The sequence below is a fragment of the Doryrhamphus excisus genome, linkage group LG16 (assembly GCF_037039965.1).
Source record: "Doryrhamphus excisus strain RoL-2023G ecotype Guam linkage group LG16, RoL_Dexc_Guam_v1.1, whole genome shotgun sequence".
NCBI classification, from domain to species: Eukaryota; Metazoa; Chordata; class Actinopteri; order Syngnathiformes; family Syngnathidae; genus Doryrhamphus; species Doryrhamphus excisus.
Genome location: NC_136372.1, coordinates 12449844 through 12501134, shown reverse-complemented (window position 1 = coordinate 12501134; position 51291 = coordinate 12449844). Strand labels below are relative to the sequence as shown.

General features: G+C 40.5%; 4 protein-coding genes across 7 annotated transcripts; 3 read left to right on the top strand and 1 right to left on the bottom strand.

Annotated features, from left to right (window-relative positions):
• Positions 1-16628: 16628 nt before the first annotated feature.
• Positions 16629-20808, top strand: LOC131103858 (prostaglandin E2 receptor EP1 subtype-like). Its single transcript, XM_058050486.2, has 3 exons — positions 16629-16869; positions 19058-19983; positions 20097-20808. Exons 2-3 carry the CDS (start codon positions 19105-19107, stop codon positions 20367-20369), a joined length of 1152 nt encoding a protein of 383 aa, XP_057906469.2. The 5' UTR covers positions 16629-16869; positions 19058-19104; the 3' UTR covers positions 20370-20808.
• Positions 20809-21122: 314 nt separating this feature from the next.
• ilf3b (interleukin enhancer binding factor 3b) lies at positions 21123-35933 on the top strand. Of its 4 annotated transcripts, none has more exons than XM_058050481.2 (18): positions 21123-21194; positions 22017-22062; positions 22191-22402; positions 22584-22758; positions 23662-23809; positions 25789-25880; positions 28488-28583; positions 28735-28846; positions 28942-29039; positions 29110-29218; positions 29298-29411; positions 30421-30626; positions 30959-31129; positions 31208-31489; positions 31567-31678; positions 33627-33671; positions 34724-35131; positions 35224-35933. In XM_058050481.2, the coding sequence occupies exons 2-18, from the start codon at positions 22054-22056 to the stop codon at positions 35358-35360; spliced, it is 2526 nt and encodes an 841-aa protein (XP_057906464.2). In that variant the 5' UTR covers positions 21123-21194; positions 22017-22053; the 3' UTR covers positions 35361-35933. The 4 variants fall into 4 exon arrangements, with proteins under 4 accessions (XP_057906464.2, XP_057906465.2, XP_078653262.1 ...); XM_078797135.1 differs by having other exon boundaries at positions 21173-21194; positions 22581-22758; XM_058050482.2 differs by lacking the exons at positions 34724-35131; positions 35224-35933 and adding an exon at positions 34135-34692.
• Positions 35934-36518: 585 nt separating this feature from the next.
• On the top strand, positions 36519-47560 carry farsa (phenylalanyl-tRNA synthetase subunit alpha). Its single transcript, XM_058050121.2, has 14 exons — positions 36519-36703; positions 37158-37295; positions 37406-37504; positions 37577-37695; positions 38556-38648; positions 39072-39200; positions 39265-39380; positions 39450-39534; positions 41007-41106; positions 41407-41575; positions 42006-42083; positions 42200-42314; positions 43254-44541; positions 47309-47560. Exons 1-13 carry the CDS (start codon positions 36557-36559, stop codon positions 43357-43359), a joined length of 1494 nt encoding a protein of 497 aa, XP_057906104.2. The 5' UTR covers positions 36519-36556; the 3' UTR covers positions 43360-44541; positions 47309-47560.
• LOC144901862 (uncharacterized) lies at positions 44616-47919 on the bottom strand. Its single transcript, XM_078797227.1, has 3 exons — positions 47755-47919; positions 47327-47680; positions 44616-45361 (listed from the first exon to the last, which is right to left on the bottom strand). The coding sequence occupies exons 2-3, from the start codon at positions 47553-47555 to the stop codon at positions 45084-45086; spliced, it is 507 nt and encodes a 168-aa protein (XP_078653353.1). The 5' UTR covers positions 47556-47680; positions 47755-47919; the 3' UTR covers positions 44616-45083.
• Positions 47920-51291: the final 3372 nt, after the last annotated feature.

Sequence of the window (51291 nt, the reverse complement as noted above, 5' to 3'; positions counted from 1 at the left end):
ACCCGAGTTGGTTTCGGCTTGAGGTGGACCCAAATTGGTTTCAGCTTGAGGTGGACCCAAGCTGGTTTTGGCTTGAGGTGGACCCGAGCTGGTTTCGGCTTGAGGAGGACCCGAGTTGGTTTCGGCTTGAGGTGGACCCAAATTGGTTTCAGCTTGAGGTGGACCCAAGCTGGTTTTGGCTTGAGGTGGACCCGAGATGGTTTCGGCTTGATGTGGACCCGAGATGGTTTCGGCTTGAGGTGGACCCACATTGGTTTCAGCTTGAGGTGGGCCCGAGTTGGTTTCAGCTTGAGGTGGACCGGAGCTGGTTTTTGCTTGAGGTGGACCCACGTTGGTTTCAGCTTGAGGTGGGCCCGAGTTGGTTTCAGTTTGAGGTGGACCCACGTTGGTTTCGACTTGAGATGGACCCGACTTGGTTTCGGCTTGAGGTGCACCCGAGTTGGTTTCGGACTCGAATTGGTTTCGGCCTGAGGTGGACCCGAGTTGGTTTCGGACCCGAGTTGGTTTCGGCTTGAGGTGGACCCGAGTCGGTTTCAGCTTGAGGTGGACCCGAGTCGGTTTCAGCTTGAGGTCACCAACAGATGGCCGGATATTTCTCCTTCAGGATTTCTATTCCATTTATCACAGCAAGTCTTCTAGGTCCTGAAGCAGCAAAACAGCCCTAGACCATCACACTACCACCACCATATTTTACTGTTGGTACTATTGTTCTTTTTCTAAAATGTGGCGTGGTGTAATGGGACACGCATCTTCCAAAAAGGTCAGCTTTTGTCTCGTTACACCAGAGAGTATTTTCCCAAAGGTCATCAAGACTCAGTTTTTTGTCCAGTGTCTTGAAGACAGTGTCAGAGTCTTGAAGACAGATCTGCAACGCGGTGACTCTGAGCCATTTCGGCCATGCATTTAAAGGAAGGAAAACCCAAGATGCTTGAACTCTTATCAGGACCAAACTGCTCACTGTTGGACTGATTACTTAGCTTCCTGATTGTGCTGATTTCAGTCCCGGTGTGTTTTCTCTCCTTACATAACCCTCAGGCACTTTACTCCTTTATAGATGCGCATCACATTCTTGTTAGGAGTCTTATCGTCCAAGCTCTTCTCTTATGAATCTCATTTCCTGCATGCTTCCATATGTTTGTTTTAGACCCACATCTATCTCGCTGTTTACTTTGTGGCACGGCTCTTTACCGTCCCAACAGAGCATTTGTATCGATCTCTCCCTGCTCCATAGGCTTTTACCGAGAGTGTCCACGTAGCAAAATGAGCTGCATGTCCGCTACATTTGACTGTCTGAGCCAGGACATTATGATAATGCTCATTTGGCATTAAACGTAGTCAATTGTGATAGATGATTGGCTTTACATAACCGGTTCCTAATGGTACGGTATTAAAGGCCAAATACTCGAGAAAATTGTTTAAATTGAGATAAAACCTGGTTCAGATCCATTTATAGCTTTGTTTTTAAATGCACAACCTTAGCCATTAAGTGTGCGGAATGATGGATCCAAATATCTGAATATGCTTATCTACTGTATATGAGGTTATATCGTGACCTTTAGGACCTCCCACATTTTAATCCTGCGTTCATTCATGTCTTCTCTGTCTTCAGTGAAGCTCATTTTAACAGGAAGTGAGCAGGACAGGAGGGGTTTGAAGATTAGGACGTTGGATGCACAAAATTGTTGACAGGTAAATGACGACACCGGCGGGACAAAATATATTTTTTTTCATTTCAATCATTTTTTAAAATGCTGGAGCCTATGCCAGCTGTCTTCAGGCGACAGGCGAGGTACACCCTGGACTGGTTGCCAGCCAATCACAGGGCACATATAGACAAACAACCATTCACACTCACATTCATACCTATGGACAATTTGGAGTCGCCAATTAACCTAGCATGTTTTTGGAATGTGGGAGGAAACCGGAGTACCCGGAGAAAACCCACGCATGCACGGGGAGAACATGCAAACTCCACACAGAGATGGCCGAGGGTGGGATTGAACCCTGGTCTCCTAGCTGTGAGGTCCATGCGCTAACCACTTTTCTACCGTGCAGCCCACCAAAGGAGTTAATCATTAAAATCACCTACTTTAGTAGGTGCAATGTCTCGGCCCTCCATGGCATGAGTTTGACACCCCTGCTTTAAGTGCAAGGGCCACAAGGGCCACTTTGATATTTTGTTAGTATATGCTAAAAAGAAAAAACTACAAAAAATGCTTCTCAAACAAAAGTAGTGACATTTTTCTTGGTTTAGGTTACTAACAAAGAAACAGTACATCGGAAATGCAGAAGTCTGTATGTATAGTTTCCACCCTACGGTATTGGGTTAAAATAAGAATTGCAAATGCAAAATAAGGCAAAAACGGTAGTTTATCACAACTTACAGTGAGAGTCGCCATTTAAGTTAGGATGCATGGATTTTGGAATGTGGGAGGAAACCGGAGTCCGTGGAGAAAACCCACGCATGCACGGGGAGAACATGCAAACTCCACACAACAGAGATTCGAACCCAGGTCTTCCCGATCTCTGGACTGTAAACGTCTTTTGGCTTGGGGATCAAATACTTATTTCACTCAACCAAAAGCTACTCGAGCCTCAAATACCCCGATACTGGAGAGCAAACTATAGACACAATGCAATAGACTGTCTAGTGCTGAGGATTTTGAGGCTGTTGCTTGGCAACTTGAAGTTTCGAGTCCCCCTCATACATTTTCTATGGGATGAAAGTCCTGTTTCTTCGCAGGTCATTCCAAATAAATAACATAAAAAGATGTATGTTTACTGCTTTGCTGAGGTAATGACTGACCACCATTACGACCCCATTACGATTCCTGCAGCCCGCAAACGCATTAGCGCCTCATTGCCAGCTCATTAATGAAGGTTAATGTCACTCGTTCCGCAAAAAGGTTGAATGGCTTTCCCGTAACTCTGAGTCACTGTGAAAGCTTGCTGTCATGCGAGTAATTTGTGGAGACTACCCGATGCCGTCACCAAAAAAACCAAAGTTAAGTTGAGTCCATCTTCTGCTCAGGGTCCCAATTCGACCAGGGGCGGCCCTGAGCAATATCACCAGTACATGCTGTTGTTTTATACAGAAAAAAATAACAATTACTGACTTTATTTACTATTCGTATGTTTACCACTACCATTCAAGTGTATTCAGTTGGAGAAAAATGACGTTGAGTTGAGAAAGTTGCAGAAAATGAGGCTAATGAAATGCAATACTTGGCTGCAGCCAGCAGAGGCACTGTTGATCCAGCCTCAACAAGAACACAATTGCTCATTCGTTTTCATTCATTTTCACATTTAAGGAAATTATCTGTCGTAAGCAATTCTGCCTCTCATAGTTATTAACCACATTTTCAATTCAGTTTTACACCACAAACAATTACAGGCATGCAGTAGACAGAAGGAAGGCAACGCTGTCTTTAGATCATTCATTACCTCCCCCAAGGAGATAATATCTTGAAAAGTTTAGTATGTAAGTATGTTCTCAGAAATTAAGAAAAATGGGAATTTTTTTGCATGGATTTGGATCACCGGCTGGATCCAGGAATTGTTTAAAGAATTCTTTAACATTGCAAGATAGGACCATTTTTGGTATTTGTTCATATAACTCCACCAAAAATGGTCAGAACACTTGGAAAAAAAACACAGAAGTTTCCAACAGGTTCTACAAAATATCAAAAACTGTAGGATAATAAAATGTTGCATTATTATTTTTGCTGTAAATCCCAATATAGAGCAAGTCTGCGCTGTGCTAGTGTTTTCTAGTTTTCAATAGAACTAGCATTACTTGGTGATGAAAGACATCTCCATCCTGCCAAGCGACACACAAAATTTGCTGAGGCAAAATGTTTTGTGTAAAGTCGTGAACATGCTGGCTTGCAATGCGACCCCAGGAAGTTGAAAAATATTCAGTTTTTCACCTCTTTGAGGCCCAATGAGCAAGCGTTTCATTGATCGACCAATGAACGGACAGGATGCTATTCAGGAGAAAAAAAAAATAATACTTGCTATGTCAGATTAAATTCAGATTTAACGGTGCTATAGAGGGAAACAACCTGTTGGCAGCATTAGGTTACACAAACATATACGTATATGTAAGTATGGTTCCATTCACGACTTTTGTAGTACATTCATGACATTTCTTATATAGCAGAATCAAATTACATTTTTAACTTAACTCTGGCAAAATCTTTTGACACATACTGGCTGTTTTTGCTTCCCCGAACTACTTTGGTACCCCGACATTCCCTGTCAATTTGACAGCCAATCAAAACAGTGGTAGACTCTTAAATCATTCTGGATGGGAGCACATCGCTCATCGTCGAGGATGAGTTTTGCCAATCGTGGTCACCCCCATGTGTGTAGCCTATTACACAACTTGATGACAGCGTACTCTTTGCCCCCTGTGGCTAGCGCCATCAAAAGAATTTCTATTTAAATTCATTCATTCATTCATTTTCCACTGCTTTTCCTCACGAGGTCGCAGGGGTGCTGGAGCCTATCCCAGCTGTCCACGGGCGAGAGGCGGGGTACACCCTGGACTGGTGGCCAGCCAATCACAGGGCACATATAGACAAACAGCCATTCACACTCACATTCATACCTATGGACAATTTGGAGTCGGCAATTAACCTAGCATGTTTTTGGAATGTGGGAGGAAACCGGAGTACCCGGAGAAAACCCACGCATGCACGGGGAGAACATGCAAACTCCACACAGACATGGCCGAGGGTGGGATTGAACCCTGGTCCCCCAGCTGTGAGGTCTGCGTTCGCCGTGCCGCCCTTCTATTTAAATTACCATTAAAAAAACAAATAGTACAGTACTGTAGAGTTGAATAGTTTAACAGTAACATCGTATATCTGTAGTCACAGATAATTGGTTTCAAACCCAACTGTGATAAGTGAATTTCATCATTTTAATAATTAAATATTTATGTAGTTAGAGCATAGAAACCCATTTATGACCTTCTGAATACATTGTAGAACATAATTAGAGCCGCCCAAACATGAAATAACATCCCCATAGTCATTTTAACACCAATATTACCCAATATAGTACACATACGTAATTAAAATTAGAATTATTCAGTGTACTTCTATTTTCCATGTGTGGGCACCAGTTTAATGAAGCCAAATGTCTGACATCTCGATTTATTTCCTCAACTCAACAAGTACAGGAAGAGACACGATTGTGTATCTTGACCACACACGTTTGTCCTTTTAAGATGTGATAAAATCCCAGTGTTGCTCTGGTTTAGATTGTTTATTCAGTTGTGCGTCCTCCTCTTCAACCTTCCTGTTAGGCTATTTTAGTCCTGGGAAGTATTTTCATCAGCGATTTGGAGATGATGATGGTTTTTTTCAACGGGTATTTATCCTCCTCAAGCAGTGTGAAGGTCAAGTTAGGGGGCAGATGTATTTGTCTTTACTGTACACTTATGGGAATAGGAGTCATTTGTTTATCATTTATCATTTTAAACTATAAAAGTAGGTTTTGTGTTAACATATTACGAAGTCAGCTGTTGATGATGACTGATTTATTCTGATTACATTCATACCTATACTGATTATTCTTCTGTCTAACGATGCTAATTTGTGACACAAATACATTAAACTGTGTGTCCAAATGGTATCATTGTAAGCTAGCTCATATTAACTCATTTTTTCGTGTTATAATGCACAGAAAAGGGAAAGAAATATATGTTCATGTTTCATATAAGGATTGTATTGATGGGCAAATGTTCCTCTTTGATGTCTTTTTGTCATAAATTAGCATCCTTAGCTTGCTAACCAAATGGCAAGTGGAGCCGGAAGTCAATAAATCACCCATCATCAGAAGCTGATAATGTTAAATAATAATAATAATGTAATAATGTTAAATAATAATGTTAAATTTACAAACACTGTTGGACTTACGCGGTGTATTAATAACACAACACATTTTGGTGTAAAATGGTGGACTTAAACCGAAAAAAAATGCTAACCAGGGTGGACACTAACCCGGGTTCCACTGTGTAGGTAATGTATAATTTTAGTGCATTTCATTTATTTAAATTTTTAAACTTTGTTGTGGGCTGCACGGTGTTCGAGTGGTTAGCGCATGGGCCTCGCATCTAGGAGACCCGAGTTCGATTCCACCCTCGGCCATCTCTGTGTGGAGTTTGCATGTGTGGGTTTTCTCCGGGTACTCCGGTCAAGCCACACCTCTATGTTTTGACAGGCGATGCATTCATGAACATTCAGAAAATATCAATAATATAAGTACTATATGTGTGGTCATTACATACAAATATGAATCTGTGAAATTGTATCAAATGTATATGTAGTACAATAGTATATACATGTAACTGTATGGAATTGATATATTCAATTATATATGAAATGTATCTCTTTGTTCATAAAATATGGTAAAAATTGCCATATTTTGCACATAGTTGCAAATTTGATTAATCATGATTATTTGAAAACAGATTAATTTGATTAAATGTTTTAATCAGTTGACAGCCCGAGACAAAATGTCACTAATGCCAATTCCACATTTATGATTCTGTGTAATGACGGTGGGCTGCATGGTAGCGTGGTTAGCGTGCTGGCCACACAGCTAGGAGACCCGGGTTTGATTCCCTGCTCGGGTGTGCATTAATTTTCTCCAGGTAAACCAGTTTCCTCCCACATTCCAAAAACATGCTAGGTTAATTGTCAACTCCAAATTGTCCATAGGTATGAATGTGAGTGTGAATGGTTGTTTGTCTATATGTGCCCTGTGATTGGCTGGCCACCAGTCCAGGATGTTCCCCGCCTCTTGCCTGAAGACAGCTGGGATAGGCTCCAGCATCCCACGCGACCCTTGTGAGGATAAGCGGTAGAAAATGAATGAAGTTAGTTACTTGGTTGTGCATTATTGGCATGTGTTTACTTCACTGACCAACTCCGGTAAAATAAATGGTGAGAGCGTACATCACTTCTGGTCTCAAGTCGGTTAATAATGTGAAGGAGTGAGCCCAGTTTCCAGTCACTTAAAAAACATTCTTTCCCGCACTGCAAAAAACAAACAAGCAGTAATCATGTGTTAACGTTTCATAACCACCAATAGGAATCCTGATTTCAAGATCAAGATGGCTGAGCTAATTAGTGGCCGGTGGTACACATGAAATGGGACAGCTTTAGACGCTGTGTTGAGAGGTGAAGCAACAACAGCTCCACAGTAAAGGCAGTGTTTGGTCTTACAGCTGCCTGCTGTCCTTGCTTGACCTTCCGTGTCTCCACGCTTAGAGCGGAAGGGCTGGACTGGGCCAAGATTGCTTGTAATAACAAATGACTTCACATAATAGTCCTGTAATGCATGCTTCCAATTTTTTGGTGGTTATAGATAAGTTTGTCAAAGTAATTGTGGAAAAACAACCCCCCACCAAAAAAAAATTGGTAGCGTAATGCTCAACTTAAAAAACAATTTTCGACTTAGATTATACATATTTTTCATAAAAGGTGTCCTAATTTGGTTACTGTTAAGAAGTATACAGTGCATCCCTGCACATTCACCATTCATGTCCCGACAAAAATGTCTTGTGGTCCTTGAATGCACCATCACTGTGTGCTGAGAACGTTTGTTTCGCTATGGAAGTACCAGCTTCGACAGTCATCCATCATCTTTCATTCATTCTTTCATTTTCTACCGCTTATCCTTACGAGGGTCGCGGGGGTGCTGGAGCCTATCCCAGCTATCTTCGGGCGAGAGGCGGGGTACACCCTGGACTGGTCGCCAGCCAATCACAGGGCACATATAGACAAACAACCATTCACACTCACATTCATACCTATGGACAATTTGGAGTCGCTAATTAACCTAGCATGTTTTTGGAATGTGGGAGGAAACCGGAGTACCCGGAGAAAACCCACGCATGCACGGGGAGAACATGCAAACTCCATACAGAGATGCACATGCACACACACGTGCACACATGTAGCACATAATTCAGTTCCAAATGTGACAATTTTACATCGTTTATGGTTCATGGTTTATATTTGTAAATATATTGTTATTGTTTATGTTGTGGGGAAGTTGTTTAGATATTTGAGCTGTCACAAAAGTGGAAAATATTTGTGTCAAAATGAAAGTATTTTTTTTTAGTTGGGAACTGATATTTTCCTGAAACTTATACATGTTCTAGTGCTGATTACTGAAGAACAAAAAAAGATAGAAACAAACTTTTTTTTCTGATGAAATACGGGGGTTTACTCTTTCTTTTGGTAGCTTCTATGTTTATATAGTCATACAACACAATATTCTGTGTGCCTTGAAAAATCAGTCAAAATCATCTAAAATAGACAGAACTGAAGGGTCTTTTGAAAAAGGACAGGGAAGTGTCTTAAGCCTATATCGGGTTTAAACCTGCATGTTGTCGCGAGTGAACGATGGCAATTGAAACCTGGCCATCGGGAGTACTGGGAGTTGTCCCAGTGGGCCGATCAATAATGGGCCAATTTACGGCTGTTTATTTATGTATACATTTATTGCTGCTCCGTGCCTTGGTAACTACGGTAACTAATCTCCTAACTATTGCCCACCTCTACCAGAGACCACATACTGCATGTTTTTTGATGTAATTCTTAAATACCCCTTTGGAAAAGCTACACAATTACTGTACAAGGGCTAGTCGAAAAGTGTTTGAATTTTAATGTGGGAGTGATTTTAGCTGGAGGTTTTAAATGTCTCCAAAGAAACCCAAAAAAAGACGTGTTGAGTCACCCACCCTTGTTTATCTCCCATATTTGGGAACGCGGTTCTGTTACTGACTTACTTATTGTTCCAGACAAGAACCCTAGGCTGAAGTTCGTGGCTCACTGTGGACTTTTCTTATTGTCAATTGTACAATAACACTCATGTTTGACCTTTATTACACTGTATGTCACACATACGCTGTATTAAATATGAAGGGTAACGTTTATTATATATAAAGCAGGGGTCTCAAACTCAATTTACTTTGCCACTGGAGCTAAGATCTGGGTCAGACTGGGCCGCATCAGGTTTTAAAAAAAAAAAAGCATTTATTAAAAACACAAAAAAATGAATAAACTTTGCTTTGGTTCCGATTTTCTACAAGAAAAGCTCTGATAAAACATTCCACTGTTCTCAAATATCTTAATTTTTATTTTTCTGCACAAAATAAGATGAAAAATAAATAAACAAAACAAGAATAAAGAAAATCAATCAGTAATAAATATAATAATAATAATAAAACGGCAAATAATAAAAACTTAAGAAACCACATATAGTTGGTGGGTAGACAAATAATTTTTTTCAGATTAAAATGAACAAAGCATTATTATTTAATGCATTATTATTGCCCTGTAGACATGACAAAACACGACTATAGTCACATTTATACTCTTTTTATTTACAACATATTGCGCAACTGCAGGGTCTTGAGACACATGCTAACTCACAAACTAGAGAGCTAGCGACCTAAACGGTAGCCTTCAAGTTATTTCCTTTAAACTTAAATAGCCAAAAACTTACCACTTCCACACAGATAGGGAGGATAACTATTAACAGTTATTTAACCTTTAACATGAACATTAATCAAACATAATATTTTTTCTGGGTACATGATACCATACAGCATCCATATCAAACTTGCGCGGGCCGCACTAACATTAAACTTTCATATCAAGGCGGGCCACATTTGGCCCGCGGGCCGTGTGTTTGAGACCCCTGATATAAAGGGTATCGACTTTATTAACATGAATGAGCCTTAATATTTGACTTTATTTCAGTGCATTATCATATTTCTATGCAGATGTTTTCCGCAGTCATACACTCATCCATCTTTTTGGCTTCTGTACAGAATACAGTTGGGAGAATTATCTCTGTGGCCTCCCAGAAATAGTTTTCACCCTTTTTTGCAGCCCATCTGAACCACAATATTATGACTGACTAATCAAGTCTGTTTGGCCGCTAATCGTCTTGTTTGAATCAGCATCAACTGGAAACAGAACACACTTCTAAGGTATTTAAAATGACCGTATATTGTAAGAGAGCGGTAAGTCAGACCTCAATTCGGAGTAAATATTAAATAGAAACAGTTGGCGACTGTCAAGGACACAAGGCTCAGAAAATAGATATATATTATTCCCGTGGGTGTCATTGTATTATTTTAGTTTCATCCGGGTATTTGTGCCAAAGCACAATGACGCACACCCAAGGACACCGTACAAAGACTATAACACAAGACCAAACAATAATGGAAAAGTGTCATTAATGGTTGATGGAGATGTATTATCATCATTATTGTTATTGCTCCAAGTGTGGAATTTGCATATTCACCCAAGCTTACTACTTTTCTGTGTTTGAAGACAATTTTCCACAAAATATCACCCCAGTTTTTGCAGACAGTCAAAATATTACACATAGCAAGCTAAATTTTTCCATGTATGACTTTGCAAAATCAAGTGCCTAAGCTCATTCTTTGTTATTTGTTGCTCGTCTGTTAAATAACTCACCATGGGGCCAAAAAAAGTGTGGCCGATCTCACCAGGATGTACAGAAAATCCACATAAATGATGTTAAATTCATTTGTCCATGTACTGCAAAACTATAATTAGATTCTCTAAATTTTTTTTTTGGGGGGGCGAGAGACGTGGTACACACTGGACTGGTCGCCAGCCAATCACAGGGCACATATAGACAAACAACCATTCACACTCACATTCATACCTATGGACAATTCGGAGTCGCCAATTAACCTAGCATGTTTTTGGAATGTGGGAGGAAACCGGAGTACCCGGAGAAAACCCACGCATGCACGGGGAGAACATGCAAACACCACACAGAGATGGCCGAGGGTGGAATTGAACTCGGGTCTCCTAGTTGTGAGGCCTGCGCACTAACCACTTAAATGATTTCTTATGGGAAAAGTTTGTTTTTTGTCAGATTTTTGAATGGTTTCCTAAAAAAAGCAAGGTCGAGGCCTTTTTCAGTGAGTCACTGGTCTTATCTTGCGCTTTTATTTTGAAGGGATTTTTTAATATTTTTTTATTAAAAAATTTTTTCATTTTTTTTAAAATAATTTTTTATAATGTTGTTTATTCATTTTTATATAGGTGGCAACAACACTGCTATTTGAAACCCAAAGTCGTTGAAGAAGACCAACAATGTAGGTTAGTAGTCTGCTGCCATTATAGTATTGAATGAGTGCCGCATTCCAAGACCCACAGGTGTTGATGTTTGGTCCAAACCTGATATGTGTTTGCTGATTCCACATACTTTATATACACTATCTGCTATCCAGCATGTTTAAAAGCTTCAAGTCAGCAAGCTTGCAAGTGCTGTATCAGCCATGGCTGAGGTTTACCGCATTGGGGGCAAGATTAGCATGCTTCTTAAAAACAAGGAGGGGCCTTATATGGAAGGAGTAATGATGAAAATGATGTAAAACCAAAAGAACACATACATTTTTTTATAATCATATTTTTTTTAATTATGAGGAAAATAACCTCATAATATTACGACATTATTCTTGCAACTTTTTCATATTCGATTACAATTTTATCAGCTTGTTCTTTAGACACCCCTGTTCTTAAAATATTATCCTAGGCTAGTCTGGGAGGATAACCTCCTTTTCTCCTGACCAGTAATTTTCATCCTTAATCTAGCTGAGCAAATATTGGTGTGTGTGTGTGTGTGTGTTCTCTCTCTGAACTTTTTATGATGTTCATTTTCACTTCCATGTTCAGAGCTTTCCTTTTATTTGGCACTGCAATGACGTCAGCCTCCCTCCGGGCTGCTTGTCCTCCAATGAAATGCTTTGCTTTGTAATGCATTACAGGAAAATTTTAAATAGTTGGATCTTCTTCCATGTTACACTCATATTGGTACATGTTTCTATATTCCTTTTGATTGTTAATTTGCTGTGTGACGAGTTTAGTGTTCTTTGTAAGATGACACAGTGAGACAGACTGTTATATTGAGGAATGACTTTTTTCTATTTTTGCTATTTCTAATGGGGTTACAAACTTTTCTCACTCATGATTGGTGCCTGTGACATAAACAATACTATTGGTACATGTTTCTATATTCCTTATGAGTGTTAATTTGCTGTGTGATGAGTTTAGTGTTCTTTGTATGATGACACAGTGAGACAGACTGTTATATTGAGGAATGACTTCCTGCTAATTTCTAATGGGGTTACAAACTCATGATTGGTGCCTGTGACATAAAAAAACTAGTTTGGTTTACAAATCTGTTTTCCTCTCTAAATTTAGTGGGCTTATACACAGGAATTTATGATAACAAGCAATGTAATTCTTCCTCAGTGCAGCTCTTTACAAGGCACACATTGTATTCTTTCACCACTGCGCACTGTCAGACATAAACATTGTTTCAATTCCAGCCATCGACGAAGGGGAGGAAAAAGAGAGCTCTTCACTTCAAGACAAGTACGAACAAGATTAATACCACAGCCTGGAGCAAATGTTAAGAATGGGAGTCCCGCAGTCGAGCTGAAAATAGCTTACGCTTGACATATGTGAGTGAGGTAGAATGGAAAGCTATGAAGATGACCACTGTTTCACCTTTGTGAAAGCTAATTACTGGAAAAAAACAATTTTAGCAATATTATAATCATAATGTTCTGCTAGGATAATGGCAAAGTTATGCATCAAGGCATTTATTTCCGTGCTGACATTTGCAGAATGATGTACGTAGTTCCTCTTATGAGGCAGTGGATTATTTTAACATTACTTATCGCTAATGGGTTTTACATCTCATTGGCTATGGGACTGTACTGTTCTTATCATTGAGCTGTGGCTATCTCACACACCAGTGAGTGGAGTCATTACCTGTGTTTGATGAAAGACAGGAGTGATAATGTCAGAGTCTCAAATGCTGCAGTGGAGGTTATACTATCTACACTAACAAAAATATAAAGGCAACTTTTGTTTTCGCTCCTGAACTTTTTCTACATACACAAAAGGCCTGTGTCTCGCAAATATTGTTGAATAATCTGTCGAAATATCAGGTTGCTGATTAGACATGAGGATTATTACACAGGTGTGTCTTAGGTTGGCAACACTAACAGGCCATTCTAAAACGTGCAGTTTAACAAAGAATTTTTTTGTTTAAAATACGCTTTTCCCACTATTCTAACCCATAAATGTAGTTAAAATGTTGTATTCTCGTGTTAACGATGCCAAAGTTTCAGATGATGAGGTTTGCGCATTTGGAAGTGAGCTCTGAAAAGAAATTTGGGAAGGCTCAAAACAGTCGGTTTCAGAAAGCGGGGTTCAAGTGACCCTTTGTGATGTCACAGAGGGGCGGACGTCCTTATATGGTTCATAGTTAGGCAGCACTTTGAATGTGTGACCAGAGGCAGGCCTTGGGTAGAATAAATGAACAGACCGTTTGGCAGGAAGCACCAATCAAAGGAAATACAGCTGGAATAGGTGCAGATTCTGGAAGATCTAAAACGTTTTCTGTGCAGGTTATTGTGTGTAGCTGCTCTATAGAAGACCACAACTCAATACAAAGGGTCGGAAAAATTAGCATAACAGGTCCCCTTTAAGTTTCTTAGTAGTAGTATGGCTACCCCTGTATTGTTGCTGCTGTATTTTTTTTAACAACAAACTATGTTTAAAATGTATGGTTATCATTTTAAAGCACTTTACAAGCACGGTCCCCCACAGTGACATAACAGAAACATCCTCCAGCTGCGTAGGCGAGATTTTACACGTGCATGCATGTGGTATGAGTATAAATTCTCATGCATGGGAAGGAAACTGCGGTTTACTGGTCCCTTAAAGGTCCTTGGCATGATCCCAAGTGTTTAAATCATCCCTCCTGTGTGCCTAAACAGCCTTTCATCTTCAGCATCCTCAGTCCATGTCACTTGATGTACGTGCAGGAATGCGCGATGGTGCTTTTGGCCATGATCAACATTGATGGATCAGTCAGTTCTTCACCAGGGTTAGCTCGGGTTAGCTATTAATCTGAAATGAGTGTGAATCATAGCAGAAATAATAATAATAATGCATCATTATAACTTATATTAGTCATATCAAATAGAATAATAGACACAGAACATTATAAGTGCGAAATGATGAATCACATTTTTTAATATATATATTTAAAAATATTGTTAAATATAACAAAAAAACTAAAACACAAAAATAAACTACAAGTTTACAAGAATAAAGTCAAAATATTAAGAGAAAAACTTGTAAACTAACAAAAAAAGTAAGAATTTTGCAAGAATAATAACATAATTTTAGTAGCATGGAATTAAAATATGAAAGAAAACACTTTTGCGCCAGCATGTATATCAAAAAATGCAATGTTTTTTTAGAGGGCTTAGGTGTGTCCCAATGACGTGCATTAGCTAGCTCATATTAACTAGTTTTTTGCGTTATAATGGACAGAAAAAGGAAAAAAATATGTGTTCATGTTTCACATGGATGGTGAATGATGGGCAAAATTTGGCAAAATTCCCCAAAAACTGCAGTTTTCCTATGAGATTATTTTGGGGAAATTAGGTTGGAGAAAATGTGATAATATTATGGTAAAATATATGGTTAAAATATTATGACAATAATCATAATAAAAGGAATAAAGTGAAAATATGATAAGAATAAAGTCATAATATTACAAGTAGACATTTTACTAAGATGGTTTAAAAATAAAGTTTAAATATTTGGACAATTTTTAAAAACAACAAGCAAAATTATGAAGCTAAGCTGTGTTTTTTTTTACATATCTACATGTGTTAGTTTTCATAATACTGAATAAAAGTGTTGATTTTCTGTGTGTGGCCCGCGGTGGAAAAGGTTTGGACACCCCTGTGTTATTAGATCAGGTTTGCATCTGTTATCAAGTTTGCACATCTTTTTATACACACAAAGCTTTGGTAACCTTGAGTAAATCAAGTACGGTACCATACTTGACCCAGTAATACTACCTACAATATGTTGTGTTCAGATACAAACACGCAAGAAGATCCTAAAACCAAAAATATGAAAGTAGCAAGAGTTCAACTTTCAGACGCCTGAGAGAGGGACAAGATATTTAGTGGCCAAGTTAAACAACGTCTCACACATGATAAATGTTCCAAGGTCGAAACATTTTGTGTTGTGTTGCATTCCGGTAAACTATAAACAATATTTCAACGTTTGTTTGACTTTTAATGTGAAACCAGACTTTCTGTGGATACTGCAAGAAAACGTATTTAAAGTATTGCTTCCAAGTTTTTAAAAAATGTGTGTTTTGATGTGTTTTTATGGTTCTTGGCTGAAATATTTGGCCAACAGTACTATTGCTGGTAGGTCTGAGGACCTCATGAGTAGTTACTGAGGAACCAAGGCACATACATTTGGAGTAGTTACAGAGGAACTAATGATACTCACAAACACCCGCTTGGGTGAGTATATGAAATCCTGTTGTTCTCAACAGCATCACTAGCTGTGGTCTGGCTGTCCTTGGTGCAAATGATTATTGAGAGTCACCGTCAGCACGGACAATTACGGAGCTGTTTGGAAAGGAAGCGGATGAAACAGGCACTGTTGGGGTTTTTCAGCTGGAGGGAGTGATTTTCTTCCTCTGAATTAACATGAAAAAACAACATTTTAATGTTTTGTCTTCATGCATTTCATTTCAGAAAACCAGAAATCCAAAGAGCATAGAAAGCATAAAAATGGTGGATGGTGTTGCAATACTGCCTCCTCCGGAATCCAAAGTCCAGAGGGAAGCTGACGTCATTGCAGCGCCCCAATCAGTGCATTGCTCAGATGCAATGCCTTATTGGAACATTTGAAAATATTGGAGATTTTTTCCATGTTGAACTCATATTATATATTAGGGTGAGCAGCTCAGAGTAGAGCCACTTCTCCTTCACATCGAGAGGAGTTGCAGTTGAGGTGGCTCGGGCATCTAGTCCGGATACCTCCCGGACGCCTCCCTGGTGAGGTGTTCCGGGCATGCCAAGCCGGGAAAAGGCCCCGAGGCAGACCTAGGACACGCTGGAGGGATTATGTCTCACAGCTGGCCTGGGAAGGCCTTGGTGTCTCGGTCCCGGTGGAGCTGGAAGTCTGGGCTTCCCTACTGAGACTGCTGCCCCCGCGACCCGGACCCGGATAAGTGGAGGAAAATGGATAGATGGATGAACTCATATTGGGAAATATTTGTATATTTGTTAGGTACATATTTTGAGTGGAGTCATACAATGGCAAATACATGAAATATAGCCAAATTCTACTTATGCAAAGAGCATTGCTCTGTGCCGCTTGTCCTCACTGGGGAGGCGGGGGTATGCTGGAGCCTATCCCAGCTGACTTTGGGCAAGAGGCGGGGTACTTAATATTAGTAATTGCGACAGAGAAGAACTTATACTTTTCCAGTGTAAATTTATAAAAAATGTCCTTGTGCGTTTCAGACACGCTTAACAAGTTACAAAAAGCTTACATTTGCACAGTTCAACAATAGTTTGATGACCTCATTGAGACACACAGCAACCACAATAACGAGCTATTCCGTGCAAGCCTTTATGCCATTATCTGTGATTTAGTGGAGTGGTCAGAAAAAGGCGGTCTCTCCTCCAAGGACGTCAGTGAGACACCCAGAGGTGACGTTGGCTGGCTGCAGCCACTCACATGTAAAAGCAAGCAGCCGCAGTCAAATAGCAGAGGGCATGCTTGTGCAATGTCACTGCGAGGCTGCTTGCTCCAACAGGAATCACCAAGGAACCACACAGTCAGGAATTACCAAAGAAGTCATTTGGAAGGGTCGGAAAGCTGGATCGTCACATTGAACATAACAACACAGATGACTGGCTGTCAATACAAGCTTGGAATGCATGGATTTCCTCACTCAGAGGTACGGTAGAAAGGATGAATTAAGGTTTGTTTTCAACATTTGGATTTTTTTTTCATGTATTTTGTGTCCAAACTTTTTTCAAGAGGGCTGCATACAAAAAAAGGATACACGGGGCCACTTTGAGATTACTACATATATAATTTTGTAAAAAGCCTAAATTAAAGACAACGCTTTTTGCTCCCTTTTTAAAACTTCTATATAAAGTAGCTCTATAATTTAAAGAAAGAGAGGTTTGTCGCACTAAGAACACCTGAACACATGAAAGCAGGCTGTTTTCTTTGCAACAAAAAACAAAACATAAGAGCTCTAGTGAAATGTGGTACTTAGTTTGCAACTGTGTGCCTTTGATTTGCCTTAAAACATGTACTTTATTCAAAAATCTCAACCTCTTTTTCATACTGTGTTTTATTCTTCACATTATACTGCTCATAATCGTACAAAACACTAAGAATACATACAGCATTTACATGAGGTCAATGAAATTGGATGCGTAATTGTGTTTTTTAAGGAAGGCAAAAACTGTTAGAACCTGTTCCAACAACCCGTACTGTTGGTATTATGGGATACTAAGTCAAACCTCATTACAACAAGATTTTAAGTCTTTATTACAGCAACCACGTCCAAAAAGTGAAGTATTACAGTAGTCCCTCGCCATTTTGTGACTCTAATTTTGCGGCTTCACCCTATTGTGATTTTTCATGCTGTTTTGTGGTTGAAAATGGCCGATTATTGGTCATAAATCGGCTGCATGCTAGGTTAATTGGCAACTCCAAATTATCCATAGGTATGAATGTGAGTGTGAATGGTTGTTTGTATATATGTGCCCTGTGATTGGCTGGCCACCAGTCCAGGGTGTACCCCATGGAAGACACCTGGGATAGGCTGCAGCATACCTGTGACCCTCTTGAGGATAAGCGGTAGAAAATGGATGAATGAATGGTCATAAATGTATGCCTACTAAAGCAAATTGCATATATTTTTTTTTGCCTAAATTGATAATTTTCATGAATAGAAATGTATAAATGAGGTAAAATACATATAAAAAGCATCCAGTAGACACATTCAAGGATGCTGTGAATGATATGTAGTTTCTATACTGGTTGCCAGGAGTCAGAAATATTACTGTAAGTTTTCAATGAGGCACACAAGCATCAAATTTGATCACCAGAACAACAGATTTTTACTTTGGGTCTGAATTCTCTCACAAAACACAAGTTACTGTTGCTGCACTAAGGCACGCCGAACTAAAAAAACAACTCTGAACATGAGCATGAGTCTTATTTATGTCTCAAATTGCTTATTTGCTGTCATTCTGTCTACTATATTGGCTAATATGAGTGTAAATGTGATGTTAAGGTTGTTATTTTAAGTCTAGAGTAGTGCTTCTCAACTGGTTTGAAATCAAATAAATAAATAAAAAATTTAAAAAAAGAAAAAAAAACGTTTAAAAAATAATAAACGTCAAACCAAATTGCGGATATTTTTTTTATGTAAACTCAAATATTGATTTCAGAAACAACATTGATTTATTTAAACTTTAAAGGGGAACTGGACTTTTGGGGAAATGCTTATTTCTCTTTTCTGTGCATTCTGGTGCAAGAAATGAGTTAATATGAGCTAGCTAACAGTTAGCTATGCGCTAACAACCGACGTCATGGGTAAAAAACTATTTTGATGCTATAGCGCTCACAAAAAACACTAAAAACAACTCCAACAGGGTTCAATTTACATGACTGACCTGTATATTAGCCAAGCTACAGTAATATTGAAATTATAACATGAAAAACTATTTTTATCTGGCGGACAAACACAACGTGTCGCTAATAAGTGGATACCTAGCTCTCAATTTCGCTACAAAGACTCAACAAGATGCTTGTTTGCCGTCAGCATTTTTTTACCTGAGGACTGGAGCACACGTCTTGTGCTGGAAGACACAGCCATCCCAAGTATCTATGATGCTGTTGTTGATGGAGCTAGCATAAGTATGTGTATCAATGTGCCTCAAATCATGAAAACACGGCAAGATACTGCAACTATTACATGTTATCAAGTTATCCCTTTCTTTGGGGGAGAGATGTTAGGATATTGTTGTGAGATGATAATGCTGTGCTAGTTTGTTGTTACAGTTTAACCTGATTGCTATCATTATTTAAAAAACAGGAAGTTAATCCATTTTTTTTCATTCAAGGATCCTCACAGCCAAGAGGACCATATCAACCCCGAAGTTGAGCAGTGATGTTGGCAATGCAGCGTAACAACACCTCCGGCTTTTTTGCCTCCTCGCCCCCATCGAACCATAACGTCATGGCGAAGGAGCCAGCAGTGGGATCCGTGTTCGATAACACCACCGTATCGACAAACAGTCCCACAGTACCTGGCATCACGATGACTCTTGGAATCATCTTCAATGTGGTGGCGCTCCTCATTCTCGCCAATGCCTACAAACGATTCCGCCGCAGGTCAAAGGCTACGTTTTTGTTCTTAGCCAGTTGTCTGGTTTCGACTGATCTAGCAGGACATGTGATCCCCGGAGCCCTGGTGCTCAGAAGATACTCAGCAGGGGCTGTGAACTCAAATGGCCCTCCTTCCATCTCAGGAGGCGAACTCAAAAGTGATCCAGATGGCTCCTGTTTGTTTTTGGGGGGTTGCATGGTGTTTTTCGGCTTGTGTCCCCTTTTTTTGGGCTGTGCCATGGCGGCAGAGCGCTGCCTGGGCGTCTCCAGACCGTTGCTACACGCTCGTCTGGTCACCACGGCAAGGACAAAGATGGCACTAGCTCTCATCTGGCTGCTGGCATTGGGTGTTGCCCTGCTGCCATTTTTCGGATTAGGAGCATACACTTACCAGTACCCGGGCACGTGGTGTTTTATCAGGGTAATGGAAGGCACCAGAGCTACGGACCTGGTCTTTGTGGCACTCTTCTCCGGACTGGCATTGAGCTCACTGGCCTTTGCCTTTGTGTGTAACACCATCAGTGGGATCACGCTGGTCAGAGCACGACTAAAGAAGAAGTCTTGCTCCCAACGCGGCTCGGCCAGGTCTCATGACACTGAGATGGTGGTCCAGCTGGTTGGCATCATGGTCGCCTCGTGGATCTGCTGGAGTCCTCTGCTGGTGAGTTTCAGGCTTACACCCATTTCAAAGCTTGTTAAATCCTAGAAGGACTGTAGAGTGCAGTTCTGTTCCTAAAGCTGTTTCACTGCCCCCCCCCCCCCCTCCTCCTATAGGTCTTTGGACTCATTTCAGCCACCCGGTCCTACAGGGGCTCCCTACACCCTAACATAGACACCTACAGAGCGTTAATGGTGACCGGTGTCAGGATGGCGACCTGCAACCAGATCCTGGACCCATGGGTCTACATCCTGCTGCGGCGCGCCATCCTACGTAAAATTTACAGCATCACTAAAAGGCAGGCCAGTTTGAGGGGGAGTATGATTCGCTCTTTCCGCTGGGAAGTCAGCTCCCTTCAGACCTCGGAGAAACATAATGTTAAGATTTAAGGGGACGGCGCATGCCACCTGTCATTCAGCAGGTCAGAACTCTGTGTTCCAAATGATTTGATGGGATTCTGAATGATAAAGATTGTGAACTGATTGTAGTTTATAGTCCAAATGCAAATTGTACACCACGTTTGCATGAAAGCATGTCCTCTATGAGAACAAAAGCAAATTCTAAAGATTCTTTGTTGAAGGAGATGTACAGTATAATGTGTCCAATATGTCACAACATAGTATGTGAAGTTATATGTGTTTTGCCGTGTGACGGAGTACAAAAATAGAAAAGTCAATGACTTGTGTATATGCTCGCATGGAGAGCAAACCACCTCTTATTTAAGCTCATCTTGACGATGTGAAAAACCGCCCCTGGGCCTGTTGTACTACAGTGGCATGAATGTGATTGTGCTTCTATTGTGGAAATCTGAAAATAAAGAGTTATAGTTGGAATCAAAATATTTGTGTGTTTATGGGACCCACTGTAATAGACTATACAAATACAGTACATATAAAATATACATGAAATATTAATACTACTTTTAAAAGAATAATATTTTGCCCTCAAGTTCCAGGGACGAGTTTCATTTTGGATGCAGTTTATTATACAAGCACAATTAATAAATGCTCAATATTTACATCTACTCAGAAAATAATGAAGAGTGGGTTTAGACCACACCCTGTTTGAAAAACATTTTTCCTATTGGCTGAAAAAAAACAACCCCAGAAGCAGCGTCCAATCAACACAGTAGTGGGCGTAACCTTACTGACGACGTCAGTATCCCTTTGCAGAGAGCTGAATTCTTGCGTGCAGACAGAGGAAGCTACTGCAAGGTGAGTAAAATACATACATTAACGTTATCAACATTTGTACGCCAATTATTGCGCTATAGTTAGAGTGTAGATGCCATTAAACGTGTCTCCCTGTAAGACCAGTTTGACTTAAAACAACAAAATGCTACGTCGTTAAGGCTAAGCTAACATGTTAATTGAAGATGTGTGCGTTTATTACATATTGGTGTTTGGTCGCTCATTGTATGCACTCTCATATGGCTCTTAAAACCCACAAATGAAATGAAATAAAATGAGCGCCCACGTTTATTGTTATTGTGATTGTTAGGCCCATCGATGACTAACAATGAGCTAACTGTATTCTTCTGAGGAGGTGGTAGCTAATGTTAGCCATCGCCATCAAGTCGCACTGGTACTGGAATTAAAATGGCGTCGCCTTCTGAATCCGACCAAATGGTGTAGGGTATTTTAGCAATAACAATTGGCTTTTACATATGTTTCATGGGTATAACTAATGAAAGGACGAATGTGTGTCAATCGACATTTTGCCGCTAGGCCTTTGATTGCAGTATCCGTCCATCACTAGTTGGCCGAACGTTATTAATGCTCCATTTAGTCCGTGTTGTGTTCAGGTGCCTCGACTGATTTTTTTCTTACTATTCCATGTCAAATCACACGAGGCTTTAATAGTCACCCTAGATTTTAATTACGTTGATTTTGACATTGTAAAAATGTATTTTTTAAAAGTGAATGGCATTGTGGTATCGACTTGAATTGTATTCTACTGTGACACAAAGGCTGGTGGTACTGTTAATGAATGCATGGATTGACAATGGTAATGACTTGTTTTCCCCCCCTTTTCAGACAACATTGCAACATACCTGCTGCTGCTATCTCCACGATGAAGATGGTAATCATTTTATGTCTACCCCTTAAATGAGAGGGTCCCAAAGTGTGTGGCACGGAGGAAATTAGGAGCTTGTACTTAATGTTTGTACATATATTGTACCCTAAATCCTTTTTTGTTTATACCAATAGGGCCCTCCACTTCGATACCGCTCCTTGCGTGTCTTCTTGAATGACGACCGCCATGTCATGGCAAAGCATTCTGCCATCTACCCAACTCAGGAGGAACTGGAGAATGTGCAAAACATGGTGTCCCACACAGAACGAGCCCTCAAGGCTGTCTCAGACTGGCTGGATAAACAAGAGAAGTCTGACTCTGATGGCTCAGACGCAGATAAAGAGAGGTAAGAAGACATGACAACATCTACATCATTTGAGTCCACATTAACCAACAAGCTCACAATGTTGTGGTGACAGATTATCGGCATATCCCCACTGGTTTTATACATTTTGGCATACTTTCATATTCCGAATCACAACAAAATGAATGCTCTGACTCTTGTTTGATTTGTTTCTACGCAGCAGTGAACAGAAAGATCAAGCCACACGTACCCTTCGTGGCGTGATGAGGGTGGGCCTGGTGGCAAAGGGCCTGCTATTGAAGGGAGATCTGGACCTTGCACTCGTGCTCCTGTGCAAGGACAAGCCAACCATCACTTTGTTGAAGAAGGTGTCCGACAACCTCGTTACACAGCTTAAGGTGAGAGAATAATCCACCCAGACTGAACATGCGCAAGTCCTTCACGTCTATTTGATAATTATGAAAGCACTGCCATGGTGAAGTGACCGTAAAAGGCTTGTGGCATACAGTAATCCTTTACCACTTCCTGCTTTGAATGACTTAGTGTCACTCTTGTCACGGTTTTTGAAAAATATATTAATTATGCCTGGTGGAATGCGGCCCATTATTTGTCAGAGAATAGGCATTCATTCATTTTCTACTGCTTCTCCTCACAAGGGAGTGCTGGATCCCTAGCTGTCTTCGGGCGAGACGCGGGGTACACCCTGGACTAGTCGCCAGCCAATCACAGGGCACATATAGACAACCAACCATTCACACTCACATTCATACCTGTGGACAATTTGGAGCCGTCAATAAACCTAGCATGTTTTTGGAATGTGGGAGGAAACCGGAGTCCCCGGAGAAAACCCACGCATGCACGGTGATAACATGCAAACTCCACACAGAGATGGCTGAGGGAGGAATCGAACTCGGGTCTCCTAGCTGTGTGGCCATGCAGAGAAAATAGGCATATTTAGCATAATAAATAGCATAAATAGGCACAAGTACATTTTCATAGACTCTGTGATGTATGTAGAGTAATGTTACTGTAATGTTCCGTGAGACACACAAGCACCAAACTTGAATTCTGGAATAACAGGCTTTTATTGCAGGTTGGAATTATCTCACAAAAGGCACCATAAACCCTAACAGAGCAAAACACAGGTTTTATGTTATGTCGACTATATTGGGTAATATGAGTGTAAATGTGACTATAGGGATGTTATTTATTGTGTAGAGCCCTCTAATCATGTAAAAAAAAACATATAGATAGTCATAAACAGGTGTTTTGTTCATTTGTCTGGATTATATTGCCCGCAGCTCGTCACAGAAGACAAGTACGTTGTAAGCCAGCACATCCGGGAGGCCAGTATCGCCATCAAGAGCACAAAGGAGCCCCCTTTGACCCTCACTATTCACCTGACTTCCCCCATGGTTCGTAAGGAGATGGAGAGGGCCGCTGCTGGCGGTAAGTGCAATAGGACTGCAGTGTTTCTTATCTGGCACTCCACACCTCCAGCTGGGAGGCCACGCAGGCAACAAGACAGATATTGTTTATTGGGCCTTCAATGGAGCTAGGGGACAAGACTACACTGTCACATAACCAAACTCTGCTATGCTTATAGCTCTCTAGACACTCTCATAGTTCCATGTAATGTAATTGTACATTTTTGATGGCCCAATATACAGTATAGGGCAGGTAGCTTTTTCTTCTCCATGAAAGGTCAAGGTCACCCAAGAAATGAAGGCTTACTGAGAATTTAACCAAACACAAAAAGAGAGACCACTTTGTTTGCATGTGCTTTATCATTGATGAACGGTTTGCATTGCAGCAAAAATGAGTAGCACAATATACAGTGGAACCTCTGTTTTCGTACAGGAACGCGTGCAATTTTTCCCTGTGGGATATAATGAAAATGTAATCCATTGCAGATACCCGAAATAGTTAGTTTTATTTGCAGAAAACAATACAAATAATTATAAGTGAGTGAAATTGATAAATTAACATTTTACCTTTATTGTTGACTCACTGCATTACAGTAAACCTTTTAGTGGAGCCTCTGTGGAATATACGAGTTGTCATCGATTGAAACTCAGCAGCTGAGATATGGAGTACTTGAACGTGTAATGCCTTGCCCGCTGCTAGCTGTGGCTAATCAGCTTGCAATTGTCTCATAGCGACTTTAAAAGTCGACGTACTATACTTTTTCCACTTTTCTGACCTAAAAATTTTGTTAGAGTGTTCTATTGTCATGTTAAACGATGCCAAAGTTTCAGATAATGAGTTTTTGGATGTTTTTCCAACATCGGTTCATTGTCACGTCACAGTGAACCGACTTCCTTTGCACTAAAAAAAAATCTACGAAACAGGTATTCCTCAAAAGGTGAACCACAATAGTGAGGGGAACATTGTATATAGTAAATATATTTTTAGTTAGAAGTTTCTTCGTAGCTGCTTTGGTGTTCAATAATAGAGACCTTTTTTTTGTTGAAAACTGGGACGTTTGAAAACCAAGGTTCCACTGTATTGTGAAACTGTCATTGGTTGGTTGACCCAGTTTGATTGCAGTATTCCCTGGCGGGGAAAGTGTAGGGTTCCAGATAAGGACAAGAATGGATTCATTATGGATGAATTGTGGATTCATTATGTTTGTCTTGTTTGCCCATGGGCTCTACCCCTTGAGTTAGTTGACATAAAATAATGATTTAGTCGTACATATGTATGCGGTGACGAGCTCAGATTTATTGTAGTTAGTTCAGTTTCCACCAGGATGTGTCTCATCACTAAAACTCCGTATAGTGGATACATAAGTCTTTAGGAGCTCTTAAGCAGAGGGCTCTTGACCTTATCTGCAACTCCTGTGCTACTGGTACCCCGTAATTTGGGTCTTTGTTTATAAGCCATCAATTTTGCTGCAGTGCAGACTTGTTTTGATACCCACCTTTTGTGTACTTTATCTACCTGTGGTTCCAATTCTGATTCTCTCTGTCAAGCCTTCTAGTTTGTCAATTTTAGGGACGCTGGACCTTTGACCAACTGGCCGCTCTCTGTCTCGGAAGGGGCAAAGTGCAGTGCACCCAGTATTGGGGCAAAGGGGAGGGGCTCTTCCTCCTGTCAAGCTCAGACACTGATGCAACCATGGAGATACAACCTCCACATACAACCACTTATCCATTTGAGAAATACTCCTTTAAATGATCCAATGTCAACTTACTTCGCATTACTGTAGCTGGTTGGTTTTTAAGTGGATGCCTTACCTGCCGGACCGTGCACCGCCATGTTATCTCGGAGGTTGAGAGCGTTTGGTGGTTCTCCAATGGAGGAGTCCCCCTCCCCTTCCCCCTCCTGCCTGTGGTTTGGGAAGGCTGCCTGTGTTCCCCCTGGCCGGCTGACAGAACTCCCCTTGGTCAAACTGTACCTTGTCTTCTTATTCCACCTGCCAATAGAAACGCTATCAGTCAACGATCCCCCGGATGCTCTGGACAGGCAGAAATGCCTAACTGCCTTGGCGTCTCTCCGCCACGCTAAGTGGTTCCAGGTTTGGATCTTGTCTTTATTTTGTCTCTAAACAGAAGTAGTTTCAAGTTTGTTTTTTTTATGCTGTGTCTTTTTTTGTGTTTTTAATTGGTGTTTATGTTTTTTTATTGGCTCATATGAAGTGTATTTCCTGTAGTGACTGTTGACGTAAAACATTTGCCATTACAGTGTCCTTGAGTCCATTAGGAATTCAGATGCAAGGTTCAATAGCATTTTTTACTCTTCATAATTTACCTGCTACTTTACTCGTATGAGCACCATTACATAGACATAACCAGGTATCCAGGTGCAATATTTCTATAATGCCACTGTTTACGTGAGTAGTAGTAGTAGTTGCCATGCAACTATGGACAAAAGTCTCCTTGTTTTGTTCTTTTCATTTGCACTTAATTGTGTTGCAATAGCCAGATGTCCAAATACGTTTGGCAATATAATGCAGGGGTGTCCAAACATGTTCCATCGAGAGCTAAGTAGATGAGCTAAGAAGTTCTATATACAGTATATTGTATATTAGGGTTGGGTGATATGGACCTTAACATGTTTTACGATATGACGATATAAAATTTTAATTCAGCAGATTGATAGTTACTCTAATAATGACTGCATATTTTTCATTTTCTACTTGCTGGAGCCTATCCCAGCTGTCTTCGGGTGAGAGGCGGGGGTACACCCTGGACTGGTCGCCAGCCAATCACAGGGCACATATAGACAAACAACCATTCACACTCACATTCATACTTCTGGACAATTTGAGGTCAACAATTAACCTAGCATGTTTTTGGAATGTGGGAGGAAACCGGAGTCCCCGGCAAAAACCACATAGAATGTGCTGCGGACCGCATATTGGACACCCCTGATATAGTGAATGTACAGATAGCAAATCATATATTCCACAAGTTAAAGTAAAAGTTTAAATGTTTCCAAGATGCAATATTATCAATATGCAAAGCTAAGGCTTGCTTCTCTGAAATTTGGCTGACAGGTTTGTCAAAGTTCTTGAGTACTTGAGGATGCTGACTAAAAAAATGATGCTCTTCAATCAGCATTTGGAGGTGTCACCTGACTTCCATTTGACTGTGAGCCAAATGAAGAGATTTAAGTGTTTGTGTGTGGAATATTACATGCAAACACATAATTATGCTCTGTGCGTGTTGTTGTTTTTTTGGTTGCTATCACCGCTTCAGTTCTTAGTAGGGTTGGGCGATATGGACTTTGTTTAATATTGTGATCAATGTTAATCTAAAATTTAAATTCAGCAGCGTCTTGTATAAAAAGCTACAAACATTAAGCCATATAACAAAATACACAAATTGGAAAGCGCATGTATTTATTGGTAAGAAACTAACTAACTGGAGCTAGGGTCTGGGCAAGGCAAAATATACAAACTTTTTCAGCGCTTTGGTTCCGATTTTCTACAATAAAAGCTCTGATAAAACATTCCACTGTTCTCAAATATCTTAATTTTTATTTTTCTGCACAAAATAAGATGAAAAATAAATGAACAAATCAAGAATAAAGAAAATCAATAAATCAGTAATAAATATAATAATAATAAAATGGCAAATAATAAAAACTTAAGAAACCACATATAGTTGGTGGGTAGACAAATTATTTTTTCAGATAAAATGAACAAAGCATTATTAGAGCCCTGTAGACATGACAAAACACGACTATAGTCACATTTATACTCTTTTTATTTACAACATATTGCGCAACTGCAGGGTCTTGAGACACATGCTAACTCGCAAACTAGAGAGCCAGCGACCTAAACGGTAGCCTTCAAGTTATTTTTTTTAAACCTAAATAGCCAAAAACTTACCACTTCCACACGGATAGGGAGGATAACTATTAACAGTGTTTTAACCTTTAATATAAACATTACTCAAACGTAATAATTTTTTCTGGGTACATGATACCATACAGCATCCATATCAAAGCAGCATCCATTAAACTTTCATATCAAGGAGTGGCCTCAAACTAGTGTCCTGCGGGCCACATTTGGCCCACGGGCCGCGTGTTTGAGACCCCTGATCTTGTGCATCCACCGCGGCACACAGCCGTCAACTCAGCCTTTTAATTCATACCGGCATACTCCATTTTCGTATTATTGGAAGAATATATAAAAAAATAAAAATACCGCCCAACCCTAGTTCCTAGCCTCATCTCTTCCTGTTTTGTGGCTGTTTGTCGCTTTGTGCCACAAATCCATCAGGAATATTGCACCCTTCTAGCCTCGTGTTTTTTGTTTGTTTTTTTTACTCTCATTGACTATACCGACCTGCCATTTCAAAATGACTCTCTCATTTTAAACTTGGTGTATGTCGGACACAGCTTTGTAGACACTTAAGTCCTGGTTTTAATGTTTTCTGCTTGATCACTACACTGTGACTCTGTCAGATGACTCATAACTCACTCATAAGGGATTCCCTTTACATTAGTACATTTCCATAATAACTTTGCTCAGGTGTTCTATTGTTGTCATTTTTCAAAATTAGTTCCATTTCTATGGATTTTTTTTAATGGTCTGTGTTGTCTCTCCCCTTTTTGGCTTACTTTTGCTTGTCGTCCTCGTGCCCCCCTCCCACCCCTCCCTTACTTGTGTCCTCAGGCCAGAGCCAACGGACTGCGCTCCTGTGTAATTGTCATTCGGGTTCTAAGGGATTTGTGTGCCCGTGTCCCCACATGGACTCCTCTTTGTGGCTGGGTGAGTGCAAAGCTCTTGATTAAGGGGCGATCCGGATGTTTCTGTAAACCATAAAATAAAGTCAGAGATTGCAAGATCTCGAGTGGTGCCTGCATATTGCGCATCTCCTTCGACTTAATCTAAAAAAAGCGTCTACGTTTCTCGTGCGTAGCCCCTGGAGCTGATTTGTGAGAAAGCCATTGGCACAGGAAACCGCCCCATGATGGCAGGAGAAGCACTGCGCAGAGTTCTGGAATGTCTTGCTTCAGGAATCCTGATGCCAGGTGAGCTTGCGTATCTACTGTGATCCCCATGCTTATGTTTTTTCAATGATGGGGAAAAAGTAGTCCAAAACAGTTTTTGGTCTCCTATGTTGTAGATGGAGCTGGAATCTGCGATCCATGTGAGAAGGACCCCACAGACGCTATTAGTCATTTAGACTTCCAGCAGAGAGAAGACATCACTTTGAGTGCACAAGTGAGTGGGATGATGTGAGGTTTAGGTGTACCCGCAACTTGCGGAAATTCACCCTTGCTCGTGTTCTTAGCATGCCTTAAGGCTCTCAGCATTTGGACAGCTTCACAAAGTGCTTGGAATGGATCCGCTTCCTTCTAAGATACCCAAGAAAACTCCTGGACCTCCAATTGATTATATCGGTAAACTGCTGACTGTTTTAAATAATAATTTAAAAAGTTGGAATGTGTAAATAACCTTTTACATTAATTATATCTTCAGTGCAAATCCCGCCCAGCACAGCATATGCGCCACCAATGAAACGGCCCATAGAGGAAGAGGAGGGAATTGAAGACAAGTCTCCCAATAAGAAGAAGAAAAAACTACAGAAGAAATGTAAGTTCACTTTGCCAGATTATGTGATGCCCATAAATTATTATTATTGTAATAGTAATGTTAATTGTTTAATTTCATGTGAACATGCATCAGATTACAATTGAATGCATCACATAATCAGTTCACAGTTCCACATGTCCAAAAGGAGTAGGAAGAAGCAAAGCTTATTAAATCCTACCCCTCCATCTGGTACTTTTATAATCAGTAACTGTTACATTTGTTCACTTCCTGCTTTCCTAATATAATTTATGTGTGTTGTTTTGTTTTTGTCACGTACCGAAGTACGAGGTGATATGACCATCCAATGACCTAATGGGTACCATAGTAAGTGTCAATATAGTGATATATATATATAGCACATCATGACTGGTTCAAGACTCTTCATCCTTGTATTTAGCAAACATCAACTGCTTGTATTGTTTCTTGAATTGGCTCATCGTTGTGCATTGTTTGAGGGTCTTACTCAATCTATTCCATAGTTTGATTCCACATACTGAAATGCTATGGCTTTTTAACATAGTCCTAGCATTTCAATATGTATGCATTCCACATACTGAAATGCTATGGCTTTTTAACATAGTCCTAGCATTTCAGTATGTAGGATCAAACTATGGAATGGATTGAGTAAGACCCTTGTACAACAAGAAAAAAGAGAACTTGTAAAATGCACATTAACATTGGCTGGTCCCAGACTCCAAACGCTGTGATCACCAGGAGAAAGATAGTATCTTCGAACAAGGGAACAAGTATTTAATCCAGTGTATTTAATGTTTTTTTTATTACAGTATATAATATCCTTTATATAATCTGTGTACAGTATGGGGGATGTAGGTATTCATTTAGGTATAACTTGACACCAAAACGGGTGTTTCTGGTATAACGGAACTCTAACACGGACCGAGGAAATGACCGTATATTCTCCTCAATTGAACTTTCATAAGTCTTTGAGTGAATATACCCATATGTTTCCAATCTTGTCATAATTCCATGGTTGTATTCTGTCCACCAGCTGCAGAGGATAAGCCTGATCCTCCCCAGTCTATGAACGCTTTGATGCGGCTCAACCAGCTGAAGCCGGGTCTGCAATACAAGCTGATATCCCAGACGGGACCGGTTCATGTTCCTGTCTTCACTATGTCGGTAGAAGTTGATGGCAAGACCTTCACGGCTTCCGGTCCGTCCAAACGGACTGCCAAGCTGCATGTCGCTGTGAAGGTGAGCGCAGTGTGTGTGGAAAAGAATGTCCTAGAAACGAATATGCATGCATTTTGACTCTTTAATGCGCTTGTACGCTTTGCTGCTTTCAGGTGCACATTTTGTTGCATTTTGCCAGTTTCTGTTTCTTTGTTCAGTCTTTACACTCCTCGAAACGAAATCCTCAAGCAACAGCGACACTAACCGCAAAAGGCTGTGATTACTCAGCTTGTAGTAAATGATTTCCTGTCTGTATACAACATGTTTAGAGGGCAGACACTCACATAGAATAATAAAATAATTGTGTATCTGCTTGCTTTGAACCCCCTTGTTTTTCTTTTTTTCATCTGCAGGCCTTGCAAGACATGGGTTTGCCCACAGGAGTGGAAGCAAAAACTCCAGAGCCCATAAAACTGGAAGAAACCCCAGCACCGTTGGAGGATGTGAAGCCTGTGAAGCCAACCACTGAAGCTGCTCCAGCGGCCACAGGACCAGCCATCACCGACAGCACCGATGCTGCAGAGGTACACAGTCCCCGTCTTTGGTTACAGGCATGGATTATTGAGACATTGTGACTTCCTCCCCCTCTCTCTGCTATTCAGACCACCCGCCAACAGGGACCGATTCTGACCAAACACGGCAAGAACCCCGTGATGGAACTGAACGAGAAGCGGCGTGGCCTGAAGTACGAACTTACCTCAGAGACCGGTGGCAGCCATGATAAACGCTTTGTCATGGAAGTGGAGATTGATGGGCAGAAGTTCCAGGGGACAGGATCTAACAAGAAGGTGGCCAAGGCGTATGCAGCACTGGCTGCTTTGGATCAGCTCTTTCCAGAGGGTTCTGCGACTGAAGCGACTAAAAAGAAAAAGGGATCACTCCCTGTAAGCACCCAGAGAACGCATGGTCATGTTTATCCGAGATGGAGTCTTTGACAGTCTTGTTGAAAATGTCCTTTCAGAACAACGAAGGCTTTGGCATGATGGGACCTCCCGGCGATGCGACTATGCCCAGGGGCAGAGGGAGAGGAGGGCGAGGTCGTGGAAGAGGCAGGGGTTTCAATAACGGAGGAGGTAAAATACCAGACACACTTGGGGTTCTCAACTGGTTTTACACTGGCTGATTAAATTGTAATTCTAGGAATGAAGCTTCGGGATTTGTATCTGTATTTGATTCCGATATTGGCAGAATTTACGGATACTGCCATTACTCCATAAGTGCTTGCTGGCTGCTCGGCTGCTCTGTTTACTTGCCCGGTGGAATGTCAAACCAACAAAACGTTGGCATCTCATGGCACTCAACTATGCTACATTCAAGGACCTGCCAAAAAAAGAGTGGCAGTGAAGCATGTTTTCTATTTTCAGGGGGGAAAAAATTAATTATGACCAAAAATCCTGGAAACTCCAAATGTAATTTTTAAGCATGTTAGTAAGAAAAATCAGGTAGAAAATGGTAACTGTATTCATAAACAATAGCCACGTTTACATGGACCCAAATATTCCAATTCCATTCAGGTTATTTGCTCAAACGGAAAGAATGTAACCTTTGTATACACCTCATTCCGAAAGAAAAGTGGCAATCCAAATGAATATATAATCGGATTCACAGGGCTGGAATATTCCTTTCCCCAATCCGATTGAGGTGTCTTGTACCCACTCAATCGGAAAGTTGTCAGGGTGCGTTCTTTCAGTGCATGCTCAGCTGTGATGTAACACGCAGACGTCGCTCAGGTTTTGAAAATGGCGGCGAGCAGTCATCACTGGACTACAGCGGAAAGTTTGTTTTTAATACAAACTTTAAAAGAACTGAATGTTCAAGTTGCTGCTTTAAAAAAAGCATAGCAACTGTCCCAACAACCGTGGTAATCACACTCTCGTCCGCCATCTTTGATGAATCACGTGATGTTGTTTACGTTTTACTGCGCATGCCTCATTGACGATTCCGTTTTGATTATAGCGGGAATTGGAATATTCCTTTCCATGTATACACTGTTTTCTGGGACGTCATTTGGAAAGAGGAAAATCTCTTCATGTAAATGTGGCTAATGTAAATGACTGTACAAATGACGTTTTCTCTCAACGCCTTGCCTTTCATGGACACACAGATACCAAATATGGAAGTGCTTTTTTATCTACAATGTATGAAAGTCAATACAAACTCCCAACATGCATTTACCGTAATTTCCGGACTATAGAACGCACCTGATTATAAGCCTCACCCACTACATTTTTAGAGGAAAACCGATTTTGTACATACACAAGCTGCACCTGTATATAAGCCGCATGTACCCACATTAAAATATGTAAACATATTTACAAAGAAAGACGGTACACAGAGAGAGTTTTCAAAGTTATAATAATATAACTTAACAATAATAATAATATAACTTTCTTCACAAACGGTGCCTGTGACGCGGCAGTAAAACGGTAGCAACATGGTAACAACACGCTAGCAACACAGTATAACAGGTCTGGTAAAACAGGTCTGGTAAAGGAACATACTGGTAAAAATCACGGTAAGGCGTCTTCATCTTCCTCCTTTGAACTGAAGCCATCGACGTCATCGTCCTCAGTGCAGCAGCTCTGTTTCCTTCTTTATCGGACAGCTCGATTGCTTTTAGCTTGAAAGCTGCGTCATATGCATTTCTTTTTGCATTTTCCATGATGAGGGTATGTTCACACTAATTTAATTTAGACAAGACAAGAAAAATTTAATAAATTGGCCGCATCACTGAATAAGCCACAGGGTTGAAAGTTTGGGAAAAAAGTCTGGAATTTACGGTATACACTGTTTTCTGGAATGTCATTCGGAAAGAGGAAAATTTCTTCATGTAAACGTGGCTAATAAATGACTGCTCACATGACGTTTTCTCTCAACGCCTTGCCTTTCATGGACATCCAGATATCAAATAGTGTATGAAAGTCAATACAAACTCCCAACACGCATTTAATATTGCTATTTTAATACCAAGACTTTGTCTAATTTCGCACTAATTTTCTCATCTGATCTGTTACTCAACAGGCTTTGGCACGTACGGTTATGGAAACAGCTCCATGTCTGGATACAGTAAGTATTCTTTTCCTTTTTTTGCTTGATTGTAGTTCCACTGTTACAACATGAGAAATCCAAACTACCAGTCGGTCTGTGTGTGCAACCATACCATTACCTGCTCTTGTTATGTCAGGCCAAGGACTTGCCACATCTCGTATGCATTGCCTATCAACCAGCAAAAATAGATACTGAACAGTTTGGATGATCCCAAATTCAGGGATTTTTAAGTTGGCAGTCCTGCATCTGCTTTGTACAATTCCCCTACACCCTTTCTTGCTTTTGGCAGCCTATTCTGAGCACTGACATACTTACCTGAGCGTGACAGGAGCAGAGAAATCTTTTGAAGTCATGCTTAATTTCACAATCTGGACAACATGAATCCAAATTTTAAGGCAGAAAAATCTTCATTTAAAAAAAAAAAAAAAAAATCTCATTTTGACATTTTCCCCCTCCTTCTCTGCCTTGTCTCACTCTTTAGGTGACTTTGTCTCAGACTTCTATGGCTACCACGAGTTTGAGAACTAGACACACACACAAAAAAAAGACATGTAGATAAGACAAAAAACACTCAGATGTGTTCCAGCTGCTTCCAGAACACCCTTCAAAGTCCGCAAACCCTGGAAATATAATGAACCCCTCTTTTGTCAGTCCACTTGCAACCTCCACAAGACACTCTGCCTCTGCATGCATTTAAACATAAGTCACCATCTGCTATGGATGGTGCAAACATCTGGATGTCTATAGTCTCCCTTTTTGTTGATTATGGCTTTTATATATGATACATTCCTTATGACATCTGTGATGATTATGCTTTTGCAACTGTAGTTTGTACTTTGAACAGTTTGAATTATGGCTGCACTGAATGTGTGATGCTCTTAGTTTTGTTAAGCAGATATCTCACCCACAAAGTCCTTGTTTTATAAGTATTGTTTTTATTGCAATAAATGTGATTTTACCATTAATTGCTGTGTTCCTACATGGCCTGATTGCACGTGTGTGTGCGCTTGTTAGAAACCCACAGCGTTACCGGCTGCATGTTAAGATAGTGCCATGCTATTACTTCTCAGATTACTACAACAACGGTGGTGCAAACGGAGGAGGCGGGCCATCAAGTGGCCCTGCAGGTGGTTCTGCAGCCAGCACAGGACAAGCATCAACACAAAGCTCATATGGCTCGTACTACGAGAGTGACGGAGCCTACAATTCCGGGGCTGGAAAAATCCCCAAAAAGAAACCCCCCACACGGGGAGGAAAGCCATCTTTTCAAAGTCCTTCAGGTGCGAGCGGTGGTGCTGCAGGAAGCTACCAGGCCAGCAACCCTTCCGGACAGGGCTCCTATAACCAGTATGGCCAAGGCTATGGACAGGGAAAGAAGAATTTCAACCAGGGTGGTGCAGGGGCATACCCTTATAGCACTGCCTACCCGAGCCAGGTGACAGGGGGTACTGGAGGAAACCAGGAGTACAATTATGATGGTGAGTGACGTTTGTTGATATTAGCGTATAAGTATACCACACACAAACTGACTAATTGACGATGTATTTAATTTAAATTTTCCCCTCTGAAGGTTTCAACAGCCAATCCAATTACAACACGCAAGGAGGTGGTGGTGAAAACCAAGGTTTTGGCACCAGCCATTCTCAGTACCACAGTCCTGCAAGCTACGGCAAGGCAGACGCCAGCGGAACTTACCAGTATAGATAGACTCAGTTTGCTCGTGTGAATCCTCACCTCTAAATCCCCCCCCCCCTCCAAAAAAAATCCTTCTGTGCTCTCCCTACCTTCCTACATGTTTGCTGTTGATGTGCGTTTTTGGTCCTGTGCTACACATCACCAGAAGATGTTCGACTGAGTTGTGGTTCCATTTGGTGATCTGCTTGAGAGATTTGATGTGCTCAGTCCTGTCTTTTTAGTTCTAGTTTTGTCTTTTACTCTATTTATACAAACCACTAAGTATGAAATCTGGTGCGACAGGTCTTGTGTAGCACAAATTTTTTTAACAAGTTGCATGGCAACTGTAATGTTTATCTCTGCTTGTAATGACCCAAGGCTTGTAGATATTCTCTTGGCTTTTAGTTTTGAGTTTTTTTGTTTTTATTTCCATATTGTGGTTTGATGCCATAATTTACTAATGATGCAGAGGCTACCGGAAATGCATACTTGCTAATGTTTAATCCATAATTATGGTCTAATCAGCTTTTGATTTTGTGGATGTATTTTTTCCCTCTGTGTATGTAACAATATTTGTTTGTATTGATAAAAAATATTTTGAATTTATGTTTCAGACTTCACTGTTTATTTACTCCCTACATTAATGAAGGATTAGAAAAAAAACACTACATTTGAATCCCATTTATCTCTTAACTTGTAAGTTTTTCAAAAGACTGGCCTTAATCTCCGATGAGTTTAGAAGCCAGATATGGAACATGGTGACTATGTTTTACTTTCTTTTATTTTGAAGGCTTGGCCTGGCTTTACCCACTCCATGATGGGATACGAATATCGACCGACCGATATATATATATATATATTTTTTTTTTATTTTACAAAAGCTGGTTACAATCTGTCTTATTAAAAGATGTACAGTAATCCCTGTAAATTGGACATCCCGGACCGGTGTGTTTTGTTTTATTTTGAAGGCCTGACTTTAATGAGCACAGGATGTGTTAGGTGATCGTACCGGAAGTTGTACTGCTCCGTCAGAAATGGAGATTAGATTTTTCATGAAAGTTAAAATATGGGAAACTCAAAAAAAGAAGGGGAAATAAAGTGGTTTACAAGTAAAAAAAGGGAGGTTTGACAGGTATGTTTTACTACACAGTACTACGGATTACCTTCTATTTAGTCACAGACATTGCGCCGTCATATCCGGTCCCTTTGATCTCAGACGGCGAGGTAGTATGGCTGACACGAGTGTGGTGGAGACGTTGCTTCAGCTCGTTGAGAAGGTAGACGACGGCGTGGACAGCCTAAATGTGGCGTCTCGCCTCGGAGTGGACCACCAGGTCGTCGTGGGGGCCGTGAAGAGTCTGCAGGCTCTCGGTGAAGTGAGTTTTCCCGGTGTTTGTGGCACCGGAAGTCAAGTTGTGACAGGCAACATTGTCCGGACTGATGCAATGAGGACAGTAGACGGGTTAAGTGAGTTGCTGTCAGGCAGGTTTATTAAGATGTCTTAACGTATCAACGAGCATTTTTTGCCTTTCAAGTCGTATTCATTCTGCACTAATACCAATGCTAGAGGCACTTACCGATTTTAGTGGAAATTATATTAGTAATGGGGCAACAAAGACCACCAATGTCATATTTTTCTCACTTAAAGCGCAACTGTAACGACACAGCGTTACAATTATCACACAAAAAATCTGAACACCCGCTATAGACCTGTAATATAAATATTTCATTCCAAACAACAAACCCTGGTGTACAAAGTGTGGCTCGGGGGCCATTTTTCAATGTCATATAAAGGCAAATCATCATAATTCCGTGCTTTCTGGTATTTAGATCATCTCAGCTGAGTTGCGTTCCTCTAAACACTGGGAGTTGACAGTTGAGGGCAAAGAAATTGCTGAGCAAGGCAGTCATGAAGCCCGGGTCTTCAACTCCATCCCGCTGGAGGGTCTGGCACAAAGTGACCTAATGGTGAGTGTGACAGATGGTTAGTCACATCATTACACATTCATCTGTTCAAATAGTTGGTCATTTTAAAGCGTGAAAATACATTTCTCACTCTCTGTGTCTCTTGTCTGTAGAACTTGTCCTTCGGAAAGATTGGCTTCAGCAAAGCCATGTCCAACAAGTGGATCCGATTGGACAAAGGACATGAAGGCGGCCCCAGAATATTCAGAACCGTATGTGTTTTTGTTACATGAGATTGATCCAGAGAATTTGTTTAATTGTGTGGTTTTGTTTTGGTTTCACAGATGGAGAACATAGAGGACCAGGTGAGAGAGAAACTGCTTCTGGTTCAAAAAGGGGACGCCACAAACCTGGAAGAGAAAGAAAAGAACGAGCTGAAGAAGCGCAAACTTCTCGCTGAGGTGTAAGTGATACCGGGGTTCCCTTTTGTATCACAAGGTGGCAGCAGAGGTCCCGGTCTGCATTTGAGCACATCTAACCTGAGCGGTAAAACAGTTCAAACTTAACATGAGACTGCAGTGTTTCTGTCAAGCATTGAGATTTAGCACAGTTTTACAGTCCTTGAACACACCATAGTTGTTGTGAGGTGCAAAAATGAAATTTATGCGTATATATATATATGTATGTATATATGCGTCTATGTATTTTAGTAAGTATGTTAGGCATGTTGTAGCAAGGAGGATAGGGTTCCGCTGCTGAATGTACAGTAATCCCTTGCCACTTTGTGCCTCAAATTATACGGCTTCACTCCAAAATATATTAATAATTTGCTCTTTTTGCAGGTCAAGTATGGCCTATTATTTACAAAAGTACATAAGTATACAATTTTAGCCTAAATGAAGCATTTTAACATCAAAATGACTGAATGAACTAATAATAAGGCATTAAGAAGGCACATTCAAACACGCTGTCAGTAATGTTACTGTAATGTTCAGAGAGAGAGAGACACAAGCACCAGTCTTGATTGCTGGAACAACAGGATATTATTACATGTTTGTATTATCTCACAATAGGCACAGTATAGTAGCACAGTATGACTATAGGGGTGTTATTTCATATCTGGAGGGCTCTAATGAATTAAAATGTATTTGGGAGGTCATAAACATTACAACAATATTCCACTTATAATAAGGAGTCCTACTTCAGATTACTGTAATGTAATAATTTCAAGTTACTCTTATTGCAAATGTTGATATGAAATCGTAGGAGAAAGTTGGTCATGCAAGCTCATCTGCGTGTCCTGGTTTTAATCACTGTCTTTAGGACGGTAAAGTCCTACTGGATCACAAAAGGAACCTCCTTCAGCACCACTGTCACCAAACAGGAGACGGAGCTCACACCTGACATGATTGCCACGTGAGTCCAACTTGTGTTTAATTAGACATTTAAAAAATGCTGTTCTACCGGAATACGGTTTGAACAAAACTTTAAAATCCGTCTGGGTCTGCTCTGATCTGTCAGTCAGTGACAGTGTGCAGAGTTTCAGACAATGGACACAGAGAAGCCTCCGCTCATCAGAAGGGGACACGTCCAAAGATGAGGACAATGTCCTAAAGGCAGGGCGGCACAAAGTGTACAGGATGACTTTTTAATTGATTTAAAGGCCCATTATGGAAGGAACATGTTCAAGCTACCAAGTGCAAAAGGACAGAGGTCTACCTCTGCTAACATTTACCTGTCAGTACGATGCAGGGCAATTTTAAACATGTGGAATTATGTTATTTACTTGGATGATCTCTTTCGTTTGTGTGCTCTCTAATCCAATGCATTACACTTTAGCGGCAGTTGGAAAGAGAAAAACTTCAAACCGTACAACTTTGAGGCAATGGGTGTGGCTCCAGACAGCGGACACCTGCATCCGTTGATGAAAGTGCGAACACAGTTCAGACAGATCTTCCTGGAGATGGGGTGAGTTGCTTCTATGAAGGGATCAGGAGAACTTACTTGACCGCAACGGTGTGTGTGTGTTTAGTTTCACAGAGATGCCAACCAACAACTTCATAGAGAGCTCCTTCTGGAACTTTGACTCCCTGTTTCAGCCGCAGCAGCACCCGGCTAGGGACCAGCATGACACCTTCTTCCTGTCAGGTCAGTGTGTTGGGCATTTGTTTTTTAAAATTTTTTCATCACAAGTAATTTTACTCCATTGATTTTCAGACCCCGCACTTGCCCGTGAGTTGCCACAGGACTACTTGGAGAGAGTGAAGAGGGTCCACACAGAGGGGGGTTTCGGTTCACAAGGGTGAGACAATCCCATGATCACATAATGAGACTCATCAGGGGCGTCTTATTATGTAGTAAAAAGTTAAAATATTCAAGGTGCACCTTGGACTGGTGACCAGTCAATCACAGTGCTCACTCGCGTACAGTCGCCCCTCGCCACATTTCGGTTCAAACATCGCTCCCTCACTTTATTGCGTTTTTTGAAAAAATAATGAATTAAGAAATGACTGCTATTAAGTGGTTGACTATAAGATATGCCTTTATTCGTCCCACAAGCGAAAGCAAGGTACAAGAGCACAGAGAGTGCAAAATCACTGCATGGTTATTGCACACTTATTGTAATCGGAGGGTGGCCTGTTAATTGTCAAAAAATATTGAAAGACTATTTATGTATTGTTCTGGTCACTAGGTGTCAGTAATGACACAAAACATTGATGACACATGACATGACATAACATTACCATCACACTGCATGTAGTCAGGCACAGCATGTCCGACAGGATAGAGTGAAATAAACTTTTCCTTCGTGTGGAAGTGGTAAGTTTTTGGACTCTACCATTTACCTTTTAAGTTTAGAATAAATAGATTTGAGGCAAGTTAACTCACTATCATACCATGCTTAAAGCTGTGGCCTTCTCTTGTGTCTCTCCAGTGGACCCCTGCCCTGAGTATTAGCAATATGGTGTAAACAAAGAAAATAGGAGTGCAAAGGTGACTACAGGGGTGTCATTTCATGTCTCTAATAATGGCTAAAAAGCAAATTTAGAAAGTCATGAACAGGTTTTTATGAAAATTAATTCATTTTCTAGTGCTGGAGCCTATCCCAGCTGTCTTTGGGCGAGAGGCGGGGTACACCCTGGACTGGTCGCCAGCCGATCACAGAGCACATATAGACAAACAACCATTCACACTCACATTCATACCTATGGTCAATTTGGAGTCGCCAATTAACCTAGCATGTTTTTGGAATGTGGGAGGAAATCGGAGTACCTGGAGAAAACCCACGCATGCACGGGGAGAACATGCAAACTCGACACTGAGATGGCCGAGGGTGGAATCGAACTTGCTGTGTCCTAGCTGTGTGGCCTGTGCACTAACCACTTGTCCGCCATTCAGCCCGTTTTTATGAAAATATTCAATTTATTAATATTGAATCCTATGTCGCAGTCTGGTCTGGAAGCAATTAAGCAAAAGACGACTTACCTACACCATGTTGCTCCTCCCCCTGCTGATTGTGATGTGCATCTCCAAAAACATCTAATGTTGCCTTGCAGCATGTAGACCATAAAGGCTGTGATTGGTTGGTGTGTTGAACATTTCCTGTGGGTATACGTCCCGTTCAGAGGGTGTACGGCCCACATCCAGGAACACATGCTCCTCAAATTTAGGATCAGTGTTTATAATAGACTCCACACACCAAACGTCCATTCATCTTGCTTTGAGTCAACTAACCACCACTCCATTTTATTGCCTCCTATGAACGCTCCTCAGGTACAAATACGACTGGAAGATTGAGGAAGCACAGAAGAACATCCTTCGTACGCACACCACAGCAGTCAGCGCACGCATGCTGTATAAACTTGCACAACAGGTGAGCTGTAGATGCAAACGCTTGTTCAACAGTTATGGGAATAATAAGCTTGTTGATTTTTTTCTTTCACTAAACACTTAAGAGTTGAAAATGGGTGTATGCATAAGAATATGGAGAGCTTTTGTTACTGCAGTACACCTTAACACTGAACCTGAAGGTATCTCATGCCAAACATCTGACCTCACTAATACCGTTGGTACACTACTCAGTTTCCTGGAAAGCCTTCTGAGGGGAATAGGGATTTTGTGTCTTTGCGTCCGTGTGTGTATGTGTTCCACTTATTGCTTTTTTTTCCACCAGGAGAAGTTCACCCCCGTCAAGTACTTCTCCATCGATCGGGTGTTCAGGAATGAGACTTTAGATGCCACCCATCTAGCAGAGTTCCACCAGATAGAAGGCGTGGTGGCGGACTACAGGCTCACTCTAGGGGACCTCATGGGCGTCCTGCATCAGTTCTTCACCAAGCTAGGTTAGAATGTACACAAACATCAGGAAATCATGTGTCCAGTATGTAGCGGTGGCAACACTGCTGCCAGTTGTACCATTTAACTACTTATTCCAACATTACATGTACATGGTCATGTTAGCTAGCCTCATATAGGTTCACATAAAATATAAAAGTTAAAAATATATATAAAATATAAATGTATATTATAAAATTATACAAATAAATATAATTCTAATTAAAAATGATAATTATAGAAATATAAAAGTTCATATAAAATACCAAACCATTATCAATATAACACACATTGACTAAGTGTAAGTAATACACAGTTTGTTCTATACAAAAAATTATCAAAATATAGATGTTTTCATTGCCAATAAAATGGTAAGAGTAGAGTTCGAGAGTCTGCTTTTTTGTTGTGGATGTTCAGATCTTAACTTTTGTTTTCCAGGAATCACAAAGCTACGTTTCAAACCCGCATACAACCCCTACACAGAGCCCAGTATGGAGGTGTTCAGCTATCATGAAGGTTTAAACACACAAATACACACTTTAGCCGACGTAAATTCTTGTCTACCACCTCACGTATTGTCAAAAATAGATACTTTTTTCATAGCTGTGTGTGATGTTTCTATGTACATACAGGTCTAAAAAAGTGGGTGGAAGTGGGGAACTCTGGTGTCTTCAGACCAGAGATGCTGCTACCGATGGGCCTCCCTGAGGATGTATCGGTTATTGCATGGGGGCTGTCTCTGGAAAGGTAAACACACAAAAGAATTAGGTGTGCCAGAATCCTCAGTTGGCATTTTCAATGATTATTAGTTGGTAGACATAACTGTGGTGTTTCCTTAAGCCCCTAATTGGCTTAAGGGGAAGTGGGTGAACATGCATGATTTTATTTCGGTTTAGTTTCTGATTACAGTACAGTACACACCTCACATTTCAGCAATTATATGATTATGTATAATTGATTTTAAGGTTCTCTTAATAGTTTTTAAATGTCTTAGGGGTTGTGGGCCTTCTTATCTTTCTGAATTGCTTTTAAGTTATGAACTCTTGCAGGCCCTCGGGTCCTCCGACACAGGCCTGTTATATATTCCCAGAGTTAAAACAAGAACACAGTTTTATGGCCCCCGTTTGTGGAACAGCCTGCCGGAGGACCTGAAGGCCGTAGAGAACGTTGCGATTTAAAAAAAAAAAAAAAAAAAGGCTCCAGACCCACCTATTTGATTTGGCTTTTAACTCATATATAAGTGTACTCTATATGTACATATAAAAGTATAGTCTTTTTTTTTTTTTTTTTTTTTAACCTTTGAACTGGACTTTTATCTAATGGTTATTTTATACCCTACACCTTTTGTTTTGGATCTTAACTAAATGTCTTTATATTTTTACTTTTTATGTCATTATTTCTATATATACATATATACTAGATATATACGTGTCTTGTTGTTGTCTTTCTTTTTTTAACATGTAAAACACTTTGTGCTACATTCTATGTAAGAAAAGTGCTCTACAAATAAAGTTCGATTGATTGATGTATTCTCATGAGATCATAATATAGAAGAGAAACAGGAATATGACAGAGTAGTCAGTGTATGGATTTAATGTGCCTGTCGTTCAAACATGCCAGCAGGTCAGCAACCATCTGCTCTTCCTTCAACCGTAACTCAGCCAGCCTTGTCTTATGTCATTGCAGACCCACCATGATCAAATACGGCATAAACAACATCAGAGAGCTGGTGGGACACAAGGTCAACCTACAGATGGTCTACGACAGCCCCATTTGTCGACTCGAGTCCTGAGTTTGGTACAGCTCTTTTTTTATAGATCTCGGGACATCTTCATGGCTGCCATTGTTGCTATAATTAAGTACACTTCTATTAACAGGCTTTTGAAATCATGTAAGAGGCTGTTTCTGTTTCAGTCTCTAATACTGACACCCTCCTTTGTTACAAAAACACATAACTCAAATTGTACTGGGAAAATCACTGTTTCTTTTTCAACGGTAAAATAAACTGTCCATATTGTAACGCTCTTATGCTTGTCTTGTCTCATGTAGGTAATTTGGAAGATAATCTCGTACAACTAATCAGAAGTCATATGTTAGCCATCAAAACATGCTAAGCTCATGAATGGTCAATGTGTTCATATATAGACAAAAAGCTTCCATCCTCCGATGTTAAAAGTACAGTAATCCCTCGTTTATCACAGTTGCTTGGTTCCAGACCAGACCGTGAAGTAGGATTCATCATTATAGAGAATATTTTGATAGAGTATAGAACCCTTGTTTATGACCTTCCTATATGTTTTTTTTTTATGTCAGTAGACTTTTCCAGACATGAAATACCACCCACTTCTACACTTGTACAAATGACCCAATATAGTAGACTTGATAAGAGTAAACCAAGACAAGAATTGTGCTTGAGTGTTGCTGTAAATGTGGAAAGCTGAGTAGGGGGGGGGACAGGATTTATTGATATATTTTTGAAACATAGCAGTAATCAAATATATTTAAAAAAAAAAAAAACTTTAGTACTATATTTTTCTTGAAAAGAACAGCAGCAAAATGTTGAAATTGTTTGTGTTACTAGTATGTGTTCTAGGTTCATGAATGCTTAAAGCATGGTTACAAATTAGGCTTAACGGTCACAAATCTCCCACATTGCGGAGAAGGACACAGCTCTCCCAAAAGAATGGGAGCTGTTCTGCTTGCAGTTATTTGGACTGATATAATATGTATGTTCCATGACAGGCCTTTCATACCAGCCGGGGGAACTCCAGGAGAGTGTTCCCTGCACACTAAAAGACTCCAGGATTAAGTCTTGTGTACAAGCGGACTCCTTGGAACTCCCTAAGTCTTCGCCTTAATCTTAATCCCTTCACTGTCTTGAAATAACGTTTTAGTGAAGTGTGTGAGGCGGGCCAGCTGGTCACTTTGCAGGTTTGGACGGCAGCCTGACTTGACGTGCAGACTGGATTCAAAGGTAAACCCTAATAGGAAGTCTGGACTGTACAGTAACAAATGGGTGACAACATAAAATATAACATCCGACGCGAGTCAATTGTGTAAAATATTGGTTTAATGTGATGCTGCCTGCACAAACATGGCAACAACACAAACGGTTACCAGCAGTAACAGCGTAATACACAAAGAAATGAATGGTTAATCAAATAATGAATATACCAGTATGTCTTTTCAACCCATTATAATGTAAACTCAGGCACACAGATATTTATATTATAATCCTCCTCTTCGTTCTTGTCTTCTTCACTGACTGCTTCCAAATTTTCGTCAAGCGTGAGTCTCAAGTCACGTTACATTATTCACAGAAACCTTTGCAAATTTAACAGAGGCGCACAGCGGGTTCATGTCTGCACATGTCCTTTGCACACATTGCATGCAAATTGAATTTATCTCTTGCACAACACCCCCTCCATTATTCATTTTTATTTCATGTCAAAGTCATTTTACCGGGGAGTCCATTCCCCCGCGTTGCTTCTTCAAGGTTCATGGTCTAATTAGTCTTCATTGCAAATGCTGTTCCCCCGGGTCGGGGAAGGCTGGCGAGTTCTGATGACTTGTCGGGCTGTGCGGGTGCGGGAAAAAAGAGGGGATGTAGGGAATGGCGGCCAGTAACAGAGGGCTGGTCTGGGGGCTGTCTTCGGGCGGTAGAGGGATGACCACGTCATCCTGGTCCCACACGTGGAAGGCGTTGTGCGCGAAGGGGTGCGGTGGGTGACTGGCTGTGGGCTGTGTGTTGTTCTGGTCCTTGTCCTCGTTGCCAAGTGGACCCAGCATGCAATCTGAGAACGATTTAGCATCAGAAAAGACTGAAAAGTTAGGCATTTTTCCAAGGGACATTTAACTGCCAGCTTCATCCGCAGTGTTACCCGTGCATTCATTTATTTGTGGCGGCCTGGCGAGAATGAATTCAAATTAACGTTCGATTTAAGAATTAAGAATTAGCACTTATTGGACTTTCTGTCTTCCGTGAATTGACCAATGCAGTCTGACAGAAAGATCTACTGTTCCATCAATGTTGCCAATGCGGGATCTCTGGGTTAAAGAGGCTTTTAAGTGTGAACCAGGACAGCTTCAGTAAACCTTGGCATACATTATAAGTCTATGTAACGCTACATCAGGCGTGTCCAACTCCTTGCAATATATATTGTATAATATTACGCTTGAAAAAATCATTAACGATTTGCACTTTTGGCGGTGCTAGTATGCTAACAGTTAGCATTTTAACAATTTTATACACATCTGAATGCAAATACACTTTCCATATTTAGTGCTATGTTAGTAGTTTAGCAAATAGCTTTCTATTAAATTGTATATATTTACAATGCATGATGCAACATCATGACAGAACTGCACTCTTGGTGGTGTTAGCATTCTAACAGTTAGCATTTTAGCCATTTCATGTTGAAATACAAATACACTTTCAGTACTTAGAGCCATGTTACTGGTTTAGCAAATAGCTTTATATTAAATCATATACACTTACATGGCATGATGCAACATCACGACAGAACTGCACTTTTGGTGGTGTTAGCATTCTAACAGTTAACATTTTGGCCATTTCATTCATGCCGAAGTGCAAATACACTTTCAGTACTAAGAGCCATGTTAGTAGTTAGCAAATAGCTTTATATTAAATCATATACAATTTCATGGCATGATGCGACATCGCAGCAGAACTGCAGTTTTGGTGGTGTTAGCATGCTAACAGTTAGCATTTTAGCAATTTTACACACATCTGAATGCAAATACTTTTTATACTTAGTGCTATGTTACTAGTTTAGCAAATAGCTTTCTATTAAATTGTATACATTTACGTTGCATCATTCAACATCACGGCAGAACTGCACTTTTGGTGGTGTTAGCATTCTAACAGTTAGCATTTTAGCCATTTAATGTTGAAATGCAAATACACTTTCAGTACATAGAGCCATGTTACTAGTTTAGCAAATAGCTTTATATTAAATCGTATACGTTTACAATGCATGATGCAACATCATGACAGAACTGCACTTTTGGTGGTGTTAGCATGCTAACAGTTAGCATTTTAGCCATTTCATTCATGTCTAAATGCAAATACACTTTCAGTACTTGGTGCCATGTTACTAGTTTAGCAAATAGCTTCATATTAAATCGTATACAATTACATGGCATGATGCAAGTTTCGGTGGTGTTAGCATGCTAACAGTTAGCATTTTAGCCATTTTATGCACATCTGAATGTAAATACATACATGGCATGATGTAAGGACACTATAGAACTACCTTAACACTTTCAATACTTAACTGTTTGCTATTTTACTCATGTCAAAAATGTATATCTTGATAGGTGCTAGCATTGTAAGGTAGCATTTTAGCTATTTCACTTGTGTCTAAATGCAAATATACTACAGCTGTCGTGATACTTTGGCAACTTAGCTTGCTAACTGTTAGCATGATAGCATTTTAGCTATTTTAGTCAAGTCAAAATGCTAATATAGATGACCTGATGGCACTATGAAAATGCTGATAGCGTGCATGTAAATGCCATGTAAATGTCATGTATATTTGTTCATCTATTTATGCCATCTATTTATATCACATACTCTTATACAAGACTAATATTTGATATTCATTTTAAAAGCTAAAATATTACTGTTACATTACAGCAAAGTCAGACTAGTATAGAAAACAAGTCAGTTCAATTTGTGTGATTTCATTTCACTAAATGTTTGACTTTCCTTTGACTAGTTTCCAGAAGAATCATACCTGCGATGTCAATGGCCAGATCCTTGATGAGATGACCAATGATGGCATAGGCAACTCCGACCACCACCAGGGCCGCCATGAGCAGGTAGAGCACCGCCTTGGGCAAGGGGATCAGGTCCTTCGAGATGGGCTTGTACTGCTTGTAGAGTGGGTCCTCTATGGAGGTGGAGTAGGGATACGCATGGGCTTCGTCAGTGGAGTTCCACACGGTGAAATTATATCCATTCATGGCTACCGTGGAAAGAGTTTTAAAAATGTTTTTGGTCACTCAATTATGGAGCATTCTCATAAAGAATCGATGCTTCTTCCATGTGGGAGTCCCACAAAAATGTCCAGTCCGTTCATGAAGTGGCACTGCAAGTACAAAGCTGTGTGTTAAACTGTCATTGGATTTAAAAAATCAAAATATTCCATAAAAGATGTCTCACCTTCTGTTAGAGGTCCAGTGAGGAGGTTGGGGCTGCTCAAGGCGGCAGAGGCACTGAGTGATCGGCTCTCTCCTCATGTCGTCAGCACGCCTCTGCTCACCACAGGCTTATGTTGCCCTTAATTCCCCCAAGTTAGCCAGAAGCTGCTGGCTGGGGAGCCTTTTCTGTTTGGAACTACACGTTTAACCCCTTCCCTCCTGACCAATACAAAAAACCTCATTGAACCTGTATTAGATGCAACGAAACCATGTTAGATTAACTCACATTTGCACACTTCAGCATTGCTTAGTGAAATGAAATCACACAAATTGAACTGACTTGTTTTCTATACTAGTCTGACTTTGCTGTGATGTAACAGTAATATTTTAGCTTTTAAAATGAATATCAAATATTAGTCTTGTTCAGAGTATGTGATATAAATAGATGGCATAAATAGATGAACAAATATACATGACATTTACATGGCATTTATGTGCACGCTATCAGCATTTTCATAGTGCCATCAGGTCATCTATATTAGCATTTTGACTTGACTAAAATAGCTAAAATGCTATCATGCTAACAGTTAGCAAGCTAAGTTGTCAAAGTATCACGGCAGTTGTAGTGTTTCTACATGATGTAGTGTATTTGCATTTAGACACAAGTGAAATAGCTAAAATGCTACGTTACAATGCTAGCACCTATCAAGATATACATTTTTGACATAAAATAGCAAACAGTTCAGTATTGAAAGTGTTAAGGTAGTTCTATAGTGTCCTAACATCATGCCATGTATGTATTTACATTCAGATGTGCATAAAATGGCTAAAATGCTAACTGTTGGCTAACTGTTTCTTCACCTCCTTTGTTTAAATGTTACCAAGGGAGAGAAAAGAATAGCAGCTTCACAACAAGCTGTCACTTCCTGTCCTCCACACTTGTGGAATACATTTAGTGCAACACACACATTTTATTTATGCCTTAAATGGCTTTCAATCACTCATTCATTCATTTTCTACCGCTTATCCTCACAAAGGGTGCTGGAGCCTATCCCAGCTATCTTCGGGCAAGAGACGGCGTACACCCTGGACTGGTGGCCAGCCAATCACAGGGCACATATAGACAAACAACCATTCACACTCACATTCATACCTATGGACAATTTGGAGTTGCCAATTAACCTAGCATGTTTTTGGAATGTGGGAGGAAACCGGAGTACCCGGAGAAAACCCACGCATGCACGGGGAGAACATGCAAACTACACACTGAGATGGCCGAGGGTGGAATCGAACTCGGGTCTCCTAGCTGTGTGGCCTGCGCACGAACCACTTGTCCGCCATCCAGCCCGTTTTTAACCGGAGTACCCGGAGAAACCCACACATGCAAAATCTACACAGAGATGGACGAGGGTGAAATTGAACTCGGGTCTTTTATCTGTGAGGCCTGTGCGCTAACCACTCTGTGCAGCCTACAACTATGCTTAAAAACGAAAATAAAGGAAATACATAAAAGCACGCCAGGGGGGTAACTAAAATTATACAATACATACACAGTGGAACCCGGTTTAGTGTCATGTTGCATGATTTTGAAATGTGGGAGGATGCCGGAGTCCCTGGAGAAAACCCACGCATGAACGGGGAGAACATGCAAACTCCACACAGAGATGGCCGAGGGTGGTCTTAAATGGCTTATTTGATCTTATTATATTTACTATATTAGGTAATATGAATGAAAAGGTGACTATAGGGGTGTTATTTTGTGTCAAGAGAGCTCTAATAATGTTAGAAACTGTATTTAAAAGATTGTAAACTACAAACACTTGTTCAGTTAGTTTGTGACTTATCACGGTTGGGTCCTGAACCAATTTACCGCCATAAACGAGGCATTACAGGGGAACAACTACAAATTAAACTGCATAAAAATTGTGCTTTAGCCTTCATGAGTAGATTGCCAACATCCGTTTTCTTTGGCGCTGATGATGATGTACGGCAGAGGTAGGGAACCTATGGCTCGGGAGCCAGGTAGGGCTCTTTTGATGACTGTATCTGGCTCTCAAGCATTTCTTACCACAATAAAAATTTATTTTTGCTAACATTTTAAAGTAAACCATCACAGAAATGACTGTTAAAAATAATATTCAAAATCAACAACTTTCTTATGCATTTTAATTCGTCCATCTATATTCTGCTGCAATACGACCAACCATATCTATCTTTCCTGATGATATTTTCCAGGTCAAACACCAAAACTTGATTATTACTGGGTAATGCTGTAGTCTACCTCGGTCATTGAGATGTCAAAAAAACATGTAAATGTAAACTTTCCTCCTTTAGTCAAATAGCTAAAGCTGCAGAACCAAGCCTTCTGACGAAGATGGCCAAAAGAATGAAATACGTCTACGGAGTACGGTGCAAAACTATGCAGCAGCAGAAGTTGTATTAATGGCAACAAGTATTTGATTTATTATTAGACACTGCGCTGCTCACGAAAGTGTGCTGGCCACACCCCATTGGCGTGGGGTAGTGTGCCTGGTCTACGTAATTAGAGCCCATTATCTAAAACTGTTGGTCTTACATAAAAATGCACACATTTTATTGCATTCAATGTTAAAAAAATGTATATGGCTCTCACAGATACACATTTTAAAATATCTGGCCTTCACGGCTCTCTTCGCCAAAAAGGTTCCCGACCCCTGATGTACGGTATGAAGTAAGTCCCAAATCTGTCAGCATGATGAAGGGATTTCCTCTTAGATTGGCAATTATGAGTCCCATTGAGCTCATGATGCAGACTATCCCACTGAGCTTCTAATCCAGTATGATTAATTCGCTCATCCTAAGTATCCCAGTATTAATCTGCCACATCAGACCGGATGAGGAGAGAAAACGAGCACGGAGGCGAGAGATGACAGCTCTTTTTTTATTTCCCACTCACTTCACATGCTTTCACGTCACAAGCGAGCCATCACGCCAGCTGCCATCATCACCATCATCATCCCCATCTGAAAGGACACACGATTGGGGCCACAATTAGTCACAGTGACTCGACTCACATCTACATACGCCCAAGAGATGAAAAGCCATAGGTCCAAAGGAGTGGGGTGGGGGGTGCAAAAGTAATTTCCTTATGTAAGAGCTGTGCAGGACATGCACAGCCAGGGATTTGCAGCTCTTTTAATTCCTTTCACTTGAAAGTTGCGAAGGCAGACATGCGATACAGATGGAGGGGATGGAGGTCTTTATGGGCAAGCACCCCCCCCCCCCATCCCCCACGGCCCTCACACCTTCATGTATTCACTGAACACATGCTGAAGGATTCACTACTGCCGAGTTACTTGTGTATGAACTTTGCTACTGAGATGAGGAATCATGGCTTATTATTCAAATCCATATAATCAGATTATTATAATCATGAGTACAGTATGGTGATCTATTTTTAGTACCTAAATACCCTAAGGCAGGGGTCGGCAACCTTTACTATCAAAAGAGCCATTTTACCCCCTCGCTCACTGAAGAAAAATAGAATGGAGCCGCGAAACATAATTTAACAGCAGAATAT

Bases quoted from the DNA above. Each gene is read 5' to 3' on its own strand.
- ilf3b (XM_078797135.1), top strand. The intron at 28,584-28,734 runs GTGAGTGCAAAG...TCTCGTGCGTAG, and splicing joins GGACTCCTCTTTGTGGCTGG to CCCCTGGAGCTGATTTGTGA. The intron at 29,412-30,420 runs GTAAGTTCACTT...TCTGTCCACCAG, and splicing joins GAAAAAACTACAGAAGAAAT to CTGCAGAGGATAAGCCTGAT.
- LOC144901862 (XM_078797227.1), bottom strand. From the start codon at position 47,555: ATGAATGGATATAATTTCACCGTGTGGAACTCCACTGACGAAGCCCAT. The intron at 45,362-47,326 runs GTATGATTCTTC...AATCGTTCTCAG, and splicing joins TCTGGCCATTGACATCGCAG to ATTGCATGCTGGGTCCACTT.
- LOC131103858 (XM_058050486.2), top strand. From the start codon at position 19,105: ATGTTGGCAATGCAGCGTAACAACACCTCCGGCTTTTTTGCCTCCTCG. The intron at 19,984-20,096 runs GTGAGTTTCAGG...CTCCTCCTATAG, and splicing joins TCTGCTGGAGTCCTCTGCTG to GTCTTTGGACTCATTTCAGC.
- farsa (XM_058050121.2), top strand. From the start codon at position 36,557: ATGGCTGACACGAGTGTGGTGGAGACGTTGCTTCAGCTCGTTGAGAAG. The intron at 39,535-41,006 runs GTGAGACAATCC...AACGCTCCTCAG, and splicing joins GGGGGTTTCGGTTCACAAGG to GTACAAATACGACTGGAAGA. The intron at 42,315-43,253 runs GTAAACACACAA...ATGTCATTGCAG, and splicing joins TGGGGGCTGTCTCTGGAAAG to ACCCACCATGATCAAATACG.